This window comes from Strongylocentrotus purpuratus, unplaced genomic scaffold (genome assembly GCF_000002235.5).
Source record: "Strongylocentrotus purpuratus isolate Spur 01 unplaced genomic scaffold, Spur_5.0 spur5_scaffold_5, whole genome shotgun sequence".
Classification (NCBI taxonomy): Eukaryota; Metazoa; Echinodermata; class Echinoidea; order Camarodonta; family Strongylocentrotidae; genus Strongylocentrotus; species Strongylocentrotus purpuratus.
This window is the reverse complement of record NW_022145611.1, coordinates 31875551-31945006: the sequence shown is the minus strand read 5'-3', so window position 1 is coordinate 31945006 and position 69456 is coordinate 31875551. Positions and strand designations below refer to the sequence as shown.

Genomic DNA, 69456 nt, shown 5'->3' with positions numbered 1-69456 from the left:
ATATCATCTGTATTTACAGAAGTAACAGAACCATCATCTCTAATTTCAAAACCTGTGCAATCTGGAATTGACTGGCCTAATTGAAAATCAAAATCAGCACTATTGTCCAGTACACTTGTCTCTAATGGAATAAATCTATCCGGTCAGGGCGCTGGCATCTTTGTGACCGTCTCGGGGGACAGTCTTCCTCTTCAATTGAGGCGGCCTCTTGCTGCTCACATGGACGGGTAGGGGACGGAGTAACACCACATTCCACTTCATCATCATCATTATCACTGTTTTCAACATCATCAACAAAAACAACATCAACAAATACACACAGTCTTTATTATTTAGTTCAGGTTTCTAAATAATACCTAAACTCGGGATCAAGTCATCTCCCTTATCATTTTGCCATGGGACAGTCCTTGCAATTACTTCATAATCTATGATGGGGCCGAGGTTAATTATTTCCAAATTTTTAACCCAAAAAACCCCCCAAAACAAATCTAAATCCGAACATTTTCTCACATTTAACAGTTGTATATGCTGAAGTAACAAAATGGCAAATTAAATATATTCTCTATCAAATTTTCCCTTATCCAACAATTTCTACCAAAATTCTTATTTCAAAACAAGAATACTTTTAGTTTTACTCTCAAAAGATATAATTCCTAGAAAGAAAATATTCTATATCCCATTGAATTAAATGTGTGATATCAGCAACTAGCAGGCTAGAAATTTAAGCACAAAAGGCAAAGCAAAAGTGGACCACTTTAAAACATTGATCAGACTTTCAACTACACATAAAAAAATATATATACGACTGGACGCTCCTATAAAGGCAGCATCTCAATATTTTCCTCAAGAAAATACTAACAAAACTATAAAAAAAAACTCATCCATGTGCAACGTTATCTTTCTTTTAGACTAACCGCAACATGATGATCTCCGATACTAAACTACTTTAAAACAGCCTACTCCTACCTTATCTGCATCATGCCTATTTACGACTTATTTCGTTGTAGAAACTAAAGCCAGCAATGAGCTCTTGATAAGGGGAATACGTGGAAGTTCCTTGAACTCCACCCTAGCTGGAACTTAAATGCTACATCTAATTTAATGAAAATCTTCTCGCACATCTTTATTTGGTCCACTATTCTAAGCCTTCTTATACTTTCTGTCTCAGTACCTACGATTACCTTGATCACAACAATACCCGAAATTTCTAATTTGGTAGTAGCAAACTATCATGTATTCCCTAAAAACAATTCTTCCTATCAACTTAAAATATAAATAAGTCAGAGCGAGTGCCCTCCTCAACTCCTCAAAACAAAACTAATTTGCGCAATTATTCCTTCTCCCTGGCACAACTAAAAATCCCTGATCTTTGACAATACTATGATGAATTACTTGGGTTTAACAAAACTTACATGTCACTTACAGGGAAAAATAATATTATTGTAATTTAAAACTTTTGGAATTGCCATAATGTTACTACAACATATTTTAATTACCTAAAATAAATCAAAAACCAAGAAATAGGATAATAAGTCAGTGCTTGCTATAATCTATCCGAACGGGGACCGTTTAAATCTTAAGTTTTGCTCGGCTTGGAAATACTAAACTTTTCAAATTCTGCAAAATATACACCTCGACTATTGTGTCATCTTTTTCTTTTTCATCATCACCTCCACACTCACACACCTGACAACAAAGTCTATCAACCGGAGGCATGCCAAACATATTCAAAGAAACAAACATAAAAAGGAAAAGGTAACTTATTCTGCTCATGGCTACGACCTACGTAAACCTGATTGCTATGAGAAAATGATTTGCAATAAATCAGGATAAAACCAAATGATATATCATAAATTTCCGAACCAATTAACTATTCCTCTGCACACATGAAATATAATAACACAAATCAAATGATATAAAACATTATCAACAAAAATGAAACAAGGTCACTATTAGGGAATGTACGTAATAGCTAAACTTCATGCCCAAGCGCTGAACTTGACCAGGAAAATCATACCAGTCTTTCTGGAAACATGCAATTATTATTATTTAAAAAAACTTTCTTATGAATTTGGAGAGCTTTTGAAATCGTGCTGATAACGCGAAAATAAGGTTGTGGGTTCCGTCTAACCGCCTACCCCACGCCGTCTTCTATTATAATGATATAGTAGAATCGAGCTCCGAGTGAAATCAGGTTTTTGTATTGGTCCGCTAGCTATGACTTTCACTCGGGGGAGGGGTTAGTTCAAATAGACCACCGATTTAAAATAAAGTCAAAGAATAAAAGCGCTGGGACACGATATAATATTTAAGGTGTCATATATGTTTATTTACCAATCACTGACCTGTATCAACTACTCTTCTAACAGTATTTATCATCAAACAATGTCATGGAAATAGTATCAATAATCCAGAAGATCTCTGTCTTCTCTTCAACATACATTCATATCAAAATACACCTTAAGCTAAAATACACTTTAAAAGCCTTATCTTGTTAATCTAAATAAATGGGACATTAAGGGTTGGGAAGAAGGAGGTTAGTTAGAAATTGTTAGTACTGTGGCCACTTACATACAGCGCGGTAGACTATTCGTGATTCGAGTGGATGTACCGATTCGGCCGTTGCAGACGAGATGAAGAGATGGACAACGATGCTACGGGTATGGGAACAGGAAAGATGACGACGTCGAAGACGGGAACGGAATCGGGAACCCAGTTGCGGGATCAGGACGACAGGATCAAATTCAGGAACTCAGGATCAAAATCAGGAACACAGCATCAAATTGGCATAGGGTTAATGTTACCTATTTGCCGACGTATCTGCAATCAATGTTCCTCCTATCAATGTTCCTCCTTATGAATCAGTTCCTGACACTTTCAGATTAAGTTCCCTTGAAGTATGTTGTATAATTTAGTTGAATATTCCCGACTTGGTGATTGAAGTGACTTGGCTTTCTTGAACGATTCTGGAACAACGCTGTACTTCGATAACTTTGTGAGTCCAGAACTTGTTGATTTTCACATGCAGCAATTAGTTGTTAGTTCAGGGACAGCTTGAGGGAGATGGGAGGACAGGGGTACAGGTAGAGGAGACCAAGTCGGGGTGGAGCCAAGTGATCTAAACATTCATGCAAACTACTTTTATACCTCATTAAACATTCATACTCGACTTTTCCTCCGATCATTTTATTGGTCATTACTTTAAAAAGGGGGAAGGGGTCTAATCTAAAACTCTACTCTTATTGGTTCAAGGTCACCACTCATGGCCAAAGACACAGTCCTATGAGGTGTACTTCAAAGAGCATATTTCTAAGAATAGTCACAAAGCATGAATGACCACAAAGAGCCCGTCTGATATCTAAATCCCCTTTCATAGAGCTTAATCTCTATTATTACAGATTTATGAATGGCATTAAAGTCTAGTATTGTATCGAACAGGATGGATTAATACTGTGAATGGCAATAGGGTCATAAAGGCTATATCCCAGTGTGGGAACAGGATAACTTCAATAGATAGCTTCAACTAGACATGCCAGCACATTTTATAAATACATCTATAACAAATTAAGACAAAGAAAGATACAGCAGAAAGAGACAAAGATAAAGATAGAGAGAGAGAGAGAGAAAGAGAGAGAGAGAGAGAGAGAGAGACAGAGAATACAACAAGAAGAGAGAAGGACTACATGAGCAATATTCCACCATGTTACAATTATAAATGACGAAATCCCTAATGACAGATCACTGACATGCATGGTCATTGCGCAATGCTCAGTATTGTCAAATGGCATATACCTACCTGCCTCGCTGATATATTTTTATAGAGATCCACCCAAAAGATAATTTTCACTTATTTCAAACGGTCCTTGTTTTATACCACTCTAAAACAAGGGAAGTGTAAGACCATTGTACATAGGAGATGATTTTATGCTCCTTATATCAATATTAATTTGATTTTGGGGTGGATAAACATGTTTACTCATAAATGCAGAACTGTTCTTGTACGATTGGAAACGCCCTTCACACACGGGCAGTTAACCGTGTCAGCGAAGGTTCCAGAGTATTGCATCCTCAAAAACTATTTAAACAAAATACAATGCGTTTTGTTAGGATTATTCAATTAACAATGGATTCATAGGTATGACAATAGGATCTCTTCTTAGTCCTTATAAGGAAGGGGAGGTTTTTTTTTTGTCATGTCTCAAAGGATTTTCTTCCCGCGGGCACTTTTTTATGATGCAAGCAATCTACAAGAATCTTTTATCATGCATTTTATCATCTACCTCATACTGAACGGTCCATGAACTGGTTTCTGAAGCCTGATTTGTCTATTGTTGTTGCAGACAAAGGCAGGAGGCTAACGGAGTCCCGTTATTTGCAATCATCTTTGCGTGGGGGATTTTATAATTATTTATTTTTCGTTAAATGTGAGATCGGGAGGAAGAGGAAGGTTATATTTACCAAGTTGAAGAAATATCACGTGTCAAAACAGGCGACGATTATTGTCAAATGTTTACTGATGCAAGTGGTGATATAGCTTTCCGGTTCTGTAGCAGAACGGTTGGTAGGCCTATTTCTGTCATTATAAAAATACTTTTGTTATTTTTGGTAATGACTAATGTGATTGAAGACAAGCAATGAATCCAGTCATTTGCTTCTATTCATTCTATTCACAGTAACAATCACCTTTATCACTATCATCATCCTCCTCCTCATCGTCTTACTCTTCTTCATCCTCTTCATTATGTATTTTTCGTTATCAACATCATTATCTTCATCTTCACCATCCTCATCCTCATCATCATCCATATCATAAATCTTGCCACCAACATCGCCGTCGTCGTCGCCGTCATCTTCATCATATTCCTTCTCATCAGCTCCATATCTTTGACGCTAAGTTTCATTCCATGTCTTCTATTATTGGAGTAAAATATAATTTAGTATAGTTGAGGAGGGCCAAACAAAAACGTTTCTGCAGGAACCAAAGCCACGTCAGGTGTTATCGTCTGACTATGGTCTGATGATGTATAGCACAACAGAGGGAGAATATAGCATTACAAGTATTATTTCATCATTTTAAAGGAGTGCAGTCAACTTCGCTAAAGTCGATAACTGACCAGCACAACAAAAGAGAAATGGAATAGAAAATATTAAATGGAATAGGCCTAATGCATTGTCAGACTCGTAGAATGGGAAGGTTAATCTTCTCGTTTTTAGCCTCGATTCTTTCAGACAACTTTTTTTTTCTGAGGACGAGCTGACTTGGTCGAAAACAACTTTGGCGCAGGTAGTCAGAACAATAGCCCTATTCCGAGTTTGAAAACAACCGAACTAAACAAAGAAAAACAAGCAGAGAGAGAAGCAGAGAGAGAGGCAGATAGATAGAGAGAAAGGGAAATGGATAGAGAGAAAGGGGGAGAGAGAGAGAGAGAGAGAGAGAGAGAGGCGTAACAACAAAAAAAGAGGTCTTGATCGAAGTTTCGGGATTGGCTGATGGCCAAATTTGGCCCAGGGTAGAAGCTTACGTCACGACTTGGTCGCGTGCAGGCGTCGAATTACCTTGTAGGATTGTCGATAAACACATGCTGTTATATCGCTATCAAAGACCAGATAAATGGATTTCTCTCTCTCTCTCTATCTATCTCTCTTTTATTCATCGCTGAAAAATATTTTTTAAATGCTAAATGTAGGGACTAAACTTGTGTATTCCACCGGTATTCAGTGCATCAACAATAAAAGATCGAGTGAATTACCTTGAACACAGACTAAACATTATATGAGAGGTGTGAAGGTCACTTTCACATCGAAGTATCGAAATGATCAGGTTACAAGTAGGTAATAAATAGAATCGAATATCGTGTGTAGAGATTATTATGTTCATGAGGATGAGTAACTGGGAACACACTAAAAACACACATTTATTTCAGAGTCGCGATTTTCTTTTCCGGACAACAAGAATGGGGGCGGGGTGGAGGTGGGGGTGGGGGGGGGGGTATCTAGGAGCTTTATGTTAGGTTATAAAAAAACATGATTATTGGATATCGAAAGAATGACTACCGCACTCTGTCTGCGTGATTGTATGCCCCTCCAATAATAATATTGAGGGAGGGGCGGCATTCAAACGGATCAAGGGGCATACAGCAGTTTCACCTGGAAACTATATTTATCTTTTTTTTTCTTAAACCACATTGATCCTTTGTCAGGTTATGTTTTAGACTTCATTGAATTATTTAAAATCGGGCTTTTATCTAAAATGATATAATGTAGATGGTATTCTTCATTTATAATTATGCGATTTAAGACATTTTTTTGTTTTCTTCAATGAAAGTTTCATTCTCCATCACGTCGATCATCATGTCAAACATCTAGTTCGAGGCTGGAATCTGTTGACTTATACAGTGATAATTATAATGGTCTGATAAACTCGTGCCAGTCTCATGTAAGTGTAACACATTGTATGTCTGCAATTACATAACCCTTTTCTTACAGACAGAAATGGCAAGTGCTTGGCAAATCCTTATATACAGATGTTATTGTCACTTTCTATAATTATGTGTATCATCATGATCCACATAACCTCGATTCACCTCGTCCCCTTCGTCCTCAGTTTCCCCCATCAACAAGTCCACCTCTTCGGGGTCACGCCTCCATCTCATTATTTACCTTTTAGAATCAGAAGGACGTTACACAATGAGACGGTCGTAATCCAAACCCTTTAATAAATTAATGATCTATTATTTGTTGATTTGTATTCTGTAAACAAGTACACGTGTATTTTGCATCGAATCAATTGTTGCATAATTATTATATAGCCTTGTATCATTACAAATGTATTTTTCCATTAGGACTAATTCCCGACCTTATTGGAACACAGAAAAACGTGATCCTCTTTTAAAGATAAAGACCAGTTATGGTATTGCGATTGCATTGTGAAAGAAACGTTGTGGAATCGATCAGAAAAGGTTGATCATCTAGCATATAAGTATTGGTGTGTACTGCAAGGTTCTGGAATCATCAAAATGATAAGAAATCTGACACAGTCTTGGTAAAGTTACAAGCACTGTGCACAGAAAGATGTATATGGGACTACACGACACGTGCGCGATATCTATCAGGTCTAAATAGATATAATAATTTACCAAATATATCAATTAGTAGGCAGTTTCTCGGCAAAATTTGTATCATCATGTATTAGTCAAAACATATTCTTCCACATGATTGGTAATAAGAGCTTCCATTTCATTTTATTAGAGGGGGCATTTCCAAAACTGGTCTTTACCTTTAAACACCAATATATGCTACTTGATATGGCTTCTCTGGTTAACAATCTAAGACAAAAATGACATTATAAGCATAAGAATTATTAAAAAAAAGATACTTATACAAATACATTTTAAAATTAAAAACTCAACGATAAATCGAAAATGGGAATAGAACCTATAGATAAACGACTGTTCAGCTGTGTAATTGCTATTTTTGTATGCTTGTTTGTTTGTGTATTGCTTGTTTTCATAATCATGAGCACATTTTATTGTGCTTCAACCCGTAAAGTGCTCTTTCGCAAAACCAGATACTTATAAACCAATTAGAAAAAAGTAAGAAGCCATAAATAGCCTAATGCAATAAACACAGAATAATTCAAAACATCATTATGATACAAGTCATCATCTTTCCGTTCATTTTGTACCACAGAAAGTTATATGAACTCTCTCTGAGAAGTTGCTTTACCAGTATCAGAAAAATTATATTGAATGAGTGATCTGGAAAACAATGTTCCGGGAAAATTGACCGATATGAAAGAAAGAGAGAAAGACTTGATAAAAGTTTGATAACCTCAAGCATCGATAATATATAGTCTATTTTTTATATTTTTTTTTATTATTGTTTTAATTGTTACAAGCGACAATTCTTCATAATTTCTTGTGCACCAATATGCTATCATTTAGCAATGACAGATATTATTAGAAACAAAGACAAGGAAATTTAACGCAAATTAAAATTTCTCGCGCAAAAATACAACACCGGTTATGTGAGTCACATTAACACCGATCGATTTATGTGACGTCATCATAATCTTTATCTCTTCCGATCCCCTGGTAGAGCCAGCATGCCTGGGTAACTATCAACACTCACTATGTAAGGTTACATGAATGAATGATGTAGTAACAAAGTGAAGTTGCGTAATGTAAATTAAAAAAAAAGAGTGTCTGGCTTTCAAGGTGGACGTTTTGTTCGTGTCCTGGTTTTGTTGTGCATCCTTAATAAAGCGATGCCCTCGGTTCTTCGAAAAACGTCTTCCGAGAGACAAAAAGAAGAAGTGGCAAGAATAATTATTGAGGTAAACAGGAAGACATCTGTCAGCCGCCCTTCATGATCTTACACGTCGACTTAGCCTTAGGTATGGTGGCCCTGAAGGGACATCGCGAATAGACTAAATCGTGAAAAATATGCGATAAAATTCACGATATCGTCAATTTTATCGCATATTTTTCACGAAGAAATTCACGAAATTGACGATATCGTGAACTTTATCGTGAACTTTTCACGATGAAATTGACGATATCGTGAATTTTATCGTGAAAAGTTCACGATATAAAGTTCACGATATCGTCAATTTTATCGTGTACTCTATCGTGTACTCTATCGTGTACTCTCCTGACGGGCGCTTCGTAAACAAAACCAGCCCTAGCTGGGGGAGACAGAGAGAAGGAAAAAAGGTAAAGGGAAAGAGAAGATAAAAGGAAAGAAAGAATAATAAGAAGAAAAGAGGGAAACGGGGGGGGGGCGAAGGGCTCTTGCCTCCTCCTCACTCCCCCCCCCCCCCCCTCCCCGCCAAAAAATAAATCAGTGAGAGAGAGAAGGGAAAGGGAAAGGGAAAGAGAAGATAAAAGGAAAGAAAGAAGAGGAAGAAGAAGAAAAGAGGAAAACGGGGGAAGGGCGAAGGACTCTTGCCCCCCCTCCCCCCCCCCCCCCGCCAAAAAATAAATCAGAGAGAGAGAGAGAAGGGAAAGGGAAAGGGAAAGAGAAGATAAAAGGAAAGAAAGAAGAGGAAGAAGAAGAAAAGAGGGAAACGGGGGCAAAGGGCTTTTGCCTCGTCCCCCCGCCCCCCGCCAAAAAATAAATAAGAGAGAGAGAGAGAAGGAAAGGGAAAGAGAAGAAAGAAAGAGAAAAACGAAAAAGAGGGAGAATAGGAAAGAAAGGAAAAGAAAGAAAAGAAAGGAGGCAAGAGCCCTTCGCCCCTGTTTCCCTCTTTTCTTATTCTTTTTCCTCTTCTTTCTTTCCTTTTATATTTTCTTTCCCTCTCCCTTCTCTTTCCCTTTATGGCGGGAGGGGGGAGGGGGAGGTAAGAGCCTTTCGCCCTTCCCCCGTTTCCCTCTTTCCGTCTTCTTCTTCTTTCTTTCCTTTTATATTTTCTTTCCCTTTCCCTTTCCCTTCTCTCTATCTCTCTCTCTCTCCTATTTATTTGTTGGCGCGGGAGGGGGGAGGAGGCAAGAGCCCCTCTTTTCTTCTTATTCTTCTTCCTTTCCTTTTTTATTCTCTTTCCCTTTCCCTTCTCTCTCTCTCTCTCTCTTATTTATTTTTTGGGCGGGGGGATGCAAGAGCCCTTCGCCCCCGTTTCCCTCTTTCCTTCTTATTCCTCTTCTTTCTTTCCTTTTATATTTTCTTTCCCTTTCCCTTCTCTCTCTTATTTATTTTTGGCGGGGGGGGGGGGGGGGGAGGAGGCAAGAGCCCTTCGCCCTTCCCCTGTTTCCCTCTTATTCCTCTTCTTTCTTTACCTTTCCCTTCTCTCTCTCTCTCTCTCTCTCTCTCTTATTTATGTTTTTTGGCGGGGGGGGGGGGGGAGGTAAGAGCCTTTCGCCCTTCCCCCGTTTCCTTCTTTCCTTCTTCTTCTTCTTTCTTTCCTTTTATATTTTCTTTCCCTTTCCCTTTCCCTTCTCTCTCTCCTTATTTATTTTTTGGCGGGGGGGGGGGGGAGTGAGGAGGAGGCAAGAGCCCTTCGCCCCCCCCCCCGTTTCCCTCTTTTCTTCTTATTATTCTTTCTTTCCTTTTATCTTCTCTTTCCCTTTCCCTTTTTTCCTTCTCTCTGTCTCCCCCAGCTAGGGCTGGTTTTGTTTACGAAGCGCCCGTCAGGAGAGTACACGATAGAGTACACGATAAAATTGACGATATCGTGAACTTTATATCGTGAACTTTTCACGATAAAATTCACGATATCGTCAATTTCATCGTGAAAAGTTCACGATAAAGTTCACGATATCGTCAATTTCGTGAATTTCTTCGTGAAAAATATGCGATAAAATTGACGATATCGTGCATTTCATCGCATATTTTTCACGATTTAGTCTATTCGCGATGTCCCTTCAGGGCCACCATACTTAGGAGGGGTCGAGCGGTCACAGGGTCGAAGCGCTAAGGCCGAAAAGTCAAGCAGGGTGAAAAATGGTGGCGGGCAGGGCAGGGAGGGAGAGCGGAAGGGAGAAGAGGAGGAGGGATGCGTTGTAACCTTCACATGTAGAACAGTAGAACCAGGGAGGTGAGACTTTAACTCACATGCCCTGGTAGAACATTGAATTTGCTATTCTCGTAAGATTAAACAAATATTTATTCTTCATCATCTTCATTCTCATGTCGATCGCAGTAAACAACGCTGTGTACCCGAGATGTGTAGAAATGTAGTCGGTTTAAACCGCCATTCAATTAAGATTAAACAACCGCTCTAATACAAATTGCAATTACCATTGCGAAATTAACGCAATTAGATGGGGGTTTTGTGGTTTATCTAAGTCGTTTACCATGCCCGTTTGTCGACAGAGTGATAATATAAGTGCACGGTTTGTTTATTCTTTGCAAAAGTACTTGTCAATGATGTCATTATAAATATATCACAATCAATTTATTGTTTATACAATTAACATTTGTACAGCTTTTCATGCTCTAAGTTAACATATTACAGATTTAATCAGAGGTGGGCATATTATTATAAGGTTTGAGTTCTAAGTTCAATACTTTCATGGCCCCTCTCAACTTCTTCTTTCTACATCCATGCTCCTTCATAAGTATCATTGCGTCAACACAGTTTGAATAAAAATTAGGCCAGAAAAAAAATGTTCTAAAAAATGAGGGAGAAAAGTGCCATCGGGTCCTTGGTAAACAAATTTTATCATTGTAAACAAGCTGCGTATTTCTCCATCTGTCTGTCTGTCAATATCCTAACTCTTCAAATGACTTCTATTTATGACAAAATGAGCCAACTTGATGAAAATGAGAAAAACAGAATACTAGCAACAATCGAATTAGTCTTTTACACTGAAGCCAATTTCGGCCTCCATGGACTTTGATCGACTAAAAACTCCTACGCCCTTGCCCGACGGAGGAATACACATGAAAAAAATATGAAAGGGAGCGATAGAGAGAGAGAGAGAGAGAGAGAGAAGGAGATAAATACAATCTGACAATGCTTTTTTGTTGTTTTGATTCGGTTTGACGTGTATAGGGTTTGGCCCCGCTGTGACCTACGGGGGCAGGTCGGTACACGCGCCCGATCTGTCGGCAGGACGTGCCAGGCTCAAGTGGGTCTCGTGCCTGACGCAATCCATTTCGAAAGTTTACAGTAGACTGCCCCTGTTATTTCTTGTTTGTTCCCGATTTTTTTCCCTATTTCTCAGGTAGTGGGATTGAGAAATAAACAGTCAAAATGTTTGCCTAATATCACTTCGGCTATTATAGAACCTCCGCCCCTAAACGAAACAAAAACAACAAAAAACACCAGACATCAATCATGGACAAACCCGTACCTTCGTTTATCATAACGATACAAGAATACATATGTCTGAAATATCTGAAATGTCTGAAAGTGCTTTCACCTTTTGTATTTAAAATTTCAAAAAAGTTTTTCATTTTTCATCGCATCCATGTCATACCCAAAACACATCGATCCAGAACCGGGAATACCAGCAGGAATAACAGTTACTGTTGTCTCTTTATTAGGTTTAAATAAGGAAAAGAAAATATATGCACCTGCATCATCAAGATAATGAAGAAGAAGGGAATATAATACTTTTGTCCTTGGTGTCTCCTTCCGCCATCAAACCTGATTGTTTTCCAAATTTAGCTGATGACACAAATTGGCATTTTTCCAAGTGGTATACAAAAGACTGGTCTTGGATTGTGATCAAGTACCAATTTGTGACACGTCATTTTTTTACCCGTGATTGTGTATAAAGGCTTATATTATGGCATAACAATCAATGTTTGGGTGAATTTCCTCTTCTTCTCCTCATCTTCTTCCTCTTGTTCTTCTTCATGTTTTCTTCCCTTTTTCCAATAATTCTTCTTCCTCAACTTCTTTCTCTTTATTCTTCTTCTTCTTCTATAAATTTCCCTTTCTCTATTTTCAAATTCTTCCTTCTCTTCCTCATCTTCTTTAAATTTTCTTTTTGTATTCATAAAAAATGCTCCTGCTCCTCTTTTTTTCCTTTATCTACTTCATCTTCTTCTTCCTCCTTTTATTAATTCTCTTAATTCTTCTTGGTCTTCTCATTCATCTTCTTCACATTCTCTTTCTCTTCTCTTCTCTTCATTTTCATCTTCATCTTCATCTTCATCTTCATATTCTTCCTTTTTTCCCCATGCACGTGTTTGTGTCTGTAGAAGTTATTTATTCGAAATATACGTCTGGTGTACTTTTGTCGCTATAATATTCGTTTTGGCTGGTTGAAGTTGATAAAGGCCCTATGTTTAATCTTTGTTTCATTTCTGAAAGTTTTAATTAAAAGTTACGAAATATCTTAACTATTTCAACTTATATGATTCGTAACTGATTATGTTATTCAATATTTCGAAACCTGAATTTTCTTGTATTTTGATTGACATGGCAACTCATAATAATACTAACATTCATCGATATCTAATTAAACAATACATATTCCTTTCATCAATTAATAACTTGAAGGTAGTAGACTTACAATGTCAGTCAAAGGGAATTTTAAATTTAGATTACGAAACTTTGCGAAAGAGTCACGCGATAAAACCGTTTAGCAGCCCACGTAAATGAATCAGCTGGCACCAGAGTAGTTTCTATTGTTCAAAACTTTAATATGAATATACAAATGTATATAGTCCTCACTTATTATCGAAGAGCGTGTAGGCTGTGGATTCAAATTTAAATACACACAGCAGAAACATGTATATTGTAGAACGAAAAAAGCCAAGATAGGGCATTTATAAGTGTGAGAATGTCAAACCTATACATTTTATTTAAACAATGATATGGAAATGATTTTTTTTTTATATAAATAGAATTGGTAATGTATATGAAAGGGTTCAAAACGGTTACAGGAACCCTGGACAATAGGCTTCTCAATTTTTGAAAATGAGGTGGCAGGGCTACTGCTAAATTCAATTCTATCCTTCTAAAGGTCGAAAACGTTGACGACACGGAAGTGATGCTAACGATTGCGACGACGTCGGTATAAAGAAGTAAACACGCAGAAAGAACAAGCAAAAAAGAAACAATCACCATGACAAATGAACTTTTATTCATTCCTCTTTTTGACAAAGATTTCGCAACCCTGCATGATAAACATAATAACCCATACAGCTTTGTTTTGATTTGCTCCACCATTTTTCATTATCACTTTGAAGTTAAAATATCAACCCTGGATTATGGATTTTGTTTGCTCTCTATAATTATTTACCTCCATGTTTGAACTCTGTGATTATGACAACAAACCAATGACCTTCGTCTTCTCAGGGTGCGCAACCCGTCACCATAACAAGCTGATTATAACTTCACGCTTCTCTGGATGGCGATTAGGTTTATCGTTATATATTATTTATAGTTTTGTTCTATAAGTAGCTCAAGTAGATGTACATAATGAAATGAGTCAGGTGGGTTGCGATCGTGATGATTATGACATTATGTTGATATAGTAATGATAGCTACAAAGTCCTGAAAAATGGGTCATTTTAGATCGAGGTTATAACAGACATGCATCACTGGCTGGTTGTTTGAAGAAGAAAAAAGTAAACAAACAAATTAATTAAATTGAGTGGTGAAAAAATAGAAATGGTTTAAATAAAACTTTAGAATGTGTCTCAAGATTATTGTGTTTTAAATCGTAAATTGGCATCTATGCCACGTGACTTTAATTGTTATGTGGGTGTGGTAGCCTTCACTAGCTGTGTGGCCTCGAATAACATCTTTTATTTCAAAGAACAAATAATTATGTGTATGACATATATGATGTATTAACATGATTAACTTTATAGCTTGGCAGCATATTGTGCAATATTTTATGTTTATTGGGTGAGGTAGATTTTGGATATTGATCAAATAAAACATAACAATTGATTTCATTGTATTTTAAGGACACTGACATGTCTTTGCTACAAAACAAAAGTTGACAAAGAGAGAAAGAGAGATAGAGAAATAAGGGTGGTGGGGGGGGGGGGGCAAAGGAGAGAAAGATTTATCTTTTGCAACCAAAGTTTTGGCATTATTCCATAATATCATCCTTAATATCGGTGAGTGACCCAGGTTATATTATCTCATCGGACTTCATTTGTTTTCAATACCAGCATAAAATCAGGCGAAAGTAACTTGTAAGTCCATGTGAATAGTGGTCTGGCAAAGAAATAGAGAGGGAGAGAGAGAGAGAGAAAGGGCAATAGTCCATTTTCTAGTGTAGCCCCCCCCCCCCTCCCCCACCTTTAGGGAAATTTTGTACCTATGTTTTTCGAAAAAGATATGACTCCTTGAGTTGTAGGACAATTACCCCCTTGAACAACCCCATTCAATTACCAGCGGGACAATTAAACCCCAAGGACAATTACCCTCCGAAAAATTACCCCCAAGTACAACCATCCTCCTTGGACAATTACCCCCCGGAAAATTACTCCTGGCTGACAAATACGTAGTTAAATATATCATGTGTCACAGTGTCCACGGTTATAACCTTGGGAGAAAAACTTCGATTAACAACAGTATTGATTGACATGTCATTCTGTTCCCTCTGATCTGTCTCTTTCAATGATATATTTATAACCGAAAGCTATTACTAAGTAAATAACAAAATAATCCCTCAGTGAAACCTAAATCTGTTGAATATTGCAAAGTTTGGTTGTCATAAACAGATCGATTATCATGTATTTTGTTTAGTTTTTTTATTGATATTAGTGTGCTTATAGACTAGTTTATAGAAATCTCTTCTTTTTTTTTTATCTTGATATGTTTTATTGGTCAGAAAACACATTGATTTACAAAATATGCGTTACATCGTTTCGTTTTGCACAAAAATAATGAATAATCATGTTGTTTCACACTTACAATCTTGTGGTTTCACATTTCAGTGTAACATTAAAAAACATAGCATAATACTTCTGTATACCCCGGCCGCACAGACGATACGACCACCAGACCGACACTAAATGAAAAGAGAGAGGCCAAGAAGTAAAGAACATTTATAGCCCCTCTCTCCCCCACCGGTCCGTAGTCGGCCCGGCTGCACCGCCGGGGCATAACGCATGATATAATCTGAACTTTTCTATTACATAATAGAATATAGTACATCAAATACACCACAACATGAATAAAACAAAAAAATGTAACAAAAACAAATAAATTCGTCACCGTTTTCACGAAGTGGCCTCAGTGGCCAAAATCGTTGAAATTTTTAATTTCGAGTTTTGACCGTTTTTGAGCAATGTATATAAATGTCTACAACTTCAGTAATTTTCAAAGTCTAATCTTGCTTAATTACGTCATACGTGACGTCACGAAACGTATCACAAGCGGTACAACTGGCAAACACCGTTTTCACGAAGTGGCCTCTTACGCGCAAATGTAGTCTGCTATTGATAATCGTACACGAACCGGCTCCGCGAAGCCTTTGTCACAGATGCCGGTGCTTCTGGCGGAATTGTTAGAGGAATCTGACAGCCCTAGGTAATTATTTTCACTTATTTTAAAACAATGTTATGCATCGTTCAATAATATCGTCTGTAGCAGTATAAACAAACTCATATTCTAAACGGATATCAAGTTACGAAATGGCGAGATAGGTCATTACAGTCCCACGCACTGTTTTCTGCGTGAGTTGTATTGTCGGTCTACTAGTATGCAGATCTAGTATCTAGTAGTACGTAGTACTCGCCTACTACTACTAGTACTATCAACAGAGTGCTACTAAGTATTAAGTAACACAGTATCTTAGATAAGCTTGAACATGTATAAGTGCAGGAGCAGTTACATGCAATAACAACAATGTCACGAGTCACAAGGCGAATTCGCTGAAGAGTGAAGCCCAGGCCAGGAGGGGAGATATCAATAATAATAATTTTACATTAACTATGTTAACTGATTAAGCAGTACCAGCCCAAGCCTCCAAGCCAGGCAAGGCCCAATTAGCCAAGGGCACATTTTGGTTAAAATTCAATGTCAATGTTGATATGACAATGCCAAATCATAAAATGGCAATTGCGACGTAGGAGTTGAGTCTAGGCTCGAGCGCGAGCCTAGAGTCTAGATCTACTACGTTAGTACTTACGTACTCCTAGTACTAGATTTAAATGTTACATGACCCCCTCGTAAGCTCTTTCCATGTTCATGTTATAAATACGAGACTGAGACTTGAATAGTAAAGCCAGGTATGCTTGAATGAATAAACAATTTTGTGCTTGCTAATAATTTAAAGGGAAATCCAACCATGAGAATTGAGATGAAGTGGCTTAATTTCAGCAAATGCAGAAAAAATGAAGCAAATACATTTCATGTTTCTTCCCGGTTTTACCAGTAGAATAGCCGGCTGAGAGGACCATCACTAGCACTCCCAGTGGCTGATGTCTAAGTAGGAGTTTGACGTGGAGAGCTTTTAGCATGTTGTTGAGGTACTAATGGATGGGGGGGGGGGGGTCAACCTAGCATAGGCTGGAGCGGCTTCTTATACACTCGGCTTTATGCTCATAAACACATGCCTGCTCTTAATTAATTTGCTTTAATGACAAAGATAAAGCTGATGGTATGGGAAGACGTCCACTACAAATTCCTCCCTCTTTATTGTGCATGATAATTTCATTTTGCCACCAAAGTTGTGGTTGAGCTACTTAAGGTGTACCTTTTGCCTTGGACTTAGAGGATGACAGGCTTTTTGTTTTGTTGGGGGGGGGGGGGTTTGCTTATAATAATAGTACTACCGTAGTTGCTTCTGGTATAGCGCACATGTCCGTCACGTTGTGAGGGGGGGGGGGGGGGGAGTTAGCACTAATTTGGGTTGTTTCATCCCATGTTTGCAAGACTGAGACTTAATTATGCAAGGTCTTCTTAATTGCTTTAGATAATGATGTGCTTGCTAATAAGTTAAAGGGATATCCAACCGTGAGATGAAGTGGCTTGTTTGAACAAATGCAGAAAAATTAAACAAATACTTTTCATATTTTTTCATAGTTTACCAGTAGAATAGACAGCTGGGATACGCAAGAGATGAGGGACCACTAGCACCCCCAGTGGTTGATGTCCATGTAGGAGTTTGTGCAGCTGATGTGGAGAGCTTTTAGCAAATTGACAAGGTATGTGTGGTAAGGAAATTAGCTCCAAAAGAAAAGTTATAGATTGGGAGTTGGGCTGGCGAGGGGGAGGGGTCAATCTTTAGCAAACAAATGAACTATTTTCATTTACATAACAATGATCCATGGACAAAACTATGCTGGGAAGTAATTTTCTAATGTGCACAAAGTGGTGGGGGTGCTAGGAGGGCCCTCCAAAGATGACGGGTTCCCAAACACTCAATTTTTTTTCATAAACGCATGACTGATCTTGCTTTGAAAGGTTTTAGGCAGTTGATGGTATTGTAAGGCATCAAACACAAGTTCCTCGCTCTTTAATGTGCGTGACAGACATTCATTTTGCCAACATGTCATGTTTGAGCTACTTATGGTGTATCAACTTACAAGATGACAGGCTTCATCTTATATTTTGTATTTTTCTTATTGTCTTTTTTTCATAGGGGGAAGGGGGTGAAGAAGGAGAGTTACACTAATTTGTGTTGTTTCATCACAGAAAAAATAAAATAATATGCATTAACCTGATGCCTGTAATTTTTTGAAGAGATGCGATTTTAAAATCATATCATCCCAGTATAGCTTCCTGTACGAGCTGTGTTGGTGGTTTTCTGCATCCATCATGAGTTATCAAATATATTCTCCTTTTAACCCAGCATCTTCACCCTCTGCCCTTGAACTGATTGCTTTTCCAATACCACGGTTTGGAGGTCAGACCAAACGACTGACAGACTGACCGACTGAATAGCTAAGTCCCCTCAGTCATCAAAGGTAAGTTTTAACCTAATTTGTTACATTTTATATTGTTTATATATGAAATATTTTTATAATTTTGACTGGCTTTAATGGGAATATTATAGTATTAATGACTGCTTTGAGAGAAATAGTTGTTTTTATACGCTCAAGGGAAGGTTAGAATTGTGCTATTTCCCCGAGGCGTGCCGAGGGCAATAGCCCAATTGTAACCTTCCCGAGAGCGTATAAAAACAACTATTTCTCGAATATTAAAGCAGTCATTAATACTTTTATATGCCAAAAAAAAATAGACTAAAAAATAAAAAATTAAAAAACTTTTGTCGAAGATGGGATTCGATCTCTTGCGTACAAAATGTGATGTAACTAAAGTCAGCGCCTTAAACCGTTCGGCTATCGCGCTCTGTTACCATACTTAACAGTTTTCTCTAATATATACATGTACATTAAAATGAATTGAAAACGGCTTCGCGTGATTGATGATTCGCGGCTACTCCATTAATCAGGCCCTTCTTTTACTTTTGCAATGCATATTGGCACGAACTTAGATCAAGATCTATCGGCAGATGTTGTTTTTTGTTTTTGGAAGTTTATTTTTGTCTTCATGTCAACAATGCAAGATAAAATTGTCGGTAAGATCGATCGAGATTCAATTGTATTGAAATTACCGACCAATTCTTCGCACACGTACGGTATCCTCGATCGCTCAAACCATTTTTTAACATGTAAACCTATGGGGTTACCATGGAGACTGAACTATTTTCCCAATAACCATGGTTATTGGAAAAATAGGTCTGTTTTTACAGGAACAGTTAAAGTTTATGAATGTAATTTCGACCAATCAGATCGCTGGATTACTTAAGTGAGGTATATAATGAATGATATTATACGCTTGACTAACTTTGAATATTGATCCTTATTGAGTGGTCTTTCTGAAAGTTGATATAATAAAGTTTCTTTCAATCTGGCAGACAAGTACATGCAAGTGCATTCATTGTTACTTACTGGGTTTATAACATTCATCACAAATTTGCTGATAACCTGCAGATTTTATATCTTCTTTAGATATGAACATATCAATTCAATGATTGACAACAAACCCAGTAATACATATGGAACCCTATCATATCATCTTCAGTGGTTGATAAATACTGTATGTCCGCTACATTTTTTATTGAAATGGAATACAATAGTACCATACAGACCATGGAGTATGCTGTCACAATTTTTTTAAACAATATACCAATCCTCCCAACCTAAAAGTGTTGAACACAGGAAAGCCATTCATATTTTTAAATAGGAGTTATACCACTCTGATTTCCTACCAGGAATTTAGTGCCACAATGTCACAAATTGCATTCTAAGTAAATAAATGGTGCAACAGTATTTATAAAAACAATTGCAAATCTGCTTTTCTACTCGGTGCATGCTTCACTTTTTTTCTGTTAAAAGTAGACCTTAAATTCATATTCTGATTTTCATTTATAGTTACTGTATATTTCAAAATATCAATTTAGGACAGAGTAAAATCACTTTTTATTTAATACCCGTTTCTAGGTTTCATTCCTGTTTTATGAAATAAAATTACTATGTCCTCTCTACTTATCATTGAACAGATTTATTGATTTCTTGATTGTAACAATCTTTTGTCAATTACCTCTTAGGATGGACAAACATACAGAAGTTATTGTTAGATGGGATCGTGATGGAGAGATCAATTGTGGCAAGAAACGAGATCTTCGATATAACGGAAGGCTTAGGGTGGGTTCAAGAGTCACTATGAGCTAGATGGATGTGGACTGGACGGGGACTGCAACGCTGACAGGAGACTCTGACTCCGAATGTGCCTCCATTTAGAGGTTTTGTGGTCTAGTGGATAAGTCGTTGGACTGTGGATCACAGGATCCATGGTTCAAGTCCCGCCACAGCAGTAATGTCTTTTGGCAAGATATTAATCTACATTTGCCACTCTGCTGTGAGCACCGAAAGCGGCTGCCTAGCAGAGCCAGGGTAATAGTTGGAGCGCCTTGAGCATATTGTTATTATTATTTTGACAGTGACAACCTCCCTCCTTCCTCACTAAGAACAGCACAGACTAAGGTCATCCATCATATGAAAGTTGCATGTAAGAAGTTTTAATCCCATAAACTTACAGTGTTGTATGTTTTTAGAAGGATTTGGCATGTAGGACTAATATTAATTGCTAATAGTTTATATTTCAAAGGGCAATCCAACCTTTGTAACAAGTTGATTTATGTTAAAGCAGAACAAAATGAGTGTAATAGACTGGTGAAAGTTTGAAAGAAATCAGACATAGAATAAGAAATAATGTTTGAAAAGTTAGATTACAACATCTATGTAAATCTCAGATCTGCAATTTTATGAGGCAACAGGGACGTATGCAGCTGACAACTTTGTATGTCATACACAAAAAATATAAATAATTAATGATTTTCTTTTAAGCTCCTCTTCCATTGTGGCAGTACTCAAACTATATTGTAACCCTCCCTCCCCCTAATCAGTGGCCTTGTGAATTTGCATTTCAGAATTTACCAAGATCACCGGTACCCCCCTTCTTTATAGAGCTACCATGTTGTATTTTTTGCCATGAGTGTTGGCTACAGTTAAATAAGTTGCAATTTTGATATTCAAACATGATTCATTACACCGGAGTGTTGGCTCAGTCAGTAGAGCGTCCGCCTCACAACCGGGAGGTCGTGGGTTCGAATCCCGGCCGCGTCATACCAAAAGACGTTAAAAGATGGGAGTTGTTGCTACCTTGTTTGGCGTTCAACAATAAGGGATAGAGCAACGTCGATCTGGCGCTGCTCAGTGGCTGCCGGGCTCACGATCAATTGGGCAAAAAGAATTTCCGTTTCGGTTTAATAAAATTTTGAGTGAACTATTAGGCTATTATTATTATTATTATTATTATTATTATTATTATGATTTATCAATTTTTAATGATTGTACATGTAATTGTGAAATGAACTGTACAAAAACGATTCCAGTTATATTGCAAAGAAATAAAAGCAGTCACAATCAAGACGAAAGTATTAATCTTAAGATTTGATTTCTTTGTGCTATTCAACATTTATTCTTATTTAGTTAGATTTGTTTATAGGAGAAATGTGTCTGAGAGAGTAATGTACTAAAATGATAATGACTTATGTGACAACAAAGAGGGGTAATAAACGACAAAAAGAGAGATAAAGAGAGAGAAAGAAAGAGAAGGAGGGGGATGTTCTTGTTTGCATGAGATAGCTAGAGAGGAGAGAGAGAGAGAGAGAGAAAGAAAGAATTGAGAAGAAGTTGTACATAGTGCTTGGTGTGCCCCCCCCCCCCCAAACAAAAAGTATACAAATATGCTATTGATCATGGACAAAAATATTCAATTAAACTTAAATCACATATGAAGCAGGACAGTATATACAATTTCCATAACAGGCATTCAGAGTCGCTAACAAATTATTGCATTTCCTGCATTATGTGAAGGATTCAAGATGAATTTCTGGATGGGGCAGAGTGATGCGAGTCTAACATTGAATATAGTGCTGTGATTTCGAGGAAACAGAATCAGCTAGGTATGACAAATATAGTTTTATGGGTGGGGGGGGGGGGGGTACGCAAATGGGCATTGCTTTGCACAGCGCGCACGTCAACTGGGACGGTTCGTAAAAACGAAATTTCACATAACCAACAGGGGAAACGGGGCCGCGTAAGCTGCGGGGCCACTACGTGAAGACGAGCCTAAGCGTGGATGTCAAGTTTTTCGTTTTCACGAACCGTCCCCTGACTGTCCTCTGTGATTGAGGTCTAATTATTGTTTAAATAAACATTATTTCCACGTAAAACTTATATCATTTCATTCTGTAGATAGTGTACTATCAAGATATCCAAAAAAATGAATACCATCACATACTTTTTCCCCGTGAAAACAGCGATTGTAAAAAAGTGAAACTTTAAACGCGTTTATCTCAAAATTTGTTTCTGTACGCTAAAACGCTCTTGGGACACTTCGTGAAAACGGTGACGAATTTATCCCTGAAACGTTTTGCACATAATATATAACATTATCATTATGCAACACGGAAATACTTTTACTGCAGTGTCACAGTGCCATCGGTTTATATTTGCATTACCTTATTATATCTACTAAAAAAAAGTAGATAGACCTGAAACTTATGTATACATCAGTCACACTGACAAGACCGACACCGGAGCGGCAACAGACCGACACCTGAGCAGCAACAGAGCGACAACAGAGCGGCAACAGCCGACCCAGACCGACACTTGAGCGGCAACAGACCGACACCGGAGCGGTAACAGAGCGGCAACAGAGCGGCAACAGAGCGGCAACAGAGCGACAACAGAGCGGCAACAGCCGACCCATATGCAGACCGACACCCGAGCGGCAATAGACTGACACCGGAGCGGCAACAGAGCGGCAACAGAGCGACAACAGAGCGGCAACAGCCGACACTAGACCGACACCCGAGCGGAAACAGACCGACACCCGAGCGGCAACAGACCGACACCGGAGCGGCAACAGAGCAGCAACAGCCGACACCAGACCGACACCCGAACGGCAACAGACCGACACTGGAGCGGCAACAGAGCGGCAACAGCCGACACCAGACCGACACCCGAACGGCAACAGACCGACACCCGAGCGGCAACAGAGCGACACCGGAGCGGCAACAGAGCGGCAACAGAGCGACACCAGACCGACACCAGACTGAACAGAACATTCCATTACCCCCCAATGGCCAATAATCGATCAAGGTGGAGTCGGCCCGGCGGTGTGACTGAGCTATTAATGTGATCACTTTTTAGCCACACTCATCAAAGAAGATAATCTAGATATCAAAAAGTTACACACCTATCAATTTTTGGGGTTGTCTTCTGGAAAAAAATTGCATAAGTTCGGAATGGAAACAATATCTACATATAATACGAGTTATCAAATACAATTAGAACAAAATTGAAGAGGAAATTTAATAAACGTTTACTATTGCGATGGCATGCTTATGAGTGAGATATGGTATTTGTTTTAAAACTATAGGCTTTTTGCATGCTAATAGAAGAACGAAATGAACTTTTACACCCTGACTATAGAAATTGCATGATCTTACGATTCCAGATACAATAATGTACATTGTGTTTAGCGGTAGTAAGAATTCCATTTTTCATTTGATGATTGTAAATAAATTAGCAACATTCTCTCTCTCCCCCGCCCCCGCCCTCCTTCTGATTACAAGCATGTCGTACTTCCTCTTTAAAACGAAGTATAAATCAAAAGTACATTGTAATAAGATACGTTTATGAACTTGAGTTACGGAAATACGTTCTTGAAGACGTCTTGACACTGTATAAGTATTATGAGAAACATTCACGCGATCGCTTCATTATAGGTTACCATGGTCACCGTAAACAGAAGAAGCAAAATAGCGATTACGAAGATTTTTATTTTTCGTTTTTTTTTTTTTTAATACATTTTACAACGTGTTGATACTGAAACGTTGCTTTCGAAATGATTTTTAAAAACACAATACCACTGACAACAGTGATAACTTTCTTCATAATGCAGAACGTATGATCGGGCCGACTCAGTTTAAAACAATTAATCTAATTATTATACTGTCCCTTCACATGAAATACTTGGTGAGGCATTCGGGTCTCGTTCTATATAGTTCGGAAGAATGTCACTTTCTGACCTCCAATGCAGGACGATATCAATAATATTTATATTCACTTCTTTTAAATTATAAAGTAAACAAATATTGATTCGTAAAACAACACTTCACAGTGAACAGCATACATGTGCTGTATAATAATCTTTTAGGAGTTGTTAGTTGACGTGCTTTTGATAGCGTTAAAATGCGTGGGAAATATTTGTGGTTGATCTACTGATGATGATAAGTTAGAGATTATCGTCTGCGTGCATGCATTCTCCCGCCAAGCCACAATGCCGCCATGTGTTATGGATAATTAGATTAGGCCCGTCACAAGGGATGGTTGTGATGATAATTGATGATAAAGAAGGCAACTTTTGGAGAAGTTGTTTTTCATTAATTGATGAACAGACATTTGCCCTTCGCTAGTTCATATATAACTTGAAAGATTTAAAGAGGGGAAGGTGTGAATTTTTTTGTTAGACCCCTACTTAAGAACTTCTGTAAGGACAAAGTATCATTTCCAGTAACCATTTTGTATACATTATAAGCATAACAGTGCATACATGGCATCATAAAACCATAATAATAAGCTCTTCTGTAAGAAAATAATAATCTTTTTAAAACACAACAACCAAAGACAAATGCGAAATCTAAGAATTACTTTATCACGAGTGTGAACAATAATATTAATGATATATACTTAATCATGAAAACGATGCTAAAATGCTTAACTCGTTTCTCGCTTTCTCACTTTATCACTTTCTCACTTTCTTTTTAAACGTCTATACCGCTGAGTATATATTTTGTTTGGATAGCGTGTCTGTCTTTCGAAACAAAAACATGAAGGGATGGAGTATGGGGATCGGTTTAAGCCATGACACTCGTTATATTCATATCAATAACAGACGAAAAGCTGTCGGTCTCTTTGCACCGGTTATCAGAGATAATAAACACATTCTGAGATCGTATAGAGTTCAAACCAATATCAACCTATACATCCTGCTTGAATTTTGGAATGAGAAAAACAACATAACAAATAATAAGTATAAATTATTAAGAAAATATATTAATTCTAGCCGAACTTATTCCATAGGTGAAAAAAATAAATCTAATGTATACTATCATGCTCAAAATATGGCAAGCGGTATAGAATGTATTTACATTTAAAACAAAAAGGTTTTCAAGAAAAATATATCCAATTCAAATGTACTTATGACAATTCGGTCGGGTATATTTGGCTTATCAATTCACACTATTTTTGTTCTGATTGTCCTCTTCAAAGTAGAGGTAATTAAAATAAAACAGTGGTCAAACATCTGGTCGACAACCTTTCATGACGTCAAGATGATGATGATAATTGTTAGACATGTGAGCTCATCTTCCCACGGTCGCAAAGGCAAATGACCAGTGGTATGAATGTTATATCCATGGGCTATTTTGTCCTCTTATTTCATCATAATTCATTATCAAAAAATTCATTTCGAATAAAAAAAAAGGGAAATATATCTCGACATCACCCCCCCCCCCTCCCCCACCTTAACTTGACTTGGTCGTGTTTGAAATTGTGATATTTGCATCAGATTATACTGACAAATTTATCGTTCAAAATAGGATTCTAGACATAACTAAATTGTATAAACACAAATGTCTCTATTTCAAAAATAATCATTGAAAACAGCATAAACTATAAAAAATAATACTATCAACAATTCATGACAATCTTTAGAATCCTCATCTTCTCGATAAAAATAAATGCATCGTTATCCGGTTATTTTCTATGCATTCGCAAAATGGAAACAATAGTATTACTAACTTCTTTACTTTTGTTAAATATGTGAAGTCTTAAAAATAATACCTCTCTTATATGTATACTGTATGTATTTCATCCTTTGCACAAGCTGCGCCTTGAGCATTTGACTGTCAAGTGGATTTGGCGCCTTATAAATCTTATGTATTATTATTATTATTATTATTATTATTATACTGAATAGGGAATCAGTTGAGTGTTTTAATCTGCCCCCCCCCCCCCCCTCCATACCCGGCTCCGCCCTCCTGAATATAAATCCCAGGAAAGTCTCTCTCGCAGGCACCACCAAGCGTTCCGTTTATCATCCATATCACAATTATGTTTGATTTGCATTGCATTAAACTTTCATAAAGCCATTAGACACCGGTTTAGAAATACCCATTGCAATGGCAATCGGTGTCATTTTATCACTTTGTATTCATGGGACTTTATCCACATGAAATGATCATTGAGTCTCGGAAGAGCTTTGGAATACTTTTTAGTTATCATTTCCATCGGCTCTTTGACGACTAAAGGTGTTTGAATTCGTAATTTTCAAATTAAATCCCTTTCCGTTTGAGATTGATGTGTCATGTTCTGAGGCGAAATTTCAAAATGATTTATTTCGGCTTAGTTTCGTTCGTGATGGTTTATAACAAATATAATTGCACTGAAACATATAACAAAATAAAAAACGTCTCAAACATGACTGTGCTCAAGATAATTATAAGTTTGTTTCTCTTTATTCAGTCGGGAACGGGGTAAGTTTCGAGCCAATTTTTAGTCATTTTATATTTACTAAGGAGAAAATAGTTGCTGAATATCCTTTTGATAACATAATAGTCATTGGGTCATGACCGGTTCGAAATAATAAAGACTCTTTTTTTTTTACCGCTTTCAGAATCTCAAAATCTTTTTCGCACTCTTTGTTTTATTTTGTAATGATATCACACTTTATACGCTGATTGATCTCTTTAGTGAATCCTCTAACATTGATATCAAGGTACAAAAGAAGTGGTCATTTAGGCGTGTAACCACCCGGCTCTTTGCAATATCATCTTTCTCACAACATCCGTTTTTGTATTAATGTTGACCCTTTACCGTATTCTAATTTGTAATTTGCCTGCTTTGCGCCTATGCATCCCCTTCTCTTCCCATTTCTCTCGACCTCTCATTCATTGCCCAACCCAATCTCCCTTCCCTCCTTTTCCCTCCCTCTCTCTCTCTCTCTCTCTCTCTCTCTGGAGTCTTAAGTAGTTGAATGGGTATGGGGAGGAGCCATCTCAAGGTATGGCAGAATGTAAATTGGGTTCCAGGAATGAAAAGTATGGGGTGGGTCCTATCTGACTTCTATTGGGAGAGAATAGGACGTTGAGGGGGTTTGGGCGGGGAGGAGAAGGGGTGGGGGTGGGGTTGGGCATTCCGTTAAAGTGCTATACCTACGGGGGAGTTTGCTGGGATGGAGCCATCTCAAGTCAGGCGGGAAATTAAATACATTGTGTCACAGGGATGCAAACTTTGGGGTGGGTCTTAACTGAGTCTATCGGGGAAGCTTCGGGTGAGACGGTGATGGTGGTGTAAAAAAAAAAAAGAAGGCCGGGGTTGCCTGCGCCTGTCGTCTGCATAGCCTGCAGCCAGTATATAGCGTTAGCTACAAAGCTATGTCCTATGTTTTAAATACATTCAACAGTCCACCCTTACCAGTTTTAACATGATTAAAACAAAATGTCGATGGTTAATTTCCATGCCTTATTGACTCTGAACAGTCCCATAATGTCCTTCTCCCTTCTGTAAACAACTTTTAAGTTGCAAACCATGATGGGCAGGGTTTTGTTTATCATAATAGGGGCACTCAACTTGCACGAGGGAAAACACAAAAAGTCTTTCACATTCAAGTCTATTGGAAAATACATTCTGATAGGGGCTTACACCTCACATGCATACCCGAGCAGAATCGGCAAGTGCTCAATAAACACCCTCATGCTTGGGAAAAGAGCTTCATTAGGTTATTTGTTTATTTAATTGTATTGATTGACAGGGTACCTATTGATATCGAACATATTGGATGCTCTTTTTCAAATACAGTCAAGGCTGCTTCTTGTCCTAAAATCGTTGATCTCTGAGGAGGATTTTTTTTTGTGGGGGGGGGGGGGGGGATCCGCGCATGAGGGGGGCCTCAACCATCACCCCGGACACGACAGTGTTACATTATTATACCATTCCCTTTCACCAACTATCACCTCTCCTCTGTCCATCTCATATAAGTTGGATTCCGATCAATCGTCCATCTTCACACCTATGCTTGTGTCAATCTGTGAATAATCGTATTTCTTGTCGAGGTTATAGGTTCCTGGCTCCTACGGATGCTGACGACATTCGTCTGCTCTGTTTCACTCCGCTGTCTCTCTGGGTTTGTAGTAATATACCATATTAATTCTTGTCCAAAATAGGAAGAAAGTGTCCTAATAAAGTTTGCCTCATATCTACCCAGAACTGTTTATTTATAAGTGAAATATATTAGGTATCTCCTTCTTAAGTTTCATGATACATCCTTAATCATGGCATGCAGAAAATTAACGACACAAGAAAGATTGCCACAGAGTTGTCTACTGCCGGTCTTCTAATATTTTGATGTCAACGATATTAAACAAAATTTGAACTGTTTCTATTACATGGACACCACTTTGTCAAGACGGACATAATCTTCGGCGACACCGGCTCAATAGGGACTTCCCCTGCTGTCTAGATTTACACCATTCCATTGCTAGTACGCCATAATTCCGTTCCCTGGATGCAGCATGCTTACACTCTAAGGTCCGCCAGAGATTGGCTGCGACGCGCCCCGTGGCGCCGCGTGAGACATACATCTGGATCTCCGTATACTCAGCTGCACGCAGTACGACCGGTTCAGGAGGATAGACAGGTCGTATATTGGGGCCCAAGATGGGTTGAGTGCGATATTTAAAAAAAAAAAGTAAAATGATAGATAAAATTAGAAAAACAGAACCGATGATAAGAGAAAGAAAGACAAGAGATATAGGTGGGACAGAATGAGAAAGAGAGCGAGAGCGAGAGAGAGAGAGAGAGAGAGAAAGAAAGGGGGGGTGGGCTGGAGAATAGATAATGGTCATTTCCGGGCTTTATAAAAGTAATGAAGATCCACCAGAGTAGATTAAGGAGCCTCGATCGTAATAATCCCCAGATCATGTCTGAAAACGTGTTGCCTTACCCACCTATATCCATCCTGATATTACCCTGGGGACGGTATTCATCTTCAAAGATTCACGATTGTGAATCAGTGTCTACAATTTTTCGATAAGGGAATTCAACCACTAATCTTGTCTCCAAGTAGAAATGACACGAACTGTGTTCTAAGCATGCATGGGGAAACTAATTTTCTTCAAAAACAGAACAACATGGCAATGAAAATAAACTAACAAACAAACATAACACACTGGAAGCGCCATCTCAAGCTGCTCTGTCTTCCACTCATCATCTAGAGCCCAATGCTATGTGAAACTATTATCAAATCAAGATTCAGTACATGTCGAAACATGACTGTGTAGATGTTTGTGATGCACGCTCTTGCAAAAACTATCTTGTGTCGAATCAGCGCCTTGCCAAAGACAACATTAGAATATTTAGTGTACGATGCCTCACAATATTTTTAGCGACCCTCAACTCATCTTTAATGCACCGTTTCAAGGTTAGTTATATAGGTTTATTTAAAAAAAAAAATCTTCAGACTATTCCTAATTTTGAAAACAGAACGATACATTTCAAGGATATCAAACAACGTATGAAACCAAATAAAGAGATACAATTAACCTATAATTATAAATAGAGTGATGACCATTGTTCTTCTACAATAAAGAAATAACACCCATGAGGGTAGGTGCAAGCTACCCGCAATTTAAACTAAGGCAAACGAGCATCTAAACCTGAAAAATAGAGTGATAAAGAAAGACCCTCATCTCAGCGCATGGATAGGTAATAAACAGATTTCTAATCAAGTTTGTCATTTTCTTTCTTGGATAGGAAAATATTCACAAATCGCTAGGAACAGCCCAAGCAAACTAAAAACAAACAAGCAACAAATGAAAATGAAAACGACAAAAAAGTGTTGACCTAACGAATAAAAGAGATACTGTAATTCGTATAACATGTAACTTGTTTTAAAATGGAATGCCCAGCGGTATTCCATAGTGAAATAGATATAACAATGATGTAATATCAAACATGTATTTCTTTGTATATTGGGTGTATGATTTTAGCACACGTTTCATTGCATCAATAAACGTCATCAAAAAATGCATTTTCATCTTGGTCAACACGGAATAATAACCTTCTTCATCTAACACCTGGAAAATGAATAGGTTTGTCACGCTATAATAATTCACTTGTTTGCAGAGTGTTGATTTGCACGCAACTCTTCGACTAGATCAATAATATCCTATTCATGTGTAATGGCTACAGGGTAAAACAAAAAAAGCATGGTTTAAAGCCCCATTAAAGCACACTTTGCCACCGGTGAGTCAAGCATCCCTCTTTTCCCCTTTACTTAACAGACAAACGCCCCATGCATGAACACCCCCCCCTCTCTCTCTCTCTCTCCCTCTCCTTCTCTCTCTCTCTCTCTCTCTCCCCTCTCTCTCTTTGATCATGCCTCTCTTTGAGCACCCCTCCCTATACGATCCGTCTATAGCGCCTTCTCCATGTGTGTAGAATGTTATCCATTCACCTATGGTTCAACCTTTTCTTCCTTGAAATTTGTTTCTAATCGACATCGTCCCTTTAACCATTGAAAATCACCTAGATTGCAAAATTCAATCATTACCTCAATATTTGATTTCCGCCCCGAGTGGAATTCCTTTCAGATCGATAGCGGTAAACCATCCAACCGGTATCGATCCGAATCAAAAGCAAGATGGGTGTTTCTGATTTACATTTTCCCGATTGATTTCTATATAATTGATTGTTTGATAGAAAGGCCAGGAGGCAAAGGGCAGTCATGATATAACATCTGTTTCTTTTCTTTATAGTCATCCGAGAGAACCTTGAGGGGTGGATTGGTTTCATGTCCACTTGACTTTAATTTTGTTTAATTAAATGGCGTGTACGTGACAACGAAGCTTTCCTATAGTGTGCTTAAAAGATCAATTCATTAGAGCACAAACGATCATACCCTGATGACTTTTTGAAAATAATATCATGGAACATAATTATGTAATGCCCTTTTGAAATGCTTTACACGAATACAATCTGCTATGGCTACGCATGAGTACAAATCTAAACTGTAAAAAAGGAGGAGGCGGCAGGGTAGGGGGTTAAACTGCAAATAATAAATAAATTGAAACTCGATTTATAAGCATGGTTGAAATATCATGACGCAATTATTGGATGACATTTGTCACGGAACACATAGTATCGTTATCATATAATTCTACGATTTATATGCACCAACTTCGAAAGGTCATGGCTATTGGTAAAAACAATTCCATGTAAACCCAAGCATTGTGCATTCTCTGTTATTGTATAAAGTGATTCTACTGTAACCATGGTAACTGGACTGCATGAAGGGCATACGTGCAGTAAACTTTTTACGTCACAAAATAAGGTTGGGTTGAGACCAGAGTTGAGACGACATGAATTTGGTAAAGGTGATGGTAAAACTGACGACGAAGACGATGATGACGATGATGAGGAAGACGATGATACTAGATATGATGGTGTTACTGTTGCTCCTGATGATAACCATGGTGATAGTGATGATAACAAATAATAATGATAAGATGATGACCTCTATTTTCCAGCGTCTCTTAAAGATAAAAGAAATCATAAACATACATGAGAGTAATGGATGTTCTGATTCAAATACAGTCTGCTACTTGTCCTAAAATCATTGGTGTCTGAGGAGCAATGTCCTGCGACAGTCGTGAGACAGTCGTCGGACAGTCATAAGATTGTTTGACTTATAAAAAGCTTCTGATGTCCACAACAAGATATTAAACGCACGGCAGTCGCTAGACTGTCTCAACACTGTCGTACGACAGACTCCATACAATCACATCATCCCCCGGAAAACTACCCCCAAGGATAATAACCCCGGAAATCTTCCTTCAAGGACAATTACCCCCGGAAAATTACCCACCCCGATAACAAATACCTCCCACCCCCGATAATTACCCCCTAGGACACTTAACCCCCGGACAACCAAGGACAACCACTCTCGCGAAAAATTACACCCCCCCCCCCCCGCCATATTATTACCCCCTGTTCAGTAAAGGGGAAATCCACCCTGATAGTAGGTTGGGAGGGGGTATATAGGGGGTAATTTTCAGGGGGGGGGGGTAATTGTCCTTGGGGGTAATTTTTCCGGGGGTAATTTTCTGTGAGTAATTGTTCTTAGGGGGTGATTGTCCAGGGTGGCATTGTCCTAGAACCCTCCCCTCCATTGACAAATGATTAGTGCAATTATTTAGTATTGATCCAAATCAAGGGAAAATTCTGTTACGAAATTGGGAGGGCAGGATAGATTTGTTTACTTGGAAAGTTTAGTGTCGAGAAATAAATCCAGCCCTCTCAATTCAGACAACCCTGGTTCTGCCCCTATACCCACCTGCTATTCTTCCGCGCATAAATATTTATCCGATAACAAGTGAGGAGAAAACAATTATCATATGACGATGTTTCTTTTAATATCTATCCTAATTATCGAAACTATCTCAAGCTCTTAAAACACTGCAAGTCTGGACATGTCCACATTTGAGCACAATCGAAATGAAAAATCTTCCATGCAGTTTCTGTTTTGTTATTTCAAAGTTCTTTCAACTTCGAGATGAATATCTCATTCCGAGGTATTATCGTATCATATTTTGTAATGACGATGAATAATTCATTATTGGGGAAGCCATAATGAAACAGATACGTAATACGTTACAGTCATATCAAAGTAAAACATTATTTTGAGAGGAAGTCATGAACGAATAAAAGGAAGAAAGTAAACAATGATTAGACAAGCCAATCAACATCATTGAGACTATCATGTGATGGGCGTGTTTTGTGAAAGAAGTATTACCATAGCGACATTAACATATTGGTTACTGTCTTCATGATTGTACACAATGTAAACATAACACGCCCTTACAGAATATATATAAAAATTCAATGCTTTTTAATAGGCTATATCACTGATTATCTGAATAGGGGAGGGGAGGGGAGGGGAGGGGAGGGGGTCTGACAAAATAAATGCAGACGGAATGCTTTATGCAGGTATTATTTTCTTTTGATGTCATTTATAAAAATAATGAACAGGGGCCCCAGCAAAGAACCTTGAGGCACACCTTTCGTAGTTAATCTTTCATCAGAAAGGACATTATTTACCGAAGTTCTTATTCTTCTGTTTGATAAATAGTGTTTGAACCACTGTAATTCTACACCAATTACACCCATAGATTCAAGTTTAGATACAAGGATTAGGTGATCAACCATATCAAATGCTTTTTGCAAGTCTACAAAAATTGTTCCAATGTAATTACCTTTATCGATAGAGTAAAACCAATCATCTGTGACTGCGGCTAGTGCTGTCACGGTGGAGTGTTTTGGACGAAAACCTGACTGATTTTGGGAGAGCAAGGAATGACACTTTAAATAATCAAGCAATTGTCGCTGAACGAACGACTCTTTCCATAACTTTAGAGGCGCAAGGCAACAGTGAGATCGGCCTATAATTATTGAAATCAAGTTTATCTCCTTTTTTGTGTATTGGTATTACTTTTGCGACTTTCCATTTGTCAGGCACAACCCCTTCCGATAAAGATTTGTTGATTAAAAAGGTAAAAGATTCACTCATTTCAGATATTGACTCTTTAAGAATATACATAGAAATTTCGTCTAACCCGACGGACTTTTTTGTTTTCATTGACATTACTTGTTTCAAGACATAAGATTGAGATACATTAACAAATTTAAATTTTCTGTCAGAAACCTTTTCACCATGGGAATAAAGCCGGTTATTAGCCCTTGTGTTATTTGTGCATACATTTGTCGCTATATCTGCAAAGTGGTTATTAAACTCATTCGCTATTGCACTTGAATTTTCTTTTGGAAAAGTGCTGTTAGAAGAATTACAATTACCCATTAAACTTTTGAGTGTTGTTCAAGATATATTTCTATTGGTGACTTCAGATAGTTTATCACATATGTGTTTACGTTTGGATTTTCTTATCTCGGTGGTAACTTTATTTTTCATGCGTTTATACAGTTTCCATAAGTCATCACTGTTTCTCTTTTTGGCTTTCAGTTTTGCTTTATCTCTCTGTTTCATTAAAGTAAGTATTTCACTATTCATCCATGGGGAGGGTTTTTTTCTCACTCGTCTTGTCTTTAATGGCATATGCTTGTTAACTACTTCCAACAGCAACTTTTCCCATTCACTAACTGCATCATTTATATCACTAAACTCTTTTACTTTCTTCCGGTTTTGTTTACGCAAATCAGACCTGAAAGCTTCTAAATCTACGTTTCTCGACTTTCTGAACGATACAAATGTTTCACTTTGGGAAGTATATGTTTACATTTCCACACTAAGTAACTGATATAATGGTCACTCATACCATTTTTTAATAACACCAAACGATTCCACCTTATCGGGATAATCCGTTAACATATGGTCAACAAGTGTGCAGGATCTATCGGTTACTCTTGTATACAATGTATCATTTACCTGTTTCAAACAATATATATCATTTATTTGATTATAGACTTTCGTATTTCCTTCAAAAGGTTTTTTCGTGATATCACAGTTAATGTCACCCATAATAATGAGTTGCCCATTGAGACCATTTGCAAAAACCAAAAAGTCCTCATAGTGATTAAAAACCTCGACTTTTGAATTTGGTGGTCTATACCAGTTTACAAAAATAATTGGCTTCGTGTTCTTCAAACAAACTTGTATGCACAATGCTTCTAAACATTCAAGAGAATCATGATTAACTAAGTTGATATGAATAGACTCATGGACGTAAATGGCCACTCCACCCCCATTTCTATCCCTATCTTTTCGAAGTAATGAGTAATGGGGTATGTACATTTCACTGTCTGCAATAGAGCTGTCTAATCTAGTCTCATTCGGAGCAAGAACTTGTATTTCATTTTCAAACATGATTTGCTTGATTTCTTCATGATATTTCAAAAGACTTACAATATTCAGGTGGACAAATTTAATCCCTTTACTAGAAAGTTGATCATATTTTAAAGATATGTTCTCACCAGATTTACATGAGGGATCTATGTTATTAGAATCGTCGACGTCGGACTCTGAATTATTCACAATATAATTTGGAAGATGGTTTAAAAGACATCTTGAACACTCCCAATTTACAAAATGCTCATTAGGGTCATCGTAACTCTTTACAGAGATTTCTGAACATGATATGTGTACCCAGTTCGGCAAGAGGTACAGAGAAGTGCTTTCTGATTTGCTTTAACACATTTACTACAGCGAACGCATGGAAATTGTTATACCATTTCAACAACAAAAAAACGAAAACAAAAAACAAAAGTTTTTAAAAAAAGTATACAAAATACACTAAAATACTACTAAACAAAACTTAATTATGTAAGATACGTATATAAGAAGCTTGTACTGTGCACACCACAACATGACGCATGAAGTTTAACCAACATTAATCATATAACGCACAATTATTGATTAAGCACCCGAAGAGAATTAAGGTTTAAAGCTGGGCGTAGAAAAGATAATTATAGGCCAGGAATTGCTCTGCAAGTCTTCATCAAATACAATCACATGCTCCCAATATAACCGTGAGGCAGTGCGAGACAATTATTTAACATATAGTCCTGAGGGATAAAGTGGATTGCCAACAAAATGTAATTGTATTGGAATAAGCTGATACCAACAATGCTTTAACAATATATATATATAAACGGAAAGTCATACTAAAGAAAGAGTGTAAGCACGATGGCTTAACTTTAAACAAAGTGTAGAGAAAACAAACACCAACGCAACTCGATGCATGGCCAGTCCACTAACCATCGACTGATCATGCTTATGAAGACGACGTTAGTTTGCTGATATCGGTCATCTGTGTAAGAATCACACGGCGTCCATCAGTGGTCAAAACTATGATTCGGCCATCTTGAGTCCAAATCGCTTTCAATTTTTCCTTATGTTTTGACTTTATCTCCCGAAAGAGTTTTCCTCGCTCTTTCGTCAAATTCTCTTGTATGAAAATGGGCGTCCCTTCCAAACCTCTGAGTTTCCTTCTTGCCTGGTAGACCTTGTTACGAGCCGTGTAGTTGGTAAATCGATCAATGATCCCTCTGGTGGATCCTCCATTTTTCGATCCTAATCTGTGCGATCTATCGATGTCTCCTCTTGTTAGCTTTATGTCCAATTTCTCCTCACACACTTTGTTAATCAATTCATCTGTCTCCTCACTCTCTTTCTCATCCAGACCATCAGCCATTTCACACACAGCTAAAATTCTATAAACATGACTAGTATAAACGTGTTTCGAACGTGTTTAAACTAATCACGAGCCTTTCACACACGGAAATTTCGGTGCGATCGTTAATCGTTTCGTGATTAACTACTGCGCGTGAAATGCGCAGTAGTGCCATTGCGCATTGAAGGTCATGTCACATCAATCAAAGCGCATGCTCCATCCAGTTTAAACACGTCTGAAACACGTTTAAAGACGAATAACCTTTCACACACAAAATGTCAAGCTCACTAGATACGAACTTCGTATCTGCAGCCTGCTTTTAGGGGCGTATGCATCGCGACTTCGTATCTATCCCAACATCGTATAAACGATGTTCACAGTGGGAAATTTTGTCTATAAACATGTTTAAAGCCCCCACTGTCCTACTTGTAGCTACTTGCTCCCTCTATATAGAAAACTTCCCCAATCGTTGCCTGTTGGTCCCCCATGATCCTCTAATATGTTAGTTGAGAGCTGAGTTAATGAGATAGCCACCTGTCAATGACCTCGCTGTGTGGTCTAATCCCTTCTGGCCCAGTAGTGTTGACGGTCTTTAAAACTGTTGAGTGATTCTAATCATCTCTAGATACGATGAATTTTAGCTGTGTGTGAAAAGGCTGCATGAACAATCAGGCAATTTCTTCTTGAGTATTGCTCAGCCTCTTCGTGCTCCTCCTTCAGTCTGGCACATTTTCTTTCCAATTCACTTATTTTGCTATCTCTCTCGGAAAGCTCAAATTCAAAACTTTCACGAATGCTTTCAGCAACTTTTTTCAGTAATGACAGATGTTAGTTCTTCAATAAGTGTCAGCTTTACCTTTGATACAAGAGAGTCTAGAATATCGTTGTTGTCCTCCAGTACTTTCTTGACTTCTCCGCGTATATCTCTTGCGATATCCTCGGTTTGAAGTTTCACGCCTCTCGGCATCTTGACGCGTTTCCGGGCAATAACTTCCTTATATTTCACGAAAAGACTTCACGTAGTAACTATACGTAAAACCAACACAGGTAGTTCAACGATCTCTCAAAGTACTCAAAAGTAGGCAAAATTCCTATAGGTGCTATAGTTCCATTGCTGTTGTATATACTTCAGCGAAGTTGTGAGCGCGGAGCGAATCGTTGGGCACGTCCGTTCATGACGACAATCAGTAAGATCATGATTAGGGTACTTTAAGCAAAAATTTGTCTTGTCTTTAGGGGTTCTCTTCAGTTATGTCGGTATTATTCTGATATTCAATAGGTACATCACGTACTGTCTTTCAAAGTAGTCATGTTAAAATAATCATACCTGAACATGCGGGTGAAAAATATAGCAGATAAATTTCCCATTTCTCTGCACTTATATAGGTAGTTTATATTGACAGTTTACGCTCCTATTTATCTTTTATTAATCGGACAAAAGTCTTCGCATAAAAATGAAATGAAGGTAATGAAATTAAACACCCTTTTACAGTAATTCAATATAATGTGCACACTTAGACTAGCATCATAATTTCGTACACTCTGAAGGACCGATGAAAAAAAACATATATCGTAAACTTGCGAAAGTTTTAAAAAAAAAGTCTATTAAATATTTCAACTTTTATCACGGAAACAAAATAAAAGTTCCAAATATTAATACCGTACACTCTAAGAAAAAAGGGTGCAAAATAAGAGTTTGCACCCTTTACATAAAAATGAACCCTATTGAAGGAAAAGGGGTTCAAAAAAGGGTGCAATATCAGATTTTGCACCCTTCCCACAAAAATGAACCCTAACAACCCAAAAAGGTGCAAAATAAAAGTTTGCATATTGCATGCATATTATTACTTTCCACGTGTTCACATAAAAATACATTTATCATATGATTTGTTAAGCAAATTATTACAACGCACATCAATTTTGTGATTTGTATTTTCCTTCGGCAATCATTAACCAATAGATTATTTTGTCTGATCATGTTATAATTACACTTACGTTTTAGCAATATATATATTGTTTATATGATTACTAACCAAGAAACATCATGCATGTTTAATACGTATATGTGTACGAGCAAATGTCACGAGTATTCCTCGATGATGGGTGCAGAATTGCACCTTTTAAAGGGTGCAGGGTTGAACCCCTTTAGGTACTGCTATTGCATCGGTTTGCACCCCTAAAGGAGCAGGATTGAACCATGAAGGGTACTAACATGTCTCCTAAAAGGTGCATTCTGGCACCCTCCTAAAGGGTGCAGGATTTAACCCCTAAAGGTGCTGCTATTGTTGCATCGGTTTGCACCCCTAAAGGTGCAGGATTGAACCATATAAAGGGTACTAACATTTCCCCCAAAAGGTTCAATCTGGCACCCTTTTGAAGGGTGCAGGATTGCACCTTTAAAAAGGGTGCAGGATTTAACCCCTAAAGGTGCTGCTATTGTTGCATCGGTTTTAACCCCTAAAGGTGCATAGTTACACCATTCTTTCTTAGTGTGTATATAAATTAGTATTCCCCAAGACTTTTAAGAACAAATGGACGATAGATTAGCTTCGATTACTGTTAAATCTATTAACCGGCACAAAGAATGTGAACGCATCAATAATTGTATCAATACAGTTGGAACGATATTAATTAGCAAACAATGCCCAGAAAATAATAATTTACTGAGTCATTCAAAAGAATGTATGTGTGGAAGGTTGTTTAGTATTACGTCAGATAAAAGAAAGGTGACACCTTTTGCTAATTTTGTTCAAGTTTGTAGATGATTTCCAAAAGAGTCTGGTAATTTACTATTTGTTGCTAGTATTCACATCAAGATGTCAAAAATGGGGGAATGCATTTCATCTAGTAATAAATCTCATAGTAATATTAATTTCTATATAACTCAAACATTATCTCTTACAAATTAATTTCAGTTTCAAGAAATTATGTTAAGGTAATTTTTATTTAGTACAAAATAGATCAGCGAACAAGGCATTTTCACACTGATTGATCAGTACTGCGATTGAGGGCTTCCTTCGTTCCGTCGGATCCTCGCGTCTTTGGGTTACGCGAACTTTCGTGAATAATCAAACCCTAATTCCCGAAGGGTCGGATGTATAGTTTGTGAAATACACCCCTCTTGGCGCTAGCTCAGCAACAGTTCTCTTTAATACATGTACAAGTAAAGTAAACGTTTATTTGATAATAAAGTTACACTATCGGAAACTCAAAAACAATTTTGCAACATTTGTATCGCCCTTTTCAATCTTCAGCTCTGAGTTTGAAAGAAGGTATCCACAAACACCCATACATGCAGTTCACAACTAAATCGTTCAAACCTGTATTGTACATTTGATATTTTTTTGTATTTTTGTAACTCAAGAATGAAAGGTGGACTAGAATTAGAGCCTTTGTTAAATACTTTTAGATGTAGATGTCACATTCTCAAAAACATAAATCGGGACAAATCAAAATTATTGTTCATATACTTTAACAATTACAAAACTTGAGAAGGGTATGAATAATTCAGTTGATAACTGTATTACTGTTATATTGGGTTGTATCGGTAGACAGGCTTTAACATTATAAAAAATGCAGCTCGAATTAAAACATTTTGGAGCAAATCACCCTGGTGAAATTTAAAAGGAATTCTAAAACAATGTTAGGACCATATCATAATTTTGGTTTCCTTAACATTTTGGAGCGATTGACATGTCATTGTACTTTAAAAAAAGAGGGTCAACTTCTGTTAAATGAAAAATAGAACAAACAAGTCCAATATTACCGAGGTAGCATCCTTTTGATAGCCTGCATGTGGTACACACAGTGCTTGCCCCATGCTTACATCATTAAACGGTTATGACATTATTATGAAAATGAATTGGAGCATGACAATATATCACCTCACTTCTATTCATTGTGTTAGTTGAATAACGATGTCATATTCACAGTGGGCGAAAAAAGGTATTAACAATCAACATTGGTGACGAATTGTATCGTCTGTATGAGCTTCCTGAGATCATTACCCAGGGAAAAAGCTGCCATAGTTGTCTATAGAGTTACTTGTCACAAAGGACTAACTCCTAATTCAGATACCCATTCGCTAAACTTTAATTAACAGTTTCAATTAGTGTTCTTGAAAAAAGACCATTTAGAACCGGGCGGGGATGCAAAGCCATGACCTTCATATTTGCATTCAAGTGTTCAAAACGCTCGAATACCACACCTCTGTCTCATTCCCGCTCAACATCTTCAAGGTGATTTTATCTAAATTAAAAGAAAGTTCTGCCAAAGTAAGAAAGTTAGAAGAAAAAAAAGGGGAAGAAATCTAAACTGCGACGATTAGGGATTGAAAGATGATATAGAATTAGTGGACCGTGAACATTTTTTAGTATTTCTTTATTTTGTGGTCGGTGTGAACTTTTTGCAAGTGAAGCCTTAGACCTCTTTTATCTATTAGGTGATGTCGAACTATTCTGTCTCCTAGATAATAATCTAGGATGTGTCCTCGCAATATGGCCATGATAATGATGACCTAGTTTTTTGTTGATTGTCTGCTTGCTTGGCCTAGATTTAGGCGCGAGAACTGGAGCAGACATCAGCCGCCCTGTCCTGATATTCTAATTAAATAAAGTGTCATCTTTTTTCATTAATGCTATTTGCTGCTGCTGTTGCTGCTCAATCAGCCTGAGTAAGCAGACTAGTTTGCAGGCAAAACCCAAGTCAGTCGTTGTGCGTCAAAATATCTGCACTGTGAGACTATGATGAAGGCATATTGATTAGGTTCTGTACTTTAGCTGCTCAGCGAGAGACTCTAGCAGAGGCTCTGCTCAAGGCTTTGGGAATGAGGAAAAGTGCCAAATTAGAGTTTGTGCCTGCAGACTACAATATACTATGGTACCGATCTAGGGTTCAAGTTATGTGCCAACATGACCACTGGTTTCATTTTGATTATGAGAAGCTAGGTCACCCCTTTAGTATAGCCATCCTTGTAACCTATCACATCGCCAAAGTGACTCCTAAACCGACCTATGACCGACTAAATCTTCACAATTCGGGGTACGTATTATCTTACTTTTCGGCCTGTCGTCGTCTACCTGGTGTATTTAGGGTACTGCATTTACTCTGTTTTTTATCACAGGAGACAATGAATGTTTTATAACAATGTCTTTCAAAAAGCATTCAACTCGTAAAGCATTTTGCAGGCATTTAACTCGAAAACATTTTTGGGAAAGGGAATACATAAAATGATGTATGAAGGTACCGGTCTGCTGTGATCCAAGCTAGAAATCAAAATTAGTCTGAACATTAAATAACGATACTCCCCCGAATTAATATTCTACCATATTTCATTTGAATATCATTTAACCAATAAAATATTTTGCAGGCACACTTTGAGAATATTAATACTTCCTGCTAGTCGCTAATAAATTTACGTCTAGACAGTATAAAGTATCACTCTTCGAATTGATGCTCCTTGTTAAGGATTTAAGAGACCTGCCCAAGTCACGTGACACTCTTCGAATTGATGCTCCTTGTAAAGGATTTAAGAGACCTGCCCAAGTCACGTGACACCTCGGAAAGACCCCGCGTGTTATGATCTAGAGATCTCGAGCATGTCTGTTGCAATCGGATTTTAGGGGGAAAGGTAATCAGATAAAAGCAATCATGAAAATCGCATGCTCATTCTCGTGAATAGATTGCAATTCGGTATAAAGTACAGACGGCATTTCGTTTCAACGCAGGCCTATACTGAAATCTACTTTACAGCCAATCCGAATTTATTTTAGTTTTTGTATTCATGAATTGCTAATATCATTATCGTTATTATTATTCTAAATATATCATAATTGCGTGTTATAATTTATCTTGAAGAATCAAAGAACGCAAATTTTCTTGCTCGGGCGCTGCGTTCGCTCACAAATAGAAATGTAATTTGTCAATGCTCGTTGGTAGAAGGCAAGTTTAAAGATAAACTTTAGTACTGGTAATGCGATTGCATTGTGAAAGAAAAGGTGTGGAAAGGATCAGAAACAGTTGATCATGTAGCATGTAAGTATTGGTGTGCACTGCAAAGTTCTGGAGTCATCAAAATCATAATAAATTTGACCGAGTCTTGGTAAAGTAACAAGCACTCACATAGAAAGCTATATGGGACAACACACATGGTGTCGGGGCTAGTACTACCTTGATTTCCTTGTTTTTCTATGCTCATTACTCAGCCAGTATACATTTTCTTCCAAAATTGTTTGGCACATGTCATTTATTTGTAATCTTGAACATTCAGTGTAAGTTTCGTTTGATTCTGTGAGAATTCATTTTCTTTTTTTTACCAGTACTGGAGTTTATCTTTAATCTTCCTCAAGTATTGTGCTGCTTTGAGTGTTGCGTTCCCCTGTACTTGCACACACCCTCCACCCTCCCAAGGGAAGAAATCGCTTTGCTTGCAACAGAAGACACATCGAAACCATCCACACCACTATTCCTTTCAGATCCGAGCCTCCGGACAGAGCCTGTTCAGCCCCTGCACTCTCCAACACACTCCCAGCATTTTAAAGCTAATGATTATGACTGTCGTGTTCGATTTTAAAAAGCACCGCCATTGTTCGATTCTTTATCTACCAATGTACTATAAGATTTAGAGAATTGCCGTTACGAGAACATACTCACTTAGTGTGTTACTGTATTCTCCTGTTAGGCTACCGAAACATACAATCATATCTGACTTTATAATACCTCCACCTCTATATCACCTCTATGTCGTCGATCAAATATAATTGCATTATATTTTATTTCGACATTGACATCTAGAGTAAAAGGGAAGGGGAAATCCCTTTTCTTTATGTTTTCCTCGTCTGCATCAATAAAGAGAGGAAATTATCTCCCACTATGTTATTGGACTCCTCCTTAATTAGAACCGTTTCACCAATGCACCTTATTCTTTAAAAGAGTACAGTGCAAGATCAAAGTGATTATTCACCGAATCATGAAAATTATGTTTTCTTGAAGTTATTTTCATAAATTATATATTTTTCTTTCTCTTTCTACTTCTTTGAACCACACCTCTACCCCAAGTTTTCGAGCCAAGAGCCCTCTAGAAGCTTTCCATGGATGTTTCGCTCCCGGTACAACAGCCGTGGAAGCAGTGGACATTGAATCTCCTATTACTCACAGCATATCCGGCTCGATTAGTAAGGGTTAATCTCGCTGAAAATTAAAAGTTTATTTTGTCCTTCTTTGAAACTAATTACCATAGAGTAGTCCTCATTTAACAAAAAACCGCCTTGAGCCCCCACCAAATTAGTTTTCACTACGTTCTGGAAACGGGCTCAAACGGTGTGCGAACGGAGTGAACGTATTAGCAACTGTTTACGATCTGTTTAAGAACTTTATGGACGGGCACGTACTGGCTTCGACAGGAAAGGTACTCTATAATTAACGTTGAGCTTGTTCAAAATGTTCCCCGTCCTGCGAATAAGACGGAGTGACAATGTACTAAAAACGAGATGGACGTACTGTACTACGAACGGAATTGCCGGACTTCGATCCTTTTAGGAACGTGTTGCAAGGTGACGTGGTCAAGCATCAATTAGCAGTACAACCGGTCAGATTGCTTGTTCATCCCGTTGAATGACTTGATCTGCACAGCTTTAAACGTTGAACGGGAATGAGGAATGGCAAGAAGGCGCTGGGTTTTATAGCCCTCGAGCCAGGGCGGGATTGCACACGCAATAGTTTTAGGAGCGCCTTCGAACGCACAAGGAACGAGATGAGGACGAGTTGAACTGTTTTTGAACGGGGTGGTCGGGTACTCGGGTTTGATACAAACTGGTTAGAACAAGTTGCGAACTAGTTAGAATGGGTTCGGACTTATTGGGAACGAGGTAGAACTAGTTAAGAATGGGTTTAAACTGACTACGAACCGTCTTGGACCGCTTGGCAAAAGCAAATATACCCGATCTGAACTTGACATGAACTGACTGTGGACAGGGTACAGACGAGATCGACGTATTGAGGCCTATTTATGAACGAACTAGGATCGTATTAAAGACATTATTTACACATTCTACCCCGACCATGAACCGCTTTACGATTTTCTAGAACGGTTCCAGAATGTAGTGAGAACCGGCGTGAAAGCAGATGGGGCTAAAGATAGATTCGCACGGCGAAACCTCGGCGTTTCAAACAACGACCCAGTATTTTTTTAACAAAGAAGAATGACGGCACCGAAACAACGACTTCTCGAGCTTTTAAACCTCAAGCCGGGCTAGTATTCTTTGATACAAGAGAAATTATTGTTCCTACAAAAGAGTACACAGTGAGGAAAGGGTGCTTTTAGAACATCACGTGACAACGACGACTAGTAACTGATGAGAGAGAAACCGGATGGTAATTCTTTTGACAAAAACCATCATCTCCGCAATTCACCGCAAAATTGTGGGACATTCGAATTAACATCGCCTGAATCCTCCTTTTCATCTACGCCGCCTTTCGTGTCAACTTAAGTTGTCGTGGACCGCCAAACGAGAATGAATTTTCCAGAAAAGTCGCTGAAGTTGAAGAACTCTGAGCGTGTTTATCTGCGTTGCCATGGCAGCCGAGTTTCAAAGAGGCCATTATACCGTCTTCAAAGAGCAATGGCAAGCCCTGCCGATCGTGAATAATTCGTGGGAGATAATTTGCGTGAAGGTTGACAAGAGAAGGCAATAACTTACTCGATAGAATGATCTGACGCTTCACAATTAACCTTCACTCAAAAAATCTTTAACTATTCTTCCATCCCCTACAAGAGAGAGAGAGGGGGGGGGGCGAAAGGAAGGATGGAACGAGGTAGACATCAGATGAGGCGATAACATATCAAAGAACATAAAGGAAAAGAGTGTAACATTTATTCAAGGAATCGAATGTACAAACGCACACACAACACGCACATACATCCTACATCGCTCACCCACACACAATTACACACCATTTAGGAATATAAATGACAAAAATGTTTGTTCAACTTAAAAAACATTGATGGGCATTTGCCATGAATTTCAAGGGCCCAAATCCTGGGATGCGGGAGAGGTAAGAAGAAACATTTGTATACAATATGAGATATGGTGGGGCTGGTAAGAGAAAATGGAGGAACAACAATTAGTGTTTAAATAAATATCAAAACTCTACCGTAAAACTCCTATTTGGTTCAAATATAATGGATACGATTGTTCTGTTACAAGGCGTCTTAGGATTATTCCTTTTCTTTCGTCGACAAGTAAATTGTCACAAAGTGTCATCGGGTGGGAAAAGGAAGAATGAAGGACTAATGATTCCCTTCATCCTGTCGGTTTGATAACAAATCAGCTCAAACTGTTCAACTTTTGACACAAGGGAAGCAGCAGAAAGTGCGGTGAGCGCATTTAAATGAGCTTTTCATGTCTCGTTTGTTGTGGCTTGAACAACAATCGATTTTTAAGGGGGAAAAGGGCCACAAAAGTAAACAAGAAATCAAAACAGACAACAACGAAAGAAAAATGAAGAAAAAACAGGCAAACTGTGGGTCTAACAATTGCGGCGTCTGAATATCGATTGTTACAATCCAATCTCAATAAAGGATGTCCCAGTCAAGGCTGCCACAAAAATGGATTTAAAGAGGTTTGGCGATTTCGTAATAGTTGTAAGGCGTCTATGTGTGTTGCTTCATTGAATTTCACAACAAAGTTTGCCTTGGATTGCACAGGTTGGAGGAGATAGCGCGTAATGGCCTTCATTAATTTGTCATTTTACCACCACCCCCCCCCCCGCCCCATTGTCCATTAAATGAATCTGCTTGTTTTCAAATAGCTTTTTGTTTCTTAGTTGAGTTAGCTTTTTGTTTTTGTTTGGTTTCTAATGACCCCAAACAAAAAAAATGAAAAAGAAGGGGAAGGGGGGGGGGGTAGAGCATGGACAAATAATTACCAAGTGATTATATGGAACAAATGACGCATTACGAAACCAATTACAAGCCTAACCGAGATCGTTATCATGCGGAAATATTGAATGGGAAACTTAATAGTGATTCTTCTTTTTGTTGTAAATGTATCTGTCTCTTACTTCCTTTCCCAATAACATTGTAAAGTATAATGCATGATAAAATTATGATTGATCATATTCAAGGTTAATTCATAATTTTCTTGTATCCATTGATCGCTCTGATGAATATTGATGACATGACATGTCACGTCTCAAATCACAGCCTTTTGGATGATATAAATATATCAACAGCGGAGGTTGCTAACAACACTTCCGGCTTTTAAAAAAACAATATCCCAAAATACATCTCTCTTTTCTTTCTTGTTATTCAGTCGGGAGGATGACAGTGAGATGTCCATTGTCTCTCATTATCTTAACAAACCCGTAAACATTGGCCCATGGCAGTGCTTTTTATATGACAGCTTTAGTTCAAACCGCAAATCAATATCGCCATTCATGTGTGGATGGGCTCCTCAAAAGCGCGCCAAACTAACAGTATCAAATTTCTAATCGTCTGTTTGCGCTCGCCGATGACTCACTTTGAAATTTCTGTGGTTCATCTTGTTGTGACCGCCCAAAATGTTTTTGCACTGAGTTACTTGGTGACAGAGGAAGACGAAGGGACAAGAAATTAAAAATGATGGAAGCTCAGAGGGCAAGTGGGGGAGGCAAGGGCAGTGGCGAATTCAAGGGCGGGGGTAGGCGGGTAGGAACATAATCATGATAATAGTTACATTTCAAGACGTTAGAAGCTATCATGCTTACTGTCAAATCGTGATAAGGAAGTGCCTCGTACTTCCGATGTTTACCACCTTTGAAAAGATCCAGGAAACCTTTCGATAACAAGGGCCGCCCCCTTTCTAAACCAAATTATTACGCTACACAGAGATAATGGTCTTTTGCGGTTTCGGTCGCCCCTTTCTGAAAACCCTGGATCCGCCTTTGAAATGACCACTACATCCTTCTTCTCGACACTCGTGTGTCCTAAAGAGAAAATTCAGTTTTGGTTAAGATGAAAAACAGAGTTTTTTTCATTCTGGTTATGTTATCGTGGAAGAATACCATAGAAGAAATGTAGCACCAAAAAGGTTCAATCATTCAAAATTGTCCTCATGTTTGAAATGATTGTGATGAGAAATAACAAAAAAATCTTGGCACAAACAATAATTTTGTGAGTAGTCCTGTTCAGTGTGTGTGATCTTTAGTAAGACTAAGTAAATTTCTTTTCGTTTTGATTATTCCAAAACATCTAAGTATACATCTCTCCTTATGTACTACATAATCAACACTTTCAATTTCTTCCAGACAGTTTCTATCGTAATATCAACGGATGACCAGAACTCACCTTCATCTTTAAAGGTAGAAATTTATTGTAGCAGAAACATAATGATAAAGCTATACAAACAAATAATGATATTTTTTAGTTATGACGTTTGAAATTGAGTTTTGGTCAATACTTGGTCTTAACTCTGTCCCTCGGTTATAATCCCCACTTCATTTACAATGATGGCTAAGTGGTGGAGCAGAAGTCTCCTAATCGGGGAGGTTCGCGGTTCAAAATCAAGTCGATAATCCTCAATTCTTCTTTATTAGCAGTCAGGCAATAAAAAAAAAACGGTGAATCAAAGATCAAATTGTTTGTTTGTTTTGTATTTGTTTTTGTAGAAAATATGAAGGAAATCACCGCTTTTTTGTTGAAGATGTACAATGAAGAAAATATTTATTAATTCAACATAAACACGGGACCAGCCAAAAGTTAAGTTGTCGAGACCAAGTTCGATCTTCGGCCCATTACAAATCGGTCTTGTGAACCTTCAACCATCATCATGCTCGCAATCTCGGGTAAAAAGTGACGCATACAATTTTTATTTCATCACCCCTCCTGACCTAATAATCCTTTAATATCAAACACATTGAACTTTTGACTCCCCGCGAGATCCCTCTCCCGATCGTCTAAACGGTTGTGATCTCTGTGTAGCCACATCAATCATCGCCCACACGGATTCAGCTGAAGAGAACTAGAAGAGAAAATGAAAACATTAACAAAGCTATAACTGTAACAATCGCCTGGGGACATCAGTGGTAATTTCCGGGATTTCGCAACATCAAGTATCAAGTTTATCAACTGTTTATTGTCTGTTCTTTTTTAATAGTGATTTAGGAATAGCAGTGAATAAAGACATACTATAGCTTCTTGTCTTGCTCTCATCGGAGTATAGTGTAAATGTCTGAATAAAAGCCGAAATCGGACAATGTAACCGGAAACTAATGGAACAAAGCGCACGAAAAAAAACAATTGATATTAATAAATTGATTGATTGATTGATTTTATCTGACTGTTAATGAAGCAAGTGTGATTATGCGTGATGGTTAGCAAACGGGGGCGGGGGAAGATTGATGCAATAGCAAAGTGCACTAGCGCCCGGACTAGCGCATCGACTTGGTGTCCATGCAGACTGGGACCTTCCAGTTACAAGACCACTGTTTTATTACTGAACCAACCAGTGAAAGGGAGAGATGTCAAATCCAGGACGAATTCGACAAAATATCAAACAACTAGCATGGCGTGATCACAGGTAGTGGATAGTCGACCTACAGTGTTGGAGTATAATTTGTTTTTTTTATATAACAGATCATCAAAGATCATGCATGGGTTCGATTCACAACATGGAACTTGAGCAACGTTATTTTGTCCATATTACCTTCCTTTACACGTGCATGCACACACTACCTCTCACAGAGTCCCCATTAACAAAAAATATCATCAATAAAACAAGTAGGCCTAATTAGAAAAGAATAATCAAATCCATAATATCGCACTATCATCAATGTTCGAAAAGCTACACAAATTATAAAGAAGAAATACCACAGATAAAGAGTAAAATTGTGAAAATATCACCATAAACATGATAAAAAAGATGCAAGATGCTGTTTTTTATGTCCATTCTTAGTGCTGGGGTGGGGATGGGGCATTCTCAAGTTGTACAGTAGTCATCGGGAATCTTTGGTCAGCTTATTTGATCACGTGATATCGTCACAATGGCGCCACACGTGGACAACATAATTATATGGATATTAGATTGCTAAAGCCACATGGGTAAATACAAAGAGGAAAATAATCTATTCGTAATTAAAAATTGGACAAATGAGTGAGACATCGATTCAGTTATTTACACCTTGTTTATATTTCGCTATGCGATAAAAACTTGATATTTAGAATGTCTAGAGCACAACATAACCAACTGGTGTTTACTAAAATCTTTTTAATCGATGTGAATTTAGATCAAGCAAATATCCTCTGTCCATTTCTGCCCAAGGTATGACCATGTGCTTTATTTTGCTTTCGGCTTTACAGGAAACTATTTTTAATCTCCTCCCATTTCTCTTTATCCGCACATAGTATCAAAAAGGAAAGTACATCAAATGTATTTTTTAAAGTTATATTTAGATGCATCATCTCTCCTTGGCAATTGGACATCAACTATCAAAGCCAGTCTATATATTTTTTTTCAATCGTTTTTTAATACGTCATCCTTACATGAATTTACACATTAATTTTGAATGCAAACTCCGTTTAACGGAAGGGCGCTTTTTAAACTTAAAACACAGGATTCAAAATGTAGGCCTAGGATGCCTCTACATAATAATAATAAAAAGAAGAAGAATATGGATAACGAATAAAAATGTGGCGGAATAAAACAGGAAACAAAATTAAACAGGAAACAAAATTAAACAGGAAACAAAATTAAACAGTATCACAAATGAAGTATGTCTAGTCATATTTCCCCTACGTCAAGAGATATATGCTTCCAAGCGATGGACAAGCAATGAAAATATGGAGCTATTTCATGAGGTAAATTAAAGTAAGATCATATTTCAAAGCGTATAAAGGCGGGTTCTTCTCTGTATTTAGCTTGAGTAATGAACCGAAATGATAGCGTCGAATTCAGAAGCAGTTCAATTTCGGAAGAAATACTGTTGCTATCGAGACAATTTCTTAGAGGCTCTGATTAATGGAGAGAATGTAGATCACTGTGAAGTCAGAACTAGATCACTTTGGCGATTGCCAAGACATGAAACCAGGCCGCCATTATGCAACACAATTATTCATGTATGCTCAGAGAAAAATAAAGCAACTTTAAAAAAAAAAAGTACAAGCAAACTTCAAGGTTTTTCTTATTTCCTCAACATTATGTTTATCATTGCTTTTTTTTTGTTTGATATATTTTATATTTTACTGTACTTGCGATTAAAACAAATATTGAAGTTGTTACTGAAAATACTGAAAATTGGCATAACTGCGGGGAAAGGGGGAATGGGGTCATGTTCTCTCAGTTAGATAATAATTATAAGGAGGAAGAGAAAGAGAGGGGGAGAGAGGGGAGGCAAACTGACGAAACGAGATAAGAAGAAGATAAAGAAGGGGGGAAGAAGAAGAAGGAGAAGTAGAAGAAAAGACGATACAACCCTCTTGACCCTCCGCTCACTTTATGACCGATTTCACTTCCATTTTCACGCGGTGCCGCTCCGTAATACCAGTACTTCTCCCCCCCCCCCCCAACCACCCCTGCCCCTCCATTAACAGCTGCACCCATGACGTTCAGAGTCGGTTGCCTCCCGTTTTTTCTGCTGCAATCCATCTTACCAAATTCGTTACAATTTGAGACGAAGATATTTGAGGATATATCGAATGTCTTATAATTTTGACATTTATTTCAGTCAATATTATATAGATATAGGTTTTATCATCTAGGCCCTTTGTACCTCTTTAAGTTAATAAACTTTAGATAAACTAGGTTAATCCTTTGGTGTGATATAGCTTTATCATAAGATGTCTGTTTGCTCACACAATATTATCGCTTTATCATTCTACCATAATTCTTCAGCTACTGATCTTGTTGACTCTGTAAGATAAAAAAAAAAGCTTTTGACATCGTTGCGTCGATTTAATATGCCATTTTTTTTCTTGATTGCTCAATTTCTCCTTCCTGTTTCAGGAATCGGATTAAATGTCTTCGGTCATCCATGGATTTTACAATCATTGTCATAGTAGAGCAAGTTTATTTCTACCTATTTTACAATTCTATAATCTCTTTACTGTGATTCTGGGTTTTTTCTTTCGAGTGATAAATCTATTCTTATTTCTAATACCATTGTAATTGCTCTTTAATCCAAATTAATCTCTCTCCATTTTTTCTTTCGCTCTCCAAAACACCCCCTCAACTTTTATCCCACTTATCGTTTGTATATACGTGGATCCCCAATAACACCGGCAGTACACAATCATCAACATCTCTAACCTAAACTTTGGTGAATCATGACCTAACCTACTTTCTGGTAACCCACATCTTAGTAGATCATATTTATATCCATTTCCTTTTCTCATCTCACTCCAACCTAGTTATTACGTAACCATCATACGGCCAGGGTGTCGGATGCTTACCCACATCTCATGTTCATCCCTGAACTTATCACACCCTCAGTGATACACATTACATCGCTTTAATACCACAGGATATAAGTAGATTTCTAAGTGGAATGTTCGCCATGTAGACGCTGCTTCTGACAATTAAGAAATATCACTTGAAACATCTTTGTTTACAAAGTAATGAATCATTGAGTCAAGGCAACGCCTCTTGGCTTCAGGCCACTTCTATATAGGTTTAATAATTATTGGCATGTTAATCATGATTGGTGTTCATTAACTCACTCGAGGTGAAGAGCGGTCATGTGATTAAAACAGATCCCTTTAATGATTGGCTTTTAGGATTTGTACGGTATTGACTTGAATGTGAAACTGAAATAAAAACAATAAATTAATTACAAACGTGCACAAGTCATTTTAATGGGCGGATGGATGGGGCGGTTATCGAAAGATAGATTGGATGAAAGTTATTGTACGGAATAATATTTAGAGTAGCTTAAAATATCTTAATAAAGAGAAAATGCTGAGTAAAGCAAACAAAGCAAGAAGGACTAAATGCAAATACATAAATGAAAGGAGAGAGAGAGAGGGTGAGGGGAGGAATGGAGAGAGAGAGAGAGAGAGAGAGAGAGAGAGAGAGAGAGGGAGAGAGAGATTCAAAGTAACATTAATTGTTTCCATTTAATTTTCTCATATTTAAAAATACTCAATTTAAAAAAGTATATATATAATACATTATAAAAAGCATTTTTGAATAAATAATCATGTTCATGGGCCACATGCCACACGAAAACATGTTGCTCTATAAGAACGATTTCTTCAAAATCCAGAATAAGTTAAAATCAAGCTCATTTTATTGAATAAAATTACCAACAATTGGAACGTGCATATACTACAAGAAGTTGGAAAATCATCATCACGTTCTTTCCTTAAGCGATTATATGAGCCAAGATTAAAGATGGTATTGTCCGAAATATAAAAGTGAGATCATGTTTTCAAGGAGATAATTTTTCAGTTCTTGAAATGCATATTTATCGTAACAGTGTTCATTTTTAATGTGTCTTATTTATTTTTATCTCTTCGATGATATAAATATTTCGATGGTATTCATTCATGAATAAAATGGTTTCGTATAGACATACAGACGGCGTTGGTCATTATCAAGTAAAGTTGGTGACAATTTAACATAATTTCAAGTGATAAATCTATTTAGCCACATAGAAACGGTAAATTTAAAAAAAAATGGTTGCTGAAATGTACAAGATGATGGCGCGTTAGTGATGAAATAAATCATTGATTTATCATAAATGATAATTTATTACCTGATTTTTTTAGTTATCAGACATGCATTGTGTCAATGAAACTGAGGCTCGTTAGCTGTTCGGAAGTCATACATTGCTGATTATAATGTTAGTATTCTAAAACTATGATTAGTGGCGAAAGGAGGTATTTCGGCACCCGGGGCAAGGAAGGAAATTGCGCCTCCAAAATACAATCAAAGAATTTAGCAAGGTAATACAAAGTTAAGATTACTCTCAATTACCTAACTTTTCCTAATGTCAATTTTAGACTGCAGTATATGGAGGCGCAATAAGGAGCAAAGCAACGAGAATTACACATTTTCTAGGCTGTAATGTATTTTGGGCGCGGAATTACGAGATCCAGAAGAAAACTTTCTCACTCACCCTCAAAAACCCTATTTCTAATAAGACCCTTCGTACTGGGGAGGGGGGGGGGGGAGGGGGGGGGGGGGTGCATAATCCCTAAAGGTCGTGACTTTTCTTCCTTTTCTCCCCCTGTCTCATTCTTTCATCTGCGTTTTTGTTTATAGATACGCCACATAGATAGTTTTTTTTTTAGATACGCCACACGCTATGATTCATTTCTTTCCTCGACTGTTATTGTGATAAAGTGTGACGTCTCTATTAAATCTCTCACACATGACTACTTCAAGTTACCTAATTAATAACGAAATTGTTGCCAAAGTGTAACATGGTTTGATACACTCTTAAATAAATCATTCATAAGCCAGACACTGCCATATAAATGATTGCTATGGCGCCATGCAACTAATTATTTATTAATGACAAAGATGGGATGGATTGTTTAAAGGAGGTTATACATGCCCATCGCAGAAAGGAAGAGAAAATGGGGGGGGGGGGGGGAGGGTACATGGGTACATAGGGGGTAATATGTGAGATGAAAAGTATTTATGGGTATACGTACGCCGGCAACTTTGCCAGGATAATGGACACACACAATTTAAAATACTGTCAATAATTGACTGTTTATTTGTGCAAATTAAATGACCAGGAAGGTTTCAGGTTTTGCAATTACCCCTTTGTTCTTTCATTTATAATAACTGAAAACCTCCCGTGTTATATATTTTTGTGCCCGTACTTTTGACCCGTTTTGTTATTGATATTGTTAACAAAAAACATGGTTCTCTACGTGCCATTTTACAAAAATGATTCAAAACCCTACACCCTTTCACATTAATATTTTATATGAAGAGAAGCTGATGTTACGTGAGGGTACATTGCAATTCAGGAATATTAAAGTTGTCAGAGTACATTAAGAAATTGCTATTTTAGCGCATATACAATACAAAGAGAAAATAGCAACGATTAACAACAACAACAACATTACCGTACCAATTCTTTAAAAAAGTGCAATTGCACAAAATGCAGAGTTCATTGTGATTACAAACGCGCTTAGATTAGATCCGGTCGTTAGTATTTTGTCACTAACCAACACCGAGGGCATGTCTTGCGACATTAAACGACAAGTACATCTCTTCTGTAGTTGATAAGGATGTACCTAACAACGGTATATATGGGCCCTAATGAGGCGCCTTTAACAACGAGGTTACCATAGCAACAAGGAGGTTAGCAAAGTGCAACTGTTTGCAGTAATGAAAAAACATCGGGTGTTTTCCCGCTCCTTGACACTATTATCTTAGATCTGTTCATCCTTCTCACTTTTTATCACCATCTCTTTCGCTTTCTCTTTCTCTTTCTGTTTTCTCTCGAACTTCATCGTTCGCAATTTGTTTCTTGGCACCATATCTTTCAAGTAATCATTAATATTCATCAGACTTCATATTTTTTGTTCACTTCCTCGTCTTATTTATTTTGTTTGTTTATCATGATATCTAAAGTCAAAGTTAAAAAATAAAATGACAACTTATCCTTTCCGACCTTTCCACCGTCCAAATAGTCTTTTCCTCCATTAATGGTTCCTCTCCATCACAAATGATATTTTAGTTGATCTCTTTCTCCATCTCTCCCACTCTCCGACTTTCTTCCAATCAGATATACCTGTTAATACCCGCTTTTGAAGTCGCCTACTCTCTACATTTTACGTTTTCCTTTTTTAATTCAGTTTGAACGGATAAGATATCTGCTCTTATTAACTGCCCTAGGGCGGAGGAGGGAGACTGATTGGGGCGGCTGGAGAGAGAGCCATAGAAACCCAGATACTGCTAAGTTTGACCCGAACTTAAAATAGTGCAATCACACCGGGAGATGAAACAGAAACAATATCAGTTAAAGAGATGCTGTTCTAATAAGTCGGTAACAGTAGAACGAGAAGATGAATTGATCGTTAACAACGGGTCAGAATATAATGAGGAAAGGAAGTGGGAAGAGAGAGAGAGAGAAATAGAGAGAGAGAAAGAGAGAGAGAGAGAGAGAGAGAGAGAGAGAGAGAAAAGGTTTACGTATTGCTTCTTGTAAGTCCAAGACAAGGAAGTTTAATGCATTTGATTGATGGTATCGTTATTATTAGAGCAAGAGACAGAGTGAGAAAGAAAGAGATGGAAAAAAGGGTAATTTTAATGAGAGCTTTTCTAAGTGGGTGTTGAGAAAACGGAGATAACTTGTAAGGGGTGGCCAAGGATCAAAAGGTAATATCAGTTCTATGATATAAGGGGGATAACGATACTCTACCCATTAAGGTGATAGTTATTCTGCTTTGTTGTTAAATTGAACATACACATTAATGAATACAAAATGTGACATCCTCAAAGAAATACAAGGAAAATACAATGTGCCAACCATAAGGCCCGTCATCTGACCTACTCGTAATCAATAGTCGAGCGATACGCTGAGACAAAAATAGTAATGATTTCAGTATCAGCTCGCCGGTCAACAACACACCAATACATGGCAATGAAACTCAATCCACCCGCTTGTCAACGGCTGTAATCTGAAGTATGTACAGAAAACATTGACATTGGAAAGATGAGCGAACATGATCGTTTGGTCGGAGGCCAGGCAACTAGTCATGCCAAATAAGATACGTCAACGTAGTGGGTCACGTGTTCGTGATTGTCCAATTGAGACGAAGTATTTGGTAGATGGTCCATGGATGTATATACGATGCCTGTAAAACTTAGTCGTATTTGTAGATGATCTTTAAAGATATGGCCATGTGCAGGAAAGCTTTCAATTTGATCTCAATATCAGAATAAGCCACCAAGATTATTTTGAGGAGACGAAAGAAAAGAAGAAGAAAGACGAGAATGAGTAGGAGGAGGAGAAGAAGAGGAAGGCCGGGGAGGAAGGAAGATGAGCAGCGGGGAAGAAAGAGGAAAAAAAGAAGGAGAATAAAGAGAAGGAGAAGAAGAAGAAATAAGAAGAAAAAGAAGAAGAAATAAAGAAGAAGAAGAAGAAGAAGAAGAAGAAGAAGAAGAAGAAGAAGAAGACACACGCAAGAAAAGATATAATGAAACTCTATTGAAACCGAAAGTGGTATCAATAAAAAAGTTTTCACTTAGAAACAACAATAATTTGTTACGACTCTGGATTAAGAAATGGTGGATTTATCATTACTTTATCGCTTTATAACGCGTTTCCATGGTTGTAGACTAGTCTAGATGTGAAGTGGGTCTGATTGTTAGTGACGTTCAAACAAATTGAAAGTTTGGCGCCGACATGAATCGATTGTCTTTTATTGAGTTGCGCCATGTGTTCAATAGTACAATGATTATGTTTCATTGTTTCAGTAAAGGAGATATAGCAATGGGCATGTCTGGCGATGTGAATATCATAGCGTCATTTCCAGGTCAGTTTGTTTGTTCAAGGAGGTAGCAGGGGGTATTAGTTAACTGAACATACATAGTGGTGGACAAGGGGACATTGGACTACAATATTACGACCATCCAAACAAGGGGCGGGGTCGTTACAAAGTTATCACATTTTCGACTGGGGAAGGGTACCCGTTTTTCTCCATCGCTGATCGCTCAGTGCAAGAATCCATATTATTATATACCATTAATCTATATTTTGGGGGTCGTGTTTTGTTGAGTTTGAACTGTTCGGTCCTTTTTTGTAAGCAAACATTTTTACAAAAACCTACGTAGTTTTCCTGATCATGCTAATCATAAATTAGAACGGTGTGAGGTGCCCCTGTAAATACTGTGCAAAACAAAAGTTTGTTTGAACCCTCATAATCATTTAGGGGTCTTTGTCCGGTATTGGTAGGCGTGAAAAACGTATACCCTTCACTGAAAACTATATGCAAATAAGATGCGCTGGATATTGCAGCTGGTTGCAGATAGTATATTATTTTTGCAACCAAATATTAATTTTCCTTTTAATTTAACAAAATGAAACATTAGTGGGTTAAACGGTGGCTTAATATTACCCAGACTTGTCCATTACCATTTGCTTCGACTGCCTTTTAAAACCTTTCATGATCGAGACTTTCGATGGTGTATTACACAATTATCAGCAGTCACGATGAAGAACATGAGATCTATTTGCCTGATCAACCCAGTAAACCAAGCAAACTAACTTATCAATACATCAGATGAGTCATTTACTGTGCGTAGGAGACAACCCTCCGCATCTCGTGACGTAAAGTGAACGTCAATTCGAAACAATGGGACACATTTTTTTGGCGCGATAGTTCATGAGAACAGGTGACGCCGATCGTTTGGTTTAACGTCTGCTGCTTAGCATGACATTGGAGAAACAACAGCGATTGAGGATTATAAATAACTCAAATGTTACATCATTTTAGTTTCATATCTATTTCTATAATAATTCGTAATACATGTCATAATAATAGATTTATATTTCCATCCTCCAACAACAATAAAGGAAAGTTTGAGAGCGTTGATTAAAGTCATTAAAGTGGGAGAAACAAATTATTATGTACGTCATATTTTTAAAAGCTACTTTGCAGTATTAATATTGCTTAATATGCTCTACAGTTAGTATTATTTGTAGTATAAGTAATATTAGTGTACCAACATGAACTCGTTACAAATAATGGAAACTGCAATGAAAAAGCTTGGGTCGGCATCCTCTCCCTGCCAAAATTGTGAAGGCATGGAATACAAATCAATCAAACTTCTTTTTGGTCAATGGCCTGGGGCAGTCTATAGGCCCGTTACCTTTTATTGTAGGCTAATAAATATATGCCCAAGTTTCTTCGAGCTGTTTTGAAAGCCAAATATTTTCAAATGTCATTCAATGAAACATGTTAATGATTGACTTTATTTCGTTCTACTAGTCAAAAGTTTTGCTGCTTTTAGACGTATCAATGAACGAAGAAAAAAACATTGATCCTCAACTTGTCTTAATTAAAGTTAATTTAGGTTTTATAATACTACATGTAGTTCCGTTGTTTTTCTCGTGTAGTTGTCTTGGCCAGAGATAAGAACTTTATATTCCTTGTCAAAATAATGCATAACTAAGTTTAGTTATCTTACAGCCAAGTTTCTACCATTAAATATCCAGACATTCAGAAACTTTTTTTCTTCTCCTGTACCCCTTGTTGCAATCACTTTTAGTCACACGGTGACACATTAATGAATGACGGAGATGCCGCCGATGTAGGATCTTAATTATAGCTTGAATACTAATTCATTTAGAGATCAAAAAAGAAAAAGTAATCCAAGATGTGCAGTTAAGTATGAGATCAAAGTCATCATAAGAAGACATTTTATCGAGGGCTCTAAATTAATGTCACGAACATGCCGATAAGTGCCTTGCTAACCAACAGAAGTGTCTCAGACGGTTAGATTAAGTGTAATTACGATATCTTTTAACACTATCATTGCCCCCTTTTGTCGCTTCTTCCGCCCTGTGGATAATGGTACGTGGGTGTCAGGGAGAAATCTTAAGGGGCTGATTACCTCGAAAGTACAAGGATTCTGTCTTGTCTCCGACTCCAGTATTTTGGCCATGATGTTTAGCAGACAGTTATTTGATAGGGATCAACTGAAAGTCTCCATGCCGTGTCGCCGGGGGCCATAAGCGAACGAGTCCCGGCGAAAACGTCGACGCCATTGCGGCGACGGAGTTTCACTCTCACTAAATGTGTTTAGATCCGTAGCCCGCGTCTATTATCTTCCACATGTCTTTTTCTCCGGCGTGTTTCAAGCGCGCCTAAATGCAATCAATTCTCCCCTTGACCCATCCCTTGTCTGTTTAGCGGAAAATTAATCTCTGCAGATATAGGAAACCAAGCTGAAATATAAACGAAGATGATTTATTTTACTTTCGAGGCTTCGTTTGTGGTTAGCGCTTGAATTTGTAAGGGCGTTAAACTTCAGGGCAAATTCGACGCCTGCTCAATTTTACCCTATCGTCTGCCAGACTAATTATTGTTTTATTGAGGATGAACGCGTTAATCATTTGACTGAGCAAAGTGTGAAATGATCAGTTTGCAAAAAAAACTTTCTTTCTAAATAAGTGAGTCTCTGAATCGTGATGGTCATATAGTTTTTCCTGTGAAAGAAGCAAATAGAAATCAATTATCGTGTTAGTAAGTCTACATCTACTTCCGATAAACTTTTTGTTTTCCTTTCTAAAAGCGGCAATGTTACCTTTTACAAAGAAGGCACAACTTAGAGCAAAATTGTGCTAATTTGAAGAGATTTCTTTTCTCCCTCGGTTCTCCGATTCTTCATCATGTTTAGCATTTTCATAATATCCCTAATCGTCTCGTTCTATAGTTTTTTCACCTCCCTCCAGAAACCTTTTCCCCCAAAAATGTTCTCTTCCCTCGATTCCTTATTCAATACATAATACAAAACGCCTTCTTTTTTTGGTAGAAAATTCTGGCAGAATGGAGACATGATGATATAAATAATGATGATATTACAATGGAGAGAATCTGTCCCAAATTATCAATCACGACATCTTTATCAGACTATGCTGTTGCAAACCGGTCATAGGCCTTTGTAGGCCAAAACCACTAAACAGAATAGTTAATACATTCTCAATATCATAAAAAAATGATGGCATTTGTGTTCAATATGACTGTGATAAAAAGAGGTCATAATAGCGCAAAATATTACTCAAAATTGGACTGGCACAGTAACAACTACAACTGCATTTTGTTTTATTCTTTCTAACTATCAATCTTTCTTTCTTTCTTTTCTTGTGTGCCCGAAGTAGTAATTTGTCTGTGGGAATGTTTTCTGACGCCATCGCCAACAGGCACAGTCATAGAAAACATAATTACGTTAATTGGAGCAGATCTTTTGTATTGTGACCAGTTACTTTACTGAAGAGTCCAAAAGACGTCAACCTTTTAACTTTTTTAATCATTATTTTGATGACACGATGGAGAGAAGAAATTGAGAGAAGGAGGGAGGGGGAAGCTTTATGAGGGAGGGGGAAAGAGAGAGAGAGAGAGACAGACAGACAGACAGTAAGAAAGATAGACATACAGAGAGAGAAATATAGAAAGAGAAAGAGAGAAGGAGAGAGAGAGAGGGAGAGAGAGAGGGAGAGAGAAAGAGAGCGAGCTAGAATATCTTAAGTGGCCATAACTAGCCTCAAGGTGCTATCAATGGTCATTCGTTCTTAATTCAAAACACATCTTGACCATCACGGACTAAGCTGAAGGAAATCAAACTCGACTGAAGTGCCCTCAGAGCCGCCCTAGAACTGACGATAGAGACATCTCCAAGCGATCCTCGGAATGGTCACAAACACACCCTGAGGCTACAAATCAAAAGTGCAGATGACCGGACATAATAACAATGCCAAAGGAATTAATAATTGTATCTCCTTTCCTATCATCTCCCATCTTCATGAATATGTTCCTAGATTCCGGCCTCGCCCTTTTCATGTTTTCTTTTTTAATCTCTCGATTTATGATGCGTAGCAATGGCCCGCTGACCCGGTCTATAATCAGAAACTGGCGCCCAAACTACATGTAGTAATATTGTAACGGAGAGCATTATATTATAACAATACCAAGTTGTAATTTTAAGACATTTTTCGATCCTGGCCAATTTTTAACTAAAAGAGGAGGTTAATTAGGTTTAATGCGATAAGCAGAGATATAAATCATCAATGATAGACATTGATGTACCTGTAGGGGAACAGGGGGCACGTGCCCCGCATCGACTGGTGAAAACAAGGAAGAGAGAGACATAGAGAGAGAGAGAGAGAGAGAGAGAGAGAGAGAGAGAGAGAGAGAGAGACAGACAGATACAGATACATAGAGGGGGAGGGAAGCGCGAGAGTAACGTTAAAACATGGAGATGGCAGTACCCGTTTCACACTTTACCTCCCACTCGATGGCCTTGTTCGCTCGCATTTCATTCGCCTAGCCCGGTGCCAACCCCACCCATATCAAGACATCAGTGTGTGACATCTTCAAAGTGCCCTTCTTAGCTGTTCAATTTAAAGATGGAGTTACTTAACGAGTTCTTAGGCTCATGGTTAATTGCAGTTGTTTTTTTGCCTTGATTTGTATTATTGGAAATATATTTCCACCTTGTGTGTACAAGGAAAATAAATTATCAAATTATCTATTTCTAATAAGAGTATCGGGAACCCTATATAGGTGCTCTATCCTATATTTCAAAGCTCAATTTGTATTAGTACCTGATGCTAATAGTAAAATTATCTTATTTTCATCCCCAGGTGATAATGGGATCTAGGGGTACTTATGATGTACGACAACAACAGTAATTGGTGCTTGATGGTATATCTACAAATAGGCGCGGGAAAAAAAGAAAGAAGGATGGCAATTTCATTAGAGCCTTGGTCATCGTTTTATGAGCCCAATGATTGCCGTAGATAAATCTACCGTGTCGTGTTCACTCGCGTCATTTGTGACGTAGCGGTATACCTTGATATGTCACTGTACTTTGATGGCAGTATCTGGACGTGTATCGAGGTACGGTATCTTTGACAATTTATTTGCAACATAACATCCGAAGCAATTTCATGATGTAAGTGTTCGAAAGCAGCAGGTGATGTCATTCATGAACATTTTTATTCTAGATTTTTATTGAGTTACATGTATAAAGCAAGTCTGAATTTGGATGAATTTGATTTTTGTTTTAATTTAAAAATCTTGAATTTGAAAAATTAGTAAGAAAATATACCCCGAAATTGGCTTTTCACTCATGTTGCATGTATCATTCATTTAGCACTTGACGGTTCGTGTTTAATTTTGTTTTCCGCGGGGGGGGGGGGGGGGGGGGGGGGGGGGGGGCTTTATACCCCTCCCCTCGATCTGAATATTCCCTATAAAATGATCCATCGGGATAACTATAATTCAATCGAATCCCAATCCAATCAAAAAAAGGTATTTGATTTAGGGATTTTTCCTTGCATGCGGTTACAAAGCCCTATTGTTTCACATGTTTGGGCCACTTAAACAAAAACACTTCACTTCACAAAGGCCAGGTGAGTCTATACAATCCAATGTCCTCTAACAAAATAAATAGGATTTTAGGAGCTACTCGAATAGGTTAACAGATTATAACTATAACTTGTCTATCAGCACCTCCCGTTATCATAATCTAGCCCCACACATTTCTGCCCCATAATAAACTCGTCAATGATTTGTTTAAACCATGACATCTGACATGACATCTGACATTTTCACACAGCAAAATCCGTTCTGTTTTCTGCAAAGGAAGGCTCGAGAAACTGGAAATGGTGAGGACGAATAGAATACTTTATATGAAGTTGGTTTTCTGGTGGCAGGAAAGTGGATAATACTTTTTGACGGGCACGCTCATAGACCTCCAAAAACAAGCTGCCCCACAGTAGCGTTTTGACAACCATATTTGGGGCATACAGCGTATAGTATAGCCGTCCGGTTATGTACCCCCCCCCCCCCATATTTATATTTAGGGTTAGGATTAGGTCAAAGTAATACCATACTTTTAACCAGTTTTTCTAAATATGATAATAGTCACAATGCATAACTAGTCAATACTAAAAAATGATCACGCTCATTAAAATTACTGAGCTAATGAGATGACATTTATAAATATCATTGATGCGTTTGGAACAAGCGATGAATACAACTGGGCAATTAGATTAATTCACATGCTGAGCTGCATATTAGATGGTGTAATGCAGTATTATAAAACTTGGCATGTGTGAGGATTAGGGTGAGGATTAGGTCAAAGTAATACCATACTTTTAACCAGTTTTTCTAAATATGATAATAGTCACAATGCATAACTAGTCAATACTAAAAAATGATCACGCTCATTAAAATTACTGAGCTAATGAGATGACATTTATAAATATCATTGATGCGTTTGGAACAAGCGATGAATACAACTGGGCAATTAGATTAATTCACATGCTGAGCTGCATATTAGATAGTGTAATGCAGTATTATAAAACTTGGCATGTGTTCGAAAATTATTTTTAGATTCTTCTGCGATGGATTTATCTATTTATTCCAACATGCTACCTATTTATTGATCTCAGGTATATCGGATGATCTATTTCAAGTACATTCAAGACTGCTGAGCACGAATTATCTACTGCTTCTTGTCCTAATTTTTTTTTTTTTTTTTTTTTTTTTTTTGGGGGGGGGGGGGGGTCCGTGCGTAAGATGGGCTTCCTGCCTGCAAAGCCCCCCCCCCCCCCCCAACACGATAGTGGATGTTATATAGATATTTGATTATTAATCACCCCTCGATTTTGTATTCTCTTCCCATTTCATTTAATTTCTTGGGTATAAACGAACTCATTGTGTAAGGGTGTCAATTTATTTAAATTACCTTCCACTGTCATCATTCTTCCCTTCTTTTCTTTTCTTTGACTTATTCCTTAATTCCTCCAAACGCTTCTTAAGCGGGTTCCTTTTGGGACGAATTAATTACATATTATGATCAAAAGCCTTTTCTCCGAGGGCTACCATAATGGTGTTGCCGAAAACCTCCATTTTGCGTATACTCTTCATAATTATGTGGGCACATATAATGGACGTTATGTAAACGAATCACATTCGGAATTTAAATTCTTTACTTTGGACAGTGGCATTTATTTCAATTTATCTACTGAAATGTATAAAATGTACTACTGTGTAGGAGTAATCATTCAAGGTGTAACTTGTGATCGCCTATTTCAATGACACTTCTATAAAAGTTTTCGTGCAAAACACACAGCATCATGATCGTTTCAACGATAATTACAATTATCACTATCATTTCCACCATTTATTTTCATCGTGTTGTGAAACCAATATTTACAATATACAATCACCATCGAGATCGTTTTGTGCACTTTATTGTTCACAAGTGTTTGTTTTGATCAATTGCTCTTTTTATTTGCTTCCTTCGAAGGGTATAAGTGGAACAATTTAAAAAAAATCGTGTAAATACAACGTACTTCCTAATGATAACAATGACTCATTGCCTTTATATAGGATCATCCTTCTGTGTCTTACCCAAAGGGGAGGGAGCTACAGATGGTGAGAAACAGAGGGAAAATGAGAGAGAGAGAGAGAGAGAGAGAGAGAGAGAGAGAGAGAGAGAGATTAACTCAAGCGCAAACAATGCTGAAATCCATCCAATGTTGATATGCCAAACTCAGATGGATACCAAAATCTATTTATGAAACATGACATCATAATGATAGCATTCTCCAGCCATCCGAAAGGAACTACGTAGTATGTCACGTGACCGTTGATTGGCAGGAAGTTTATCTTACAAGGTCCCTGGATGAAGATGTGATGGTAACCCTACGTGCTTACCCCATTTCTGTCCCCATTAAAAGAAAAATATATAACACATAATAGTTCTGTCCCTTTAACTAAGTATATTTATCAATCGTAAACACAGATTAGCTTACCGCGTTGGATACATTTTGATGACATCGTTTTTGCCACATTTTTTTGTTTGTATGTGGCTTTTGCCCCACTTTAAAGGAGAGCTGCTGCGTGTGTATTGCGAAATGTCCGTTATCATAGATCGTGAAAAGTTTAATTATTGCACAAGAACACGACATCAGGGGTTCATACAAAATAAAAGGAAGCTGCTATTTTTTATAAAGGAAATTAAGAAGAGGTGGAAGAACATTCCAGAAGGAGAAATAAATTGAATGAGGTGAAAAGGGGGAGAAAAAAAAGGGGGGGGGGATAGAGACCTAAAACATCAGGAAAAGTGGGCGTTGTGATAATTTTGAGGAGGAGCTAATGATAGAAAAGATGCAATCTATGGCACAAATAAGAGAGAGAGAGAGAGAGAGAGAGGAGAGAGAGAGAAAGAAGAGGCGGGGAATCACAATCTTCCGCCTTGTAAGCCCGGCCCCACTCCCCCCCCCCCCCAACAAAAAGCACCATTTGGGTCCTCTGAACCGATGCTTCGCCTCTTAGGGGATCGGATAGTGATTTAAATGATGATAGATGGGTCGGGGTAAGAGAAAGAAAGAAAGAATGAGAGCGGGTATGACGAATGAAAAATATTCACTTCATGAATAGAACAAAATGATATATGTATGACAAGTGAGTAGCAAATAGATGAAAGTTGTACCATACACTATAGAGTATGGTTGGTAGCAAAGAAAGAGAGACCGAAAGAGAGAGAGGAGAGAGAGAGAGAGAGAGAGAGAGAGAGAGAAGAGAAAAGAGAGAGAGGGAGAGAGAGGGAGAGAGGGAGAGAGAGAGAGAGAGAGAGTGTGTGTGTGTGTGTGTGAAAGAGAAAGAAAAAGAGAGAGAGAGAGAGAGAGAGATAGCTTTAGTTCATAGTGAATTGTAAACAAAGAAGTCTACTACGAATGTAAGACGGAAGTACCTTGGTACAAAAACAGGAAAGAGGCCGTGTGACTATAAAAATGAGCAAACCGCAATACAAGACAAAGGAAGTTTCAAAACAGAAAGAAAACAAGATTAGGACTTACTGAAAGAAAGTTAATTAAAACCAACAGTTAGAATTGAAGGATACATTTAGTAATGGCGAAAGCGGTGTCTAAAACTCATGAAATGCTATATAGAATACCAAGTTTAACATTGTCTCTAGCTCCTTGGTGTAACTTTGTTCTGGATTATAAGGAAATTAAGATGCCTTTGGGGTAACGAGATGGGGAGAGAGAAAGAGAGAGAGAGAGAGAGAGAGAGAGAGAATAAGAGTGAAATAAGAAAGAAGATGGAGCGAGAAGGGAGAGAGAGAGAGAGAGAGAGAGGGAAAGAGAGAGAGAGAAAGAAAGAGATGGCTAGGCAACGGTTCAACTACGAATATAGAATAAAGATGAAGAACTAATCATGTTGAACGTGACAGTAATTTTCTTGCCTATTCATAATCATGTCCGAGTATGAGCTCCGACGCATGCGATAATATAAATAATAGCTACAGTGTTATTGCATTCAATCATGAATCAAGATTGATGATTCATCGACGAGTAGAAGGATAAACGTGAGGCAGACATCCTTGAACCAAGACTATCGTTTGTTATGACGAGAGGGTCCTACATCAACATCACCAATAGTGCAATGACCTCGTGACAAACGCGCCAGTGGAACCAAAGGTCAAATGCAAGTCAACTTGATGTCGAGGCCATGATTGCGTGTCCCGGTAAAGACCAAGAAACGGTGGTCAACTCACGAATTACAGCACAGAATTCGTGGAAATCCTCGAAAGTTATCCTCAGCCAATCTATTTCAAGAATGAAATATAATGATATCTGATTCAATCATTAATAGCAATGTCAACACAAGAGTATGTGATAAATAGCAAAGTACTTTGCACTCTATGTTCACCGAACCATATCATGTATTTTAGAAAAACATCTTTATCATCTGATGTTGTCATAACTTCTAACATTACAGCTTTACAATTACTCATCTATTCATGGGCATTACTCTATCATTGATAGCAACCTCATAATCGTAACTTATATATCGTACATTATGATAAAATCAACTGCATCATGAACCTTCTTGTTTTACCTTTAAAAAAATATCAATTTGTCATAATATAATGGCAAATATACATAATTTTTACCAATTCTATTTTCCATTGACTCACTGGTTGAAAGTGGAATGTATTCAAATAGTTCTTTTCCGATATGACCATTCACATTAAAAACATCTTCTACGTGTTTTTTTTAAATCATGATCAAACCAAAATGCATAAACAATATTTTGATTCAGATTGTTGCAGTTGTATTCTGCGAGTCACGGAGAGGGTCATGATTCAGCAGAAATATGTATCGAGGGGGAGGGGGAGGTGGAGGTGGAGATGACGAGCGTGTAGGAACATGGGGAAGGCGGACTCGGAAAAAAATAGGTTAGAATGAAATCAGAAAAGATGTAGAGAAAGAAGAGGTGAGGTATACTTAGAGAGATAGAGATATAGAGAGAGAAAGAAAGAGAGAGAGAGGAGAGAGAGAGAGAGAGAGAGACAGGCAGAAGACGGACATTCCCATGGCAGAGAACGAAAACAAGACTACAGAGGCAGTGATGAACCAGAGAAGACCTTTGTGACAAGCTTGAGTGAGAGAGAGAGAGAGAGGAAGCGAAGGAGGGAGAGAGGGAAAGAGAGAGAGAGAGAGAGAGAGGAGAGCGAGATAGAGAGAGAGAGAGAGAGAGAAAAGAAAAAAACGGGGAGGGGCGGGGTATTCAGTCAGTGGGGGAGATACAAAGAAAGACAGCGATTACAGCGATGACACGACACATCGTGTACCTCTTCGTGTCTGTGATCGTGACAGTACAAGGTCAATCGTTCTCTTTGTCATCCACCGTGACTGGGCGTGGTCGCACTAATCATCGCCAGCTGATCACGGCCATTCCAAACATCATTCCATCAGTAATGTTATTAACACAATTGCATATTGATATTAATTTGTTTTCTGCTGGTTTTGCTGCTGCGCATAGCTTTTGTATAAAGGTCAATCGTGATTGCATGAGATATTTTAATTAAATGAAGAAGGCATTATGATTAGTAAAAGTATCTCTTGATATTGTAATAATGTGAATTGCAAGCGTGGTGACATGAGGGAGAAAAACGTGCTAAAATGAAAATCGATATGTAAACAGGTCTATTCGGTTGGGAAGGAGAGGTATATTGAATAGTTATCATGGTTATTGGGAAAAGAACAATTGAAGAAAGGTAGGATGGAGTTCAGAAGAGAAGAAATAGAAACTTGAACAGTAATTCAGCGTCGTTCCAATTTATGAGGGCGCTATAGCAAGATTACGATCGGTACGTAGAACTGTCGCCCAGTATTGAGTCATTAACTTGATTTTTTTCAATGATCTTTTCATATAATAATATTATACCTTCCGAGTTTTTATATTCATGTTGGGCGCAGCATATCCAAGCATGACGATGAAAATTGACCTTTCTAGTAGCAGTTTTGTACGGCGTAGACGGGGGGGCAGCGCTTTAGATTAGAAGGAGGGAGCACAAATCCAAATATCTCTGGGAAAATGTCACGTTTGGGCATTCTCTTTTAAATAAATAACATCTCAATCTCGATATGAAGCTGTAAAAAATGAAGTCGAATTAACATCTGATCACTAACTTGTTGCCGCGCGCATGGTAAATCAATCACAACCGTTTTTGGCGGGAGATTATTGACAGTATAAGGTACACGCATGGTAGAATAGAGCGACAGACAATATTTTTCACTTCAATCCCCCTGCTTGTCTGTGGCGCCGTATTTGTAATCGCGTGTAAACCACGCTATGAATATGTTTGGAAACATCATAGTTGGTGATTATAGAATGAGAATCTATCAGGTTAAGCTAGTGTATTGAATATCGAAATGATGATGAGGTAACTTTCTATATTGTTTTCATTTATTCATTTGCTTTCATAACGTACTCGCGTGGAAAATGGTTTTCATTGCTTTCGATTTGTGCACTTGTGGTGATGTGCCAGAAACATGAAGCAGAATACACGTCACCATCTAGAATTTATGCAAATACTGCAAGGTTATGACTCGACCTTTATTGCATTTGAAATAAGCAACAAACAAACACATTACAAAACAATCAAAAAAGAACCTCATAAAAACAGCACAAAGTAAACCAGAAAATGTATTCATTTCTCATTTCAAGGATCGCATTTAACAGTATGTACACAATCATCATCCAGGATGCTTAATGAATGCATCAATTTATTTGTATTAATTGAGTATCTATTACGTTCGCCATCTCAATATAGTTCAATTAGAAAGCCTGTACACATAATTACATTAGCGAGTGATAACAGTCTCCAGAATGTGTCAACGATAAAGTGATGTCGTCTGCGTTTTTAGACGGCGTTTTCTTTCCCACGAGGATTATTGTCAATGTTGGAACGCGGAGAAATATATCAGGATTAATTTACCTGTCATTAGCCTTGTTAATAAATCGTCAAACCCTGGTCGCCTGTTTAAGTTGAAAACGACTGTTTAATTATACTTCGTGGATAAATAGGTGTGTCATGTCACGGATAATGAAATAAATGAGATTGAGTTACAAAGAAACAAATAATTATATCATAATGTAAAGGGAAACAAATCGAAAGAGAGGGGCGAAGGAGAGCGGGAGAAAGAGATAGATAGATAGAGAGAGAGAGAGAGAGAGAGAGAGAGAAGGGGGTGG

The 69456-nt window shown here is 37.8% G+C and overlaps 1 long non-coding RNA gene across 2 annotated transcripts; it reads left to right on the top strand.

Annotated features, from left to right (window-relative positions):
- Positions 1 to 15621: 15621 nt before the first annotated feature.
- On the top strand, positions 15622 to 20268 carry LOC115929671. 2 transcript variants are annotated; one of them, XR_004066655.1, is made up of 5 exons: positions 15622 to 15943; positions 16794 to 16884; positions 17441 to 17562; positions 18210 to 18324; positions 19971 to 20268. It is a non-coding gene; the product is annotated as an uncharacterized LOC115929671 (long non-coding RNA). The 2 variants fall into 2 exon arrangements; XR_004066654.1 differs by having other exon boundaries at positions 16791 to 16884.
- The last annotated feature ends 49188 nt before the right edge of the window (positions 20269 to 69456 follow it).